The sequence below is a fragment of the Ceratotherium simum genome, chromosome 13 (assembly GCF_057802395.1).
Source record: "Ceratotherium simum simum isolate JZ-2026a chromosome 13, ASM5780239v1, whole genome shotgun sequence".
NCBI classification, from domain to species: Eukaryota; Metazoa; Chordata; class Mammalia; order Perissodactyla; family Rhinocerotidae; genus Ceratotherium; species Ceratotherium simum.
In genome coordinates this window covers 28,355,852-28,412,448 of record NC_141912.1, presented here as the reverse complement: position 1 = coordinate 28,412,448, position 56,597 = coordinate 28,355,852, and the positions used below count along the sequence as shown (strand labels likewise).

Genomic DNA, 56,597 nt, shown 5'->3' with positions numbered 1-56,597 from the left:
TGTCTCTTCCCATACCAACACAAAGCCACATTTCTCTCGCCTAGCTGAGGCCTAGGCACCAGATAGGAAAGCCAACAAAAGACTAGGGGCCCAGGCCCAGGGCCGCGGAAACGGCGGTGGGCCCGGAGCGTGCAGTCAGGGGCTACCCTGTCACCGCTGCGCCCCGTGTGCACCGCCTGCCTGTGACAGCTGTCCCGAGGATCGTGCTCCCGAGCGTTCTCGGCGGCGCTCCCGGAGGAAACAATCCAGGCCCAGGGGCCAAGAAACCGTAAGGCGCGCGGGAGGCCCGGACCAAACCCCGCCCCCCGAGCCGCCCCTTCCGCTCGCGCCGGGGTGGGGTCTGAGCGGCCGCCGGGATCCGCTCGGACGCGGCCACGTTGTCTTGCGCGCTCCGAGTGCCTGGCTCCGCGAGTCAGCCCGGCGGCGCCTCCTTCGCGTAGCCGCTGGGCTCGGCGGGGCCGCAGCATCCCCAAGTCATTCAGCCGGGCGCCGCGACGCAGGGAGCGGCCCGGCCCCTCCGCGGGTCTAGCGCGCGGGCGCGTCTGGGATCCGGGCCCGGGAGGCGCCGCCCTCCGTCACCCCGGCTCGCCTCCCCGCGCCGCCCGGAAACAGCGAACGGGAGGGAGCGCAGTCGAGTTGGGCTCCGCGCGGAGCTGGGCGCCGGGGCCCAAGCCCGTGCGCCCCCGCGGGCCCGCGCCATGGCCTCCGGGAGCGTGGCCGAGTGCTTACAGCAGGAGACCACCTGCCCCGTGTGCCTGCAGTACTTTGCCGAGCCCATGATGCTCGACTGCGGCCACAACATCTGTTGCGCTTGCCTCGCCCGCTGCTGGGGCGCGGCGGAGACCAACGTGTCGTGCCCGCAGTGCCGGGAGACTTTCCCGCAGCGGCACATGCGGCCCAACCGGCACCTGGCCAACGTGACCCAGCTGGTGAAGCAGTTGCGCACCGAGCGGCCGTCGGGGCCCGGAGGCGAGATGGGCGTGTGCGAGAAACACCGCGAGCCCCTGAAACTGTACTGCGAGGAGGACCAGATGCCCATCTGCGTGGTGTGCGACCGCTCCCGCGAGCACCGCGGCCACAGCGTGCTGCCGCTGGAGGAGGCGGTGGAGGGCTTCAAGGTGAGGGCCGGGCGCGCGGAGCCGGGAGGGGCAGGAGCGCGAGTCGGACAAAGGGAAGAGCGAGCCAAAGGGGCTTCCTTTTTTCCGCCTAGAAAATGGCTGAGCCGGACGTGTGGTTCACAGCCGTCATTTCCTCTCTGTCCGCTCCAGAGCCTCGGCACTCAGATTTGGGAGGAAAACCTGTAGCTGGTGAGGAAGCCAGAAGTCTCCCCACCCCCAGTCTCCTTATGTGCCCCTGTGTTTACCGGGCATATATGCATAAAGACGGCCCCTGGAGACCCCCCTTGACTGTATAAAAGATGTGAGTAAAACCACGTACGCATCGACAAGCTTCAGAGACGCTCGTACTCCTGTTTGCTTCTAGATGATGTCAGACAAAACACACTCGGACGTTAACTGGCTGTATACACTTCAAGCAGATGCTCATCATCTAGTCTATAAGCGTTTCCTTAGCGCTTCCCTGTGCTCCGTCCTGTTCTAGAAGCTCACGGAACAGAACAGAGCTCTTTCCTGCTTAAGTCATTTAACCACTCTGAAACTCATAGGAAATAAAACAGTTATGAAGATTAAGTGAAATAAAACGATGTGTGGAGCCCTTTGTGAACTGTTGAACCGACAGACTGGCACAGCTGAACAATAATGTGGAAACAAAGTATTAAATATGAAACAGTTGTAAGGCAACATTCAAGGAGTGCATAATGCTGTGTTATTGTCTGTGTATTTGAGGGCTGAAGGAATATGTACACAATTATGTATATGTTTAAATGTGAGTACATTCTTGCATAATTAATCAAGTAAGATTAACAGTGCTTTCAAATATATTGTTTTACTCACACTGGTGATAACCCTTGAGTAGTTGGGAAGGTGATGTTTGTCCATGTCACATATGAGGAAAATAAGAGAAGTTAAATCATTTTCTCAATATGCCTCTGTGGCAGAGCTACAACTTAACATTAGTCATTAACTAGTTCTTTAACATTAACTTAACATTAACTAGTTCAGTCATCTTTCCACTAAGCCATGCAGTATCCTTTCAAGGGTAAGTAGGTGACCCAGCATTTAAGATACACACAAATTACCAAAGGAGAGGTGTGGTGACCCATGTGCTCTGGTGATAGCAGTGTGGTCCAAGGACAAGCTCTAACCAGGTACTTGGCATGTGAGTTGCATGTGTGATAAGCAGAATAGCCATGCTGATGCAAAGGTCTGCCTAATCTTGAACTGCCCAACTGTTTTTGCTTTTCTCAGGAGCAAATCCATAACCAGCTGGACCACCTAAAAAGAGTGAAAGACTTAAAGAAGAGGCGTCGGGCACAGGGGGAGCAGGCACGAGCTGAACTCTTGGTAAGGGTCGTTGGAATTCACAGATAATATCGGTTTTGCTGGTCACTCCCTGTACTTGAGGCTGTTACTTTCTTTAACCTTGTCCACCCAGGTCACCTAGAACTTCTGGGTGCAGGTGGAACAACTCCATATGGCAGTTGCGAACTCACCTGGAGAACCAAAGGATTCCTACATTTTTGGGGAAAGGATGGAAGATCCAAGGTTGGAACCCCTGGAGATCTGACCTATCAAAAGTTTAACCTGCTAGCTTTGTACAGATCAGGGTTGATCCTTGACAAAGCTGATACAGGTGAAATTCTTGGGTACAGTTAGCCTCCTTTGGTACCATTCTGCAGACAGTTGCTGACAGTGGCTTTGCATAAGCCACTCTTGCTTCTTGCTGGAGTGTTCGCTTTCTTGACAACACTTCAATTCTGAACTTTTCACTTTGTTCCCTTCCTCTAGTTTCCTAAGGCCTTAGCAAGTAGCTGATACACTAATTTGTGATCAGGATATTTGGGGATTTTGTTTTGAAAAACCAACAAAACCCAAAAAGGACAGAGGCTTTTATAATATAATACTCATATATCCACCACCTAGGTGTTTAAGCATTATTTTTTGGACAAAAAATATTACAAATTCCTACCTGTTAGAGGTATTTGCATCTGAAAAGCAAACTCTTAGACTAGTAGTGTCTGGAATCATCTTGTGAGAAATTTTGTCAGTCGTGGCCAGAGTAAAGAACTTTGGGACAGGGAACTTATTCTCATGATGCCCTCACATCCCACCACTTGTTCTGCCCACACGATCCGCTGTGACCTCAGATCCCCTTGCTTGAAAATAGGTCTGATGGATGGAGAATCTTCCCAGTGAGCCTGACTCGAATCATTATGCACAACTGTGTCTTCTGTGGGAGGATTGGCAAAGAGGGGACACAGCCCTTTTCTGAGAATCAGGGCACCTGGACATACTTCTTGGCTCTGACACTAGCCAATTGGATAGATGGAGAGAGTAATACAGCCTCTCTGGGCTTCAGTTTCCTCATGTGTGAAATGGATAGGTTGGACTAAACTTGTGATTCTTTAGCAAGGCTAGTACTGCCCTCTCCTCCTCCCCTTCAGTGATGCGTGGGTGTTTCTTTGGTTGTCACCTGAGGAATCAAGTGATCTGGGAGGGTGGAGCAAGGATGCTAAATGTCCTGCAATGCAAGAAACAGTCCCATGCCAGGCGGAATTGTCCCCACCAGAGTGCCAGTAGCACCCCCTTTGAGAAGCACTGAATTAGTTGATCTTTAAGATCTCTTTCAGCTTAGATTATATTGTATCATTATATTATTATGTTTATATCTTTAAGGTCTCTTTCAGCTTTAATTTTCCATTTCTAAGATTATGTTGTATCCAGATAAGGAGAGGTATGAGTTTATGAAAAGGATTTATTAATAAAGGTGTGTGTGCATCGCTATGTTGCACAATAAGTACTTAAGAAGGGTGGTTAGAGGGATGGTTAGTGGGGGAACGTTCTCAGTAGGAGATGAATTTAGAGCAGGTGTCAGCAAACTTTCTATAAAGGACTAGATAGTAAATATTTTTGGCTTTGTGGGCCATATCATCTCTGTCACAACTACTCAACTCTGCTTTTGTAGCTTAAAAGCAGCCGAGGACAATATGTAAATGATGGGCGTGGCTGTGTCCCAATAAAACTTTACTCCAAGGGAGTTTGCTGACTCTTTGTTGAGTACAAAGTGTTAATAGAGTCCTGTCAGTGGGGGGTGGGGTAGAGAAGGAAGGGCAGACAAGCTTTGGCAAACAAATCTGCCCCAAGACGGAACCATGCCCAAAGCCAGCGAGATAAGGCAGTTCATGAACACCCTTGAAGGCCAGATAGAGGGTATGGATTACAGGTGAAGGGCCTAAGGGAACTGGTCAAGGTTATTATGTGAAGATTGTTGTAGAAATTGTGCTTGAGTCTTCCAAACCATCCTCCATGGGGCACATATCTGACCATGTCACTTCCCTGTGTGACACAGTCTTTCATGGCTCCCAGTTGCAATAAAGTCTTTGCCCCTTAGCCTGCCAATATGTTCTGGTCTCTTCTTACCTTTTCTGGCCTCTTCCCTCAGCACTCATGTGCTCCAGCCTGACAGAAGCGTTTACCTTCTCTCCCCACTCCTTTGCCTGTGACATATCTTCTGCCTGGAAAGCCCTCCTGCTCTTTGACCACATGGTGAACTCCTGTTCATCCTACAAGATTCTGAGCATTGCTTCTGTGCAGGATGTGCCAACTTCTGCTGCAGGCTGTCACCCTATCTTTCATTATCCATCCATGATTACTTGTATCATATGAACCTCTCACTTGACTGAGTTTCTAGAAGGCAGGGACTGTGTCTTAATTATCACCGGGGTAATTTGGTTCCTGGCGATTATATATACAGTCAGTAAACACTGGAAAAAATGAATGAGTGACAAAGGTGCTTGTTTTAGTATATTGGGATGAAATGATGAAGTCTTGGGGTGGGTAGTCAGGGGAGGAATGTGAAATGTGAAGGGCTCTAGAAGTGAGCCTTTTCCTCTTTTCACCACCCTGCCCTGTCATCTGCACAGAGTCTGACCCAGATGGAGAGGGAGAAGATCGTTTGGGAATTTGAGCAGCTGTATCACTCCCTGAAGGAGCATGAGTATCGCCTCCTGGCCCGCCTCGAGGAGCTAGACTTGGCCATCTACAATAGCATCAATGGTGCCATCACGCAGTTCTCCTGCAACATCTCCCACCTCAGCAGCCTGATCGCCCAGCTAGAAGAGAAGCAGCAGCAGCCCACCAGGGAGCTCCTGCAGGTAAGGCTTAGAGTGCCCTGGCAAGACACTCCTGCTAAAAACTCTCCCCTCTCTTTTTGCCAAGCAGTATCCAGGGCCCCTACTCCCTTGTTAACTCTGTGGGAGAATCAAGGGCTTGCCCAGCTCTCTATTTGGCCTATTGGAGGGAAAAACATATACACTAGAAGCTCTGGTTGACACAACTTGGATCAGTCCGTTGCATTGACTCATGGACAGGGCAAAAGGAAAACCTAATGCCCAGGCCTGTCCTGCACTGACAAGTGGTCTGATCACAGGCAAGGCTCTTAACCTCTCTGGGCCTCAGTGACTCATTTGCACATTATGTAGTGAGGGGTTTGGCCCACATGCCATTAAAAGACCCTCATCACTCTTGTGTCCTGTATTTTTAACATATACATGTGCCTTACCACAGCTGCAAAACAGCAAGCACTGAGCAGGAACGGTCAGCCCGAGCAGTCCTGTGATTTCACGCTGGCAGTGCAGGCAATAAAACTGCAGTAGACCTCACCCAGCAAGACCACAGGAAATGAGCTGGGGCCTGTCTGTCATTGGTTCATTCAATGCATATGAATTGTCTGTTCTGGGTCTGGCACTATTCTAGGCACTGGGATTAAGTGGTGAATAAGCTCTCCTGAAATTTATATTCTCATGTCAAGATCAGACGGTAAACAAGTGAACAAACAAGTAGCTTAGGTGTTGATAAGTGTTATTAAAAAAGGGATGATGGGATAGGGCAAGGGTCAGCAAACTATGGCCCACCACCTGTATTCGTTTGTCCTGCAAGCTAAGTATGGTTTTTACAGTTTTAAGTGGTTGGACAAAATGTTAACATTCAGAAGAATGTTATTCCATGATATGTGAAATTATATAAAATTCAAATTTCATGTCCATACATTTTTGTTGGAACATAGCCATGCTTGTTCATTTACATCTTATCTATCCTCACTTTTCCACTGCAACAGTGGAGCTAAGTAGTTACAACAGCGACTATATGGCTCACAAGGTCTAAATATTTATTGTCTGGCCTTCTGAGAAAAAGTTTACCAACTCCTGCTTTAGAATAGTAAGAGAAGAAGGCCTATCCTTGAGCCTTAATGAACGCCAATATTTAATTGCCAGAGAGAGAAAGAAGAGCTTGCAAAGGGAACAACTGACCAGAGAGACAGAACGTGACCAGGAAGAAAGAATGTTTCAGGAAGAAAGGAGTGGACAAGAGAGTCTTATGCAGTTGTAATGCAATAATATGAGGGCTGATATCCATTTGGTTTAAAACATGGGCATCATTGATGACCTTATGTAGAATGGCCACATTGGAACAATTTGGGCAGAAGCCACATTAGTGACTGTTGTGGTAACTGGGAGGGTGAATGGAGACTTCAAGAGTAGATGACTATTTCAAGAAGTAAGAATATGAAGGAGATGTAAGAAAATCCTTGGAGATGAGGTAGGATTGTGGGGCTTCATGGAGAGGGGATACTTAAAGAAACTAGCTAAACATATTTTAAAAGAATATATAGGAGGAGAGCCTATGTTGTAAGGATCCAGGTGAGGAAAGTCATTGAAGTGATAAAGAATGATGAACTAATCACTAATGTGCTGTTCCTGAGAAGGCAGAAGGAAAGGGGAACTCAAGCCTGTGTGCGAGAGTTAGTTTTGGAAGATCTTCTGTTGTTTGCGAAGAAAGGAGGGTGGGGGGAGGTAGATTCAGGCAGGTTGTGAAGTTTGGTAGCAAAACCTGTGGCTTTTATTCTCTTTTAAAGTTGGAAAGCAGGATCAACTGCTGACACTGAGCAGGGGTTAGGGAAAAGATGAGCTTTGAAGAACGTGGGAAAGTTCTGAAATTATTGTTTCAAAGAGTATGGGAAAGCCAGTTGGTTTGTGAAATGTAGTAGGATTACTTGGTCAGTGAACGTCAGTTTATACTGGGACCGGTCTGCCCTGTTTTGTGACTTTCTCAACTCCTTTGCTTTCTCAGACGGTGACTGCTCTGGTGCAGGCACAGGGGAAGCAAGTGGTTGGGCTCATCCAGGATTAGGGCTTTGCAAGATGGACTTGAGGTTTTTGTTTTGTCTTTTGTTTTTTTATTGTGATAAAATATGCATAACATAAATTCACCATTTCATCCGTTTTGAAGTGTACAACTCAATAGCATTTAGTAAACTCACAGTGTTGTGCAACCATCATAACTGTGTAGTTCCCGAACACCTGCATCACCTCAAAAGGAAACTTAGTACCCATTAAACAGTCATTCTTCATTCTTTTCTACCCACTGGCAACCACTAATCTGCTATATGTCACTGCCTGTTGTGGATATTTGATGTAAGTGGAATCATACAATATGTGGCCTTTATGTGTCTGGCTGCTTTCACTTGGCATGCTTTTTTCAAGGTTTTACCCTGGTTGTAGCACGTATCAGTACTTCATTCTTTTTATGGCTGAATAATACTCTCTTGTATGGATATATACTACATTTTGTATATACATTCCTGAGTTGATGGACATTTGGTTTGTTTCCACCTTTTGACTATTGTAAATAGTGCCACTATGAACATTAACAATATGAAACGCTTCACGATTTTGTGCATTATCTGTGTGCAGGGGCCATGCTAAACATCGATGAATAGTTCCAATTTGAGAGTATGTGTTGCCAAAGTGAGCATTAGAGGTTTTAAAACATTTTTTTTAAGGTAGAGGTATTTACAAGAATAGTTTTGAACAGATGGACCGTGAAATCAAACCTGGATGATGAGGAAAGGGGAGAAAGAGAGGTCATGGATTCCAGGGAGAAGAGGGTCTTGATCATTATCAAAGAGTGGTTATGGTGGAAGTCATTGAAAACGCAAGGTGAATCTTACTTAATGGGGAAATATTAGAGGCATTCTCACTGAGGTCAGGAACAGTGGAAGATGCCCACTATTGTCTACCTCTATTTAACATTGTATTGGAGGTTTTAACCTACTTAGTTAGATAAGAGAAAACAATTACAAGCATAAGAATTGGAAAAGAAGTTAAACTATCTTATTGGGAGAAGATACATATGATTGTAAATTAAAGAATCAGTAATGAAACTAATTCAAGAATTCAGCAAGGCAGCAGGATATAAGATTAACATACAGACATCAGCAGCTTTTGTATACACAGATAACAGCCACTAGAAGACATTAGATAAGAATACCCCATTTCCCAATTGCACAAAAAGATAAAGTATCTGGGAATAAACTTATAAGAAATGTACAAAAACCTGTGTGGAGAAAATTACAAAACACCTCTGAAAGATACAAAATAGGCTTGCGCTAATAAAAAGATATCCTGTGTTCTTGGATAAGACATCGCAACATCATCAGGTTGTCAGTTCTTTATAAGTTAATTTATAAACTTAAATTCATCCCCAATAAAAATACAACACACTTTTTTTCTGGAGCTAGACAAATTAATAGTAAAGTTCAGATAGAAAAATAAGCACATAAAAATGGTCAGGAAACACTGAGAAAGAAGAGCTGTGAGGTGGGAACTGGCCCTGTTAGATATTAAAACATGATACAAAGCCTGTATAATTAAAGCAGTTGGTAATAGCACAAGGAAAACACACACATTGTAGCCAGTCAGAAGACAAGTATCAAATTGAAAGAAAATACATGCAACAAATATCACTAATAGAAACAATATGTCAAGAACTTTTAAAAATTGAGAGGAGAGAAAAGACAAGTTTTGTAGAAAATTGAGCAAAAGACATACACAAGTTGCAAAAGAAATATTAAATTGGAACATGAGCTTGTGAAAAAATGTTCTATTGTACTTAACTTCTTTTACTAATGAGATGCAAATTAAAGCCACCCTAAAATATCCTTTCTTACCCATTAGAAGAGCAAAATCTTCTTAATTCAGTACACTGTTAGCAAAGATGTAGAAGAGACAATTTCATAGGCTGGTGGGAATGCAAATCATTTTGGCAATATTTAACAAAACTATATATACAGTTAGACTTTAACCAAGAATCCTTCTAGGAATTTACCTTGAAGATATTCCTAAATATGAAAATAGGTACAAAAATACATACGCACAAGGTTACTTGATGTTACAAATGTAACATTTGTTTGTAATTGCAAAATATTGGAAACAACCAAACTTCCAAACCTAGAAGGTTGGTTGAACCAATTATGCATGTGCACGCACACACAATGGAATACTATGCAACTGTAAAAAAGAGTAAGGAAGATACCTATAAACTGATATAGAGTGGTTTGCAGGATATATCATTAAGTGAAAAAAACCAAAGTGCAAAATAAAGAGTATGCTACTTATTATGTAAGAAAGAAGAGATTTAATTGGAAAATACATGTATCTGTTTATTTTTGCAAAGGAAACACTGGAAGGATAAACCAGAAAATAATGAGGACAAGTAAATGGGATGGGAAGGAATAAGAGAAAGAGTGACAGACTCTCTCTGGCCCAAGTCTCAGACTTTTTGAGCACCAAAATAAATAAGGGTAGTGATGCATTATAACTCATTGAATAGAGTAAGAATCCATGAGTCCATACTAATAATAAGTAAGAAGGGAGAATTCTTCCAGTAGAATGTTGACTAAGTAAGATAGGAATTTTGAAGTTAGAAAATGACCATATGGCAACCATCATAGTAAAAATTAATTCAGACAAGAATTATCGATGGATGCCAAATCTAAGGGGGGAAACTTTGGTAAGGATTAGAATATTAACAATTTGAAAGTATCACTTTTAGATTACTTATTAATTACAAAAAGAAAAATAGTAGCTATACAGTGATCAAAATATCGCCAGTAAGGGCCAAGCGAATATCACGTAACTTTAGGACACAACATACACTAGTCAAAGATGGTTCAGCCTGAATTTAATCATATGGGGAAAATCTGACAAACCCAAATGGAGGGACTTTCTATGTCATGAAAGACAAATCAATGCTAAGGAACTGTTCCAGATTAAAGACACATGTCATAAAGGGGTAAAGGGATATAATGTAAACAATGATCTCGCAAATGGTTCTGAATATACCTATGTTTATAATAATCTGGTAAGTCTGGGAAAAGAGTATACAGGAGCTCTTCGTACTAGCAGCTTGTCTGTATTTGCAATTATTTCACAATGAAAAGTCAAAGAAAGCAAGCTGGACAGGTGGACAGTTGTGGTCCAAGGGTGGGATGCTTAAGTTAGTAAATTTGAAAATCATGAGATCTTGGACCAGTAGTGCAGGAGGAGGACATAGGAAATGCTCTTATAGCAAATAGTTTGCATCCCAGTTTCCTCTGCCTGATTTTTAGCTCCTTGACTGTGGGCTGTGTTCCTTGTCTCCCTGGTTTCTCCCAGGAGGGCCAGTCCGTAGTTGGGTTTTCAGCCAACATCTGTGAAATAAAACTGAAGTTCTGAACGACTTCTCATGGGTATCTTTTTCCTTTCTCTTGCAGGACATCGGGGACACATTGAGCAGGTACAGTTTTCTCTCTCCCCAGTGTTAAATCAAGCATGGGAAGACTATTTCCCTCATACTTACAAATCCTGAAAGGAGCCCAGAGCCTGAGATGGACATCTTAACAGATTGACACACATCCTGCCTGTCCCTGAACTGTGTCACTAGTGTGCAAAGAACTAGATGGACCACAGCTCTTCTCAGTAAAACTCAGGAATTACTGACAAATTGTGAGGGTGAGGGGGTGAAGTAGGGGACTCAGTTGGGAGGAGGCTGGTGGTTTATGAGGATACTTCCATGGTGAGGGTGGAAAGTTACAGGGACTTGGGCAAAGTGTGAGAGTACCTTATGGTTATTGCTTCCTAAGCATTTCAGAATCCTTTCTCTTTCATTATCTCCCTCTTTTTTTTTTTTTTTCGTGTAATGGGGAAAATATGGCCTAAGAAAAGTGTGACCAGCTCAGAGTTATATAGAGTTATATAGTTAGTGATGAGTTTCCTGGGTTCTGGCTGTTCTCACTATTTCTCTACTGTATCATCAGATGGAAAGTGAGGAAGAGCTCCCTGGGAGTTGGGCCAGAACCGGGCAGGGAGAGCTCAGAGTGGGCAAGAAGCCAAGGCTAAGTTTTGTTTGCAGGGCAGATGGCAAGAGCAAATGGGATAGGCCTTGGGAACATAATGTTTGGTGGAGGAGTGCCCACAGGGGTGGAGAGTGACTTTGAGGGAGCTGAATTTTGAAGCTGATGAAAATCCTGAATGGTGAACAGCCTCCAGAGGAACTGCAGCTTGCCTATGTGGGAGTATTTGAGAAGATGGGGGAGGGCCTCATAGATGGGATAGGTTGGCTGGGAGGACTGTGTGGATAGAATTATGTTGATAGAATTGAGGTTTTTGAGGGCTCCTGGGATAGAGATGAATTGCAGCTTGTACCAGTCCCAGCCAGATGACTGCAGCGTGTACTGCCTTTACTTGTTACTTATATTTTCTTTTTTTTTTCCCCCAAATACAGAGTTTTGTTTTTTTTTTTAAGGAAGATTGGCCTTGAGCTAACATCTGTTGCTGATCTTCCTCCTTTTTTCCTTTTTTTTTTTTCCCTCCCCAAAGCCCCAACAGATAGTTGTATATCCTTCTAGTTGCTCTATGTGGGACACCGCCTCAGCTTGTCCTGATGAGCGGTGCATAGGTCCCCACCCAGGATCCAAACCGGCGAACCCCAGGCTGCGGAAGCAGAGTGCATGAACTTAATAGCTATGCCACCAGGCCAGCCCCTGTTTTCTGATGCCAGTCTAGTTCTGACCTAACATAGGGAGATAGATCCTTCAGATCCTAGCACTTTGTGACATTAAGGTTTGGGTTTGGCTATTTAACATAGGAAACCCAAAATTTCTCTGGCTTAAGGCTTAAACATAACAAAAAAATTTTATATAAGAAATGTGCAAATAGGTAGCCCAGGGCTGGGTGGTGGATCCGGTGATCATCGCTCTCTCAGGTTTCTTTCTGTTCACCATTCTGCCATCCCTAAGGTATGGTCCTCCTTCTTACAGTCTAAGACTGTATAGTTGCTAGAATGCCAACCAGCAGGAGGGAGATAAGTCACATCACAGTCCTTTTTAAGCAGACTTCTCAAATTACCACAAGATACTTTTTACCTCTTGTTGGCCAGAACTCAGTCACAAGGTCACATCTTGACTGGGTAGCCATGAACCCAGTAAATTTGTAAGTTGGGAGAAGGGGTATTGGGTAGGCAACTAGCAATCCGTCTTTGCCATTGACTCCTTGAGGGGGGTAGGTAACTGGGTATTGTCCAGAGCGTATCTACCTGTCTGAAGATGTCATTCTCACCATTTTTGGGAACCTAAGGATTCTAGGTCATTGCCCACCATGAATATCAAGGACTTTGTCATGGAATCTAGTGCTTTTTGGCAACGTCAGCCTTATATTCAGTTTAATTCAGTAAACTTTTTTGAGGACATGCCGTTTGGAAAGCCATGAGTGAGGTGCTGTGGGGGATATGAAAATGAGTAAGATGTCTCCCCTGTTCTGGTCTAGAGGATCATAGTCTAGGAGGAGAATAGGGAAAAGACTGTGGTGGCTGCTTTGAAAGACTGTCCGCCTGTGTTGGCCAGTTTAGCCCAGGCTTTGTCCTGGTCCCTGGAAGGTAGTGGAGTTGGGGGAGGGATTCGCTCATGTTTTTTTTTAAACTTAGGGCTGAAAGAATCAGGATCCCCGAACCCTGGATCACACCTCCAGATCTGCAAGAGAAAATCCACATTTTTGCCCAAAAATGTCTGTTCTTGACCGAGAGTCTGAAGCAGTTCACAGGTAATGTGAAAAGAGGGGTACATGAGGGGAAATAGATTTATGCTCTGAATATCTGTGTATTGCCTGAGAGGAAATATTTTCCAGCCAGATAGTGGGATGCAAACTGAATATCTTCTTTTCTCCCCTTAGAAAAAATGCAGTCAGATATGGAGAAAATCCAAGGTAAACCTATCTCCTTAACGGGTTTTTGTTGTTGAAGTTTCCCGGGAAGACAAACATTTGCGTTAAAGTGTGGGAAAATGGGGAAGGGGTGGTACCATAGACCAGCCTTCCCTGATATTTTACACCTTCCTTTTTGCTTTGTTAATTTTTTAAATTAATAGCCTCTTGTTTCAATTTGAAGTCTTTTAATTATATGCACTGAGTTCTCAATCCACATTGATGGAACAGAAAAATAGGCTATCTGAAAATTAATTAATCCAGAATTAGTTTTATTATTTAAAAAATTTTTAATTGGGAAAGAGAATGAACAAAAACTGTTCTAGTTACATTTCATTTGAGCCATTATTTATAGTTATAATTTACTGAGTTCCTACTGCTTGTGGGCATCAGTGCCGACCAGGACAGGGGGATCAAGAGCACTGATTGAGGCAGCACCTCGAGGGAAGTGGTGAGGCGTAGGGATTCAGGAGTCAGGCTGCTGGGGTCCCGGGTCTAGCTCTGCCACTTAATAAGGATTCTAAACTGTACTTCCTCATCTATAATATGAGGAAAATAATAGTTCTTACCTCACAAGGTTGTAAGAATTAAGTTAAATTAGTTACCATTTCTAAAGCTTCTGGAATGGAGCCTGACATGTAATAAACCTTATATTTATGTTTATTAAATAAATTGTTCTAGGTGTTTAAGGGAAGCTCTTCCAAATATAAAATTTTATGCTCGTGAGCCACATTCAGTTAGGAGTTAGCTATATACTAAATGCTAAAATTCCAAAGCAGTCTGGTGGAATCTGAAACCCTTATGTGTAGGTAAACCCTTGTCTTATTTATTACAAGTTACAAATCCCCATAATCTCTGATAATTTTCTATATTATGTATGCTAAAACCTTATTTGCATTGTATTTTTTCAGATACATACTCTTATTGGCATTTAGCAGCATATTTAGGGGACATTTGTGTGTCCTTCACAGGCAAAACAAGTAGGGAGAAGAAACTCCACTTAATGCAGTGGATAATACCAGAAGTGTTAGTTCAGACATGACTTTCCTTGATCCAGCTCTCATTTATTTTCCTACTCTTCTCCTGCCGCTGAAAAGGCTCGCTGAGAATGTATCTGTGAAAATGCTCTGTCAACTGTAAAGTGCCTTTTAAGTGAATGGACTTGTTTGCCCCGGCATGGTAGTGAGTGTCACTTGAGCAACCCAGCCACTAGAACAGAGGTGGCTTATGGAAGCCAAGAGTTGTTTATGATGTGGACTTGGAATGGTGTTTCCCCCTGCAGAGCCAGCTGGCTGCTGGAGGGTGGAATCCTTGATCTTGGCTCGGTTTGACACCATATGCTACCAATCTCAGGAATGTGATTATCCTTCTACCCAAAGTTCCCAGTTCCTCTTCCCTTAAAGCTCTTGCCTGGATGATGGCATCATACATTGTGTGAAGAAATCAGTGCATGACTGACAGCAGGGGTTCTGGGTGTCTGATGGAGACCACTGCTTCATGATGACTCTAACCAAAGCTCCCTCAGTTAGATACTTCCTAGAAATACTCATATGACTTCCATAACTTCTTTTCTCTTTTGTTCTTTCAGAATTGAGAGAGGCTCAGTTATACTCAGGTAGGTAATAGGAGACAAAACCATATGAGGAAATGTCTAAAAATCCTTATGAACCTAACTACTATTGTAAATGATTTTGGAAATTGCCTAAATTTGGATCCTTTAGGTTACATGTGTAAAAATGATAAACAACCACCACAAAAAAACATGAATTGTTTCTATGTGTCTATAATATCTTTGCCTCCTGAAATGCCTAAGAGCTGAAGCCGTGGACCTTTGAAATAGGAGGAAATCAAACTCAGGTGCTATGAAGGATTATAGAGTGGAAACTGCAGTTCCCAAAAAGTAGAACACTGCTAGTACACTGCTCTGCCTTGGGGGCAGTGTGTGGTTTGCAAAAAGCAGTCATCCTTCCAAAAAGAGTGACTGAGCTCAACTCTTACTGAGTGCTAAGGAGAGTCTAGGAATCTTGTGTCATTTCATCTCTGTGCCTCAGGGAAAGAGTTGAAACTCCCCCTTCCCTTGACCTTCACCTTCACCTAAGGTTCAGAGAGACTAAGTCTGTGATCCCAGAGGTACTCAAATCTGAGATCTGTACTTTCCATAGTCACATGACCACCTTCTGTTGCATGGAATCCTCTTCATGAAGAGAGAGATTCTATATACAGCAAGTCTTCTTTCATTGGTGTCCATGGGCTGTAATCCATATTTAATTCTTTCAACAAGTATTAATTAAATACCTTGCTTATGTCCTACACTGTCTAACATTGTACAGGGTACTGTAAGGGGAACAAAAGAGCATAAGACACTGTCCTACTGTTGGAGTTTAGTGTCTGGTTGGAGACATGAGATATACCCGTGATATGAGAAAAAGATAGGCGACTGTTGTGGACAGATTGTTGAACCAAGAACTGAGCATCACCTCCACCGGTTGCCTGTCGTGAACCTTTGATGGGAGTCATTCAGCCTGCCTGAGCTTTGGTTCAGAGGGATAGTGTTTGGGAATCTCTCTCCTGAACAAGATGTGAAGAGCAAGTGAGAGAATATATATCGGTGCTTTTAAAGCAGGGCAGCACCACGTGATTGCAAGTTGCTGTAATACTAAATACCAGCGTACATGACGTGGGTGATACAGTTTTGGATTTAAGAGAGGGAGAGTGGAATGACTTGGGCTGGTTAACAACAACTTTTTGAGGAAGATGTGGGTCTTGCACTGGACGTTAGAAGAAGATGAATAGGGTTTAGTTGTGCTGAGTAAAGATCGCCTGGAATGAAGGATATAAAAGAGTTATTTGAATGGTGGGCAAATTGGTATATGTTCCCAATCCCTTATCTATAATTCCCAAATCCCAAAACTCTGAAATTATGTGGGACTATTTAGAGTCTTTATCCCATGTAACATATCCTATGCGAACATTCATATATTTCACGGCAAATCTATTAATACTTGATTATAGAGTGCTGCACTACACCCTGCCTGTCTAAATTCTGTAATATTCTGAATTCTGTGAAACTTCTGGCCCCTGAGGCTTTCAGATCAAGGGATTGGACACACATATAAGAAAACCTCAAATTCAGTTTATAATGGATATTGTGGCTTAGGAAGTGAAAGAAAGCAAATGAAGGTAAAATTTCAGTACTCTCAATATATCCTTGCTAAAAAAGGTAACCAGCTAATCCAAACAGTAATTTTTGGAATGTCAACTGAAGGATGTTTTTCATCATAAGATGAATGCAGCCTATATTGGGGAGCTCTTATTCTCTTCTTAGGGAGGTAGGAGAAAAGCTGGGTGTTCTGGAGTGGGCTCTCCTGGCCCTTGTCTGACCCTCCTCTTTCCCTCTTTGTCTCTGCAGTGGACGTGACTCTGGACCCAGACACGGCCTACCCCAGCCTGATCCTCTCTGATAATCTGCGGCAAGTGCGGTACAGTTACCTCCAGCAAGACCTGCCTGACAACCCTGAGCGATTCAATCTGTTTCCATGTGTCTTGGGCTCTCCATGCTTCATCGCTGGGAGACATTATTGGGAGGTGGAGGTGGGAGATAAAGCCAAGTGGACCATAGGTGTCTGTGAAGACTCAGTGTGCAGAAAAGGCGGAGTAACCTCGGCCCCCCAGAATGGATTCTGGGCAGTGTCCTTGTGGTATGGGAAAGAATACTGGGCTCTTACCTCCCCGATGACTGCCCTCCCCCTGCGGACCCCTCTCCAGCGGGTGGGGATTTTCTTGGACTATGATGCTGGCGAGGTTTCTTTCTACAACGTGACAGAGAGGTGTCACACTTTTACTTTCTCTCATGCTACCTTTTGTGGGCCTGTGCGGCCCTACTTCAGTCTGAGTTACTCGGGAGGGAAGAGCGCAGCTCCTCTGATCATCTGCCCCATGAGTGGGATTGATGGGTTTTCTGGCCATGTTGGGAATCATGGTCATTCCATGGAGACCTCCCCTTGAGGAAGTGAACTCAGGCCAAAAGGGCTGTTGGCCGTTATCCTACCCCAGGCGTAAGGCATCTTGTTGCCTTGCCACTTCCTGTCCATCACAGCTGGATATCCTTACCACTTTCCATGCCCCTGCAGTGGAAGATAGGATGTCCGTGTTCTCTACCATCCTCTCCCTTCCCATGAAAATTGTGAGATGTAATGAAAAGTATCAAGATTGCCCAGAAATAAAAACCAGATGTCCACCTCCAGTGTTTCACACTTTTTGGTTTTACACATTACTGGAGGGGATAAAAAATATGGATAATATTTGGATTTGGAGAGCCATTCAAGATACTTACACCTTGGCTCAGCCTGGCTTCCTCTGGTTCAGCCCCACATAGTGATCATGGGTATTTGCTTTCATTTCTGGATTGGGGCTCCTTTCTAAGAACCTGGAGTGGAACTACAAGGCCCTGTCAGCGTGGCTCCCTTATCCCAGTTTTTCCTTCTGGGAATAGTACCTCTACCCCTGATTCCCAATCTGCCGTAGTTTTATTAACTCCATTAAAGAGGCCTATATGTGTTTTGATTAGTTACAGTTATTTTACAATAATGGTGGGAAATGGCCCCACCTCTGTTATGAGATAATGTTCTAATCAATGTGCTCTTTGCCTCTGTCCTTTCTGAGGGCTTTGTCAGCTCCCTTCATTCTAATGAAAGGTATATCTTGGTGCTGGATGCACACCATCCAGATAATTTTCTGCCCAGCACCATCCATTTTTCCTAGATCCCCTCCCATTCACATTTGTGGACTGACGGTCAGTCATACACCGTCCCTGGAAGGATTCTGGGGCAGTTTTCCAGGGATTCATTGACTTTATGCCTCCTTTAATCCATCTCCTTTGGGGGATGGGGGAATTGACTTTTCTAATACGTGTACCATCAAGGGGCAGTTCCATCCCCATGGCCATTGGATCACGAGGCATTCTGAAGTCAGAAGGCTAAGGCAGATCACTTTGAGCAAGCCCCTATGATGGTTCTTAGTCCTGCTTCTCTTTGGGTACATGCCCCTCTGTTTGAAAATAAAATGAGTATGGATGTTGTTTACATTGTTGTTGTTTTCTGGGTCTTGGTAGGTTTGGGTTCATAGATGTTGGAGGAGAGGGGAAATGGTTAGAGGTGTTTATTTCCCTTATGGGTCCAGAATCCCATTCTGGCCAATATTTTACTTTGAACTGGACGATAAAACTACTTTCTCAGTACCATGTCGCTACTTTCTAATCATGTCAAGAAAGTAGTCTTGGACATCCACAGCCCACAGCTCTGTATTGGTTAATCCTGTAACTTCATTAGGAAAGTGTTCTCCCAAGTCCTTTTTTTTTGGTGAGGAAGATTAGCCCTGAGCTAACATCTGTTGCCAATTCTCCTCTTTTTTGCTGAGGAAGATTGGCCCTGAGCTAACATCCATGCCCATCTTCCTCTATAACTGCCAGTGGGGTAATGCAGCAATGCTTGGCATAGATCAAAGGGCCCAGAACTTGCTTTCCAACCCAGAATCACCAGTCTAAGCCCTTTTTTGCGCAGAGGTTGCCGCATTCTGAGAAGTAAAGATCAGGCTGCAAGAACAGCTCCATTCCCAGGGATTTGGATCTTTTCTGCTTCTGGACATGGCTTTAGAAGACAAGATTTTATGGTCTAGACTTAGTCCTGTACCTGGCATTGAGGTTCCGTGGCTGAAGATCATCAATTGGTGATATCATGTCCTAATTCATTCATTTATTCATCAGGTTTTAAGGGAGATGATATGACCAGGGCCTATAGAGAGGGGCTTCCATGAGGCTAGATTAGCTTTTGCTGAGTACTCTTAGATATAAATACATACGATAACATACATATATTATATAAAATACTACTAACAGACATAGAGCAGTGTTTGGCACATAGTATGAAGTGCTTTATGCATAATAGCTTATTTAATGCTCATAACAACCCTACAAAGTGGGTACTAGTGCCCTTTACAGATGAGGAAACTGAAGCACAGAGGGTAAATGATTTATCCAAGGTGCACAGCTAGGAAGCAGCAGAGCCATGATTCAAACTGAGGTGGAACACATGACCACATACATCATATCATGCCCCACAATATATATGGATTATGCTTTTCCATATGGGAAGGCAGAACAGAGACTGGAAGTCTTGGAGTGCCAGTCCATTGACCCGGGATACCTGCCTTTGGTTGTCTACTCTAGACTTAAGGATCTGCAACTGGAAAATTGGGTGAGGAGTTCCAATAAAAGTCACATTCCAGTTTCACTTAATTTAGCCCATTGGGGCAGAGAGGAAGAATAAGGGCCGACAAAGATGGCACCTTGCTTGTACCAGTCCAAGAAAAGGTGCTCCAGGATGGACTATTGGTCCTAGCTGCTGGAGTGATGGAGCTGTCTCCAGGCTTACGGGGTCTCACACTGGGTCTGCTTTGTCCCCAGGAGACCCAGTGCTTTAGGAGCAGCATCTTGATGCATTTTATTAGCAGCAGCAGCTGGAGCAGTGATAAGAAGCCCCGTTGGAGTCAACAAAGCAACTTCCAGTTTGAATGGGGATGTCCTAAAAGAGGAGTGAATCTTACTAACAATGCTGAGTGAAAAAAGTCTCAGAAGACTGTATACCTTACCATACCCTTTTTATAATATGAACACAAGGATTGTGGTTGCCAGTGGGGTGTGTGGAAGGATGGGATAGAGGAGGAGGGCATAGGTTGATGTATGTTAGTGGTTATCTTCTGGTTCTTGTAGGTGGTGGGTTCATAGGTATTTATTTAAATTTTTTTAAAAACCTGCCATTTTGGATGAGGTTAAATGAAGTTTTAAATGTTACTAAATTTACTCATCTGCAGAAAGGTAAGCAACATTTGAATTTATTGAATCAGGATTTGGGCCCCTTAAGGCAGACATGGGGCCCAGTAGCATTCTTTTGCTCCTCTCTGGTTCTTTCCTGAGAACATCTGAAGTTGTGAATTACATAGTACGGCTTCAACAACTCCTCATTCTTTGGTTCTTTTGCTGCTCCAGGAAAATTGTGTGTGTTCAGCTGCTCCTGTGTTTTCTGATACTAGCCTGGCAGGAAAGAAGAGCATCTTCCCCAAGAGTAGGTAGACAAGGCCTAGTAGAGACACATTCAGAGAACAAAAGGAAACTAAACATGGCCCCTGCCCTCCTGGATGTACAGTTCAGGAGATAAGAGAATACTTGTGATAAATAACTGCCTAACACTTAAAGGACTATGAAATTAAGAGCAAATAGCTGTCATACAGTAAATGAGCCATTTGTTAATGCCTTCAGTTATCTGTGATCCCAACCAAAGCGTATAGGTGGAAATCACACATCTCCCAGCAAAATAAAAAACAAAACTCAAAAAGTTCTTAGTGGGCCGGCCCGGTGGCATAGTGGTTAAGTGCGCGTGCACCGCTGCTGGCGGCCCAGGTTTGGCGCGCACCGAGGCACCGCTTGTCACGCCATGCTGTGGCGGCGTCCCACACACAGTGGAGGAAGATGGGCATGGATGTTAGCTCATGGCCAGTCTTCCTCCGCAAAAAGAGGAGGATTGGCATGGATGTTAGCTCAGGGCTGATCTTCCTCACAAAAAAAAAAAAAGTTCTTAGTGTACCAATGGTGGGTGGGTTGCCTTTTCTTCACAAATGAAAGACAATGATTCTTTGATTCCAATATACAATTAACCAGTATTGGGTGCCCCCCAACACTTGACTTGTTGAGAATCAAGAGAATATGGCTTCTGTCCTTGGAAAAGTTAATAGAGTCAATTAAGAGGAGGAAAAAAATAACGTGGAAAAGAAGTAGAGAGCAACAAAGATGATTTGTGCATAAGCGAAGCACTGTGCTGTGGGAGACCTCAGTATGGACCACAGTGGTCTGAGAGGTAGCTGCAATCCTAGGTCTGCATTTCTTCCTTAGTGCCCTTTTTCTTGAAGCTGAAAGGCTGGTACCCACTGACTCAGTCCTGCAATAAATTTTGACCTGATTGTGCAATTAAATCACTAAATCCCTGCACCTCTTTTAACTCAGGAATTCCTCCTGTGTCAGGTCTCTGCAAAGAATAATGAGAAAGCCCAACGAAACCAGTGTAGATTATTGTGGGGAACTGGCTTTGCTAGGATGTTAATGAAGTTGCTTAGATTTCAAAGGGTGTAAACAATACAATGACAGTATTGCCCCAGTTACATTCGTTTTTCCCTATTGGAGAGAAAGTGTAAATTTCTTAGATCTGGATTATTTGTTTGCTTAATTTTGCATTTGAAGTTTGAAATGAAACCAGGGCATTTGAAGGTAACCTTTTTGAGGTACACTTGTATCTCTTTCCCAGATTTCTCATTCAGAGTGCATACAGAATTTGTTTGGATAATAGTATGAGATATAATTGCCAAATCCAGTTTGAGGTTTGTGATACACAAGAAGAATGTAATGGAAAAAGAGAAGATATTAATTTCTTTTAGTGTAGAGAGATTTCACATTTTTCAACCTACACATTTTTTTAAGAACTGGAAAGAAATACACCAAAATATTAATACATGCTTTTGATGAGATTATAGGTGATTCCCCCCACATACACCCTGCCCTGTATTGAACTCTGCACTATGGAAACCTCTAAGCACACAAAAAAATGATGAAAATATACAGTGTACCCCCCCATACCATCTCCCAGCTTCAACAACTATCAGTGGTCAATCCCATTTCAAGTATAGCCTGATCTCAATTTTCCACCCCTATCCCTGTTATTCTAAAGTAAATCTTGGGGCCAGCCCCGTGGCTTGGTGGTTAAGTGCGCGCGCTCCGATGCTGGTGGCCCGGGTTCGGATCCCGGGCGCGCACTGAGGCACCACTTCTCCGTCCATCCTGAGGCCAAGTCCCACATACAGCAACTAGAAGGATGTGCAGCTATGACATACAACTATCTACTGGGGCTTTGGAGGGAAAAAATAAATAAAAAATAAAATCTTTAAAAAAAAAAAAAATAAAGTAAATCTTGGACATGAAATCAGAAAATCAGATGTATTTATGAACTTCACATAAAACAGTCAAGAGATTCAAGGTTGATAATAAAATCCTGTTTTTTAAATTGGTATAGACCACCAACATCAGCTTGTTTTCTTTTTAGTCTCCTCCACCCTTTTAAGTTTTCAGACCTTTCAAAATCCCTTTTGTAGAAGATGTTTTCATAAAAATGTAGAATGGCCTCTGGGGAGTCCTATTGTGCAATAAATATTCTTAGTAAATAGTAAAAATATTTACATATTTAATTATACCTCATCTTATTCCAGAAAGGATTTCAATTCATTTAAAACATAAAACAAAATCAAGGTAGCAGAAGTTTAACATGCCATAAAGGAAGAAAGAAACATGGGACAAAACATTACAAGGACACTAAATGTGGGCCACAGTTTGGTTTTCAAAGATTGACATGGGAACTTTGTTAACTTTATAGCTCATAGTTTCTCTGAGATGGAAATTGACTAAATATTTAAGAGACTTACTGGGATTCTTGTTAGTAAAAGATAGGCCAGGGTTCTTGGTAAATAGAAACTATCACAAGGGTTTTATCTTTTATATAATGAGTTTTTGCAAATCAATAAGGAAAGAACAACACCTCAGTAAAAATTTGGTAAGCAATTTACTAAGGAAGAAATATAAAAATCCTTTAAACATGAATGTTGATTCTCACTAATAAAGCTGTGTAACAATGCCTTACCATTTTTCACCCATTAAAATGTTTTGTTGGGCTGGCCCCATGGCTTAGTGGTTAAGTGCGCGCGCTCTGCTGCTGGCGTGCAGGCTTGCAGGGACGCACAGCTTCTCTGGCCATGCTGAGGCCTCGTCCCACGTGCAGCAACTGGGAGGATGTGCACCTATGGCATACAACTATCTACTGGGGCTTTGGGGGGAAAAATAAATAAAAATCTTTAAAAAAAAATAAAATGTTTTGTTTAATAATAGTATTCTGTTGGTTAGGTTTGGGGTATCTAAATTGTTTCAAATTTTTTGGTAGGCAGTTGGACAGTATATATCAAGAGCTTTTGAAACTGAATAAACTTTGATCTAGTGATCCCACTTCTAGAAATTTAAGGAAATAGTTGTGGACATTTGAAAATACTTACACAAGGATGTTCTTTAGAGCATTACTCATGAAAATGAAAAATTAGAAATAATCCAATGTTCAACAATACCGGTTCGATATGGGATATCTGCAGTATTTTGCAATTAGAAGAAAAATCAATAATAATTATGAATTTTGAGGAGTTTACAATTGCCATGTCAGGAATCACTTCCGGAACTTCCTTCAAACAGAACTATAGTTTATGAAAGAAAATACAGCAAATCTCATATCTTGGAGGGAAGGAAATTAGGAAACCATTGTTCCCTGTACTTCTAACTCCCCATTTTCTCTTTATCAAAAATAAGGTATGAAACCAAGGAAGTCTGGAAATCTAAGATAGGGCCTACCAAAACTCAAATTGTTTCTCTCTTCATGCCGAAAGGATAGCCTTTGCCTTAGAGAAAGAAAAAGGAAAACCTTTCTGTGTTCATAAAAACAGACAATAACCTATCTATCTGGACAGAATCCGTTTAAAATTTACAAATCTGTTTCTACTCTCTCAACTTAGCCTACAAGACAACAGTTGAAACAAGTGAGTCAAATATATTTATTGAGCCTCTACCGTGTATGTCAGGCACCCTCCTGGGCAGGCATTGGGCCTACAAAGGTTATTTCAGCAGTTTACCTGACCCCTAAGCTCTCTCCGTCTAGTTGGAGGAATAATTTCTTATTGTTTAGTCTCACGTCGTCGTTAAAATACGTGACCTCGGGACTTCCAGACCAGAGCTCAGATCACTTTGCGCGAAGTTGCGTTAGATGTGGCACGTCCCCCTTATTCTCACCCTCCATCCCCCTTAAAACCCGCCGCTGTTATCCCCGACCTGGCAATGGACGCCATGGAGACTTAATTCGGAACATCTGAGAGTGACCAGGCAGGTCGGGAGGCCAGCGTGTCGCTCCGGGTAGCTCTCTGGACCTGGGACAGGTCAGTCTGTCGGAGCAGACTGGCCTTGTCCGGCCTACACGGACTTTCCCAGGCTGTCCCCAGCTGTCGCTCTCGGAGCCCCCAAAAAGCTCAAGGAGCGGCAAGGCGGTTCTGGTGGCGAAAACGAACCTAAGTAGAGACAAAAGGGGGCCATGCCGTTGAATCGGGCGTCTTTTGTTAGATTTGTTGCTGTCGCTCACTATCTTCAAAAGAAAGAAACCCTAGAGCGAGGCTAACCACGCTCAAGATTTCCGTGACGATTAGAGGCTGGAGAGCCGACCAAGCGACCTGGACAAAATGTTCCTCCTTTCCTTCCTTCCCGAAGTATGGGCTGTCTGGGCACGGGAAACGTCTGCACTCGCTCCACGATATGCGGGTGACAGTTGTAAGACCCCTGAGAGAACCGTGTCCAGTTTTACGCATAAACATTTTTTCTCCTCCCGCAAAAATCTTCCTCTTCGATTTACCGGCGGCTTTTTTCCTCTCCGGCCGTTGCCCGGCGACGCTGACATCAGCACTACCTTGAGAGTACGTCACAGAGGCGCTGCTTCTCGGTATCTATTTTACTGAAAAAATCACCCGCTTTCCGCAGGGTGTCAGGATGGCCGAGTGGTCTAAGGCGCCAGACTCAAGCTCCGCTTCCCCGCGCTGGGGATTCTGGTCTCCGAATGGAGGCGTGGGTTCGAATCCCACTTCTGACACATCGTCTTTTCTCTTTTTTTTCCTCTCCTAATTTCCGAAACAAATACTGTGTCGATCTGAACAGTAGGCATAAACAATTTACCAACTCATAATGCTAAAAAGTGACTTTTAAAATTTTCTCACAGGGACTGTTAACGTCGAAAAGATTAAAAGCGGAAGCATCGCGATACCTTTTGGAAGCCGCACGATTTGGAGCAAACACAATGAAGAGCCGAGATTACTAGGGGTTGGTTTCTCCGAGGCGTCGGGAGATAAGCTCAAAACCGCGAAATTTTGGACCTGGGTAGTTCCCTCTCCGGTGGTGCTCGAGGAGAAAAGGGGTGGTGGCCGGGTGCCCTCTCCGCGTCTTCACTCGGCTCACTTGCTTTGTCCCAGACCCAGGCCCTCCCTTGAATACTTGCTGTAGCACTTTCCCACCCGTCCCACTCCCCGCTGGCTCATGGCAGTGCTGTCTCAAAAGAAATCCTATGCAGATACTCTGTTCTCTTCTCCCTTTTCAAAAGTTATGGAACTAGTTCTCAAACATTTCCTTTGTAAATTATGCACATTCACACTCATGTTGGCATCTGATAATTGTTGTTTTGTCTCCTCAGTCAAAATTGAGTACCATTTTAACTCCTGAATAAAATATAAAAGCTATACCTTCCTCCTCCAAATGTAACCACTATCAATATTTCATTGTATTTCTTAAATTTTATTTTCTCTGAATTTGCATTATGTATTTTATAAGTATTTTGTTTGTTTTTTACAAAAATGTGGTCATACCAAACACCGTTTTCTGACACAATTTTCATTTAATATATCTATTTCCATGTGAACACAATCTTTTTCCCTACAGAGGAAATATTGCAAATCATTCCACAGGATAGATATATCCTACTTCATTTATCCGCTATTTTGTTGTTGTTGCTGAACATTTAGGATATTTCTAATGATCATTCATCCAACAAATATTTAATGAGTGCTTATTATGTGTCAGGGGATGCAGTCCTGGCGCTCTGGCAATAAAAATATAAAACAACAGGATAGGATAAAAATTAAATTTAATTAAAAAAATAAAATAAATTTCTGCCCTTGTGCTGTTTATATCCCAGTTAAATGACTTTGGTTCTTTTTTAGGAACACCACATTGCAAGATTTCCTTATCTCTCAGGAGAGGAATATAAATCCTGGATCTTGAGACAAAGTGTTTAATGCCAGCTATTGAAGGTTCATATCTGCATGACCATATATTTCTCTGTCATTATAACCACTTATGACTGTGCTCATTTGATTATTGATTTTATCCTAATAGTCAAAATGTGAGAGACTGGGCAGGTGAAAAGACAGCTGGTTTATTTGACAATAGAATTCTCAAGAGACGTTCATCATGGACAAGATCCAATTGTTCCATTTGAAGGGCGACATTTTGAATTCAGATAGCTGAAACCAAATGGTTTCAAGTAGTACCAAACAGGCTCAGCTCTCTGCAGTACTTAACTGTGGTTAGGTGAGATGCGACATGAAATATAAAAGCTTAAGAAGGGGAAAGGAAACTAATTCTCACAAGATTTTTATTATTATTATTAAATACATAAAAGTACAGGGCATAATATATCATATGCATGTACATATATCCACTACCCTCATAAAATCATTTCCAGAGGAGCAGACAAGTGTATCTCTGAAGATTCTGGAAGAATTTGTAGTTTCTGCTGGAGAACGGTTGAGTTAGAAAAAGATAGGAAGATAGTATGAGGGAGAAGAGATAGCAGCTGTTTCCCCTAGAAATTTCTAGAATAAAAGGAAGGACTTAAAAGGTTAATTTTAGTTAATTAAAAAAACATGGTTACAGAATTTTTACAAAACTACTTTTTAAGAGGAAATCTTTCCTTCCTCTTTCACTCACAAGTGCCTCTTTGAATTATTAGGAAGATACTTCAGCACTTCATTCACCCTCTTCTCTGCCCTCCCCATGAGAAGAGAAATCTGAGTAAGAGTTTTTACCTTCTTTGATCCACATTTCTCTTTTGGGTGACATTAATGTTCAGCTGTGCTTCTTAGCCCTTTGCATTGCTGGTTTTTAGGGGTACTTGTGCCTTCACAAAGCTGCTGGGTGAGTGTGTCTACTGGGTTCCAGGTTTAGACATGAGAAGGAGTAGAGAAAGCTCATTCTAGCTTCAGATCCAAACTATGTTCTTCAGTCTACATTTACCAGCCACAACATTGATATTTTGTTTCTGCCACTGGTGTATATGCCTCAACTGGTTCCAAACTGTTAAAGGATACTTAAAAAGAAAGGGTAAAATTATGACTTTCATTCAAATAAAAATGAATACGTGTCAAAAACTATTTAATTCATGAAATAATTTAACAACCAGTAAGATGTCACAACTGGTTCAAAAGAAAATTCAAAGTACCACATATTTATAGACAATCTGGAATGCTGAAATAAATTTAGAAATAGATTTTTTTACAACCTGTTAACTTCCACAGCAATGATCAATTGCATTCCACTAACCACAATTCATTTGCATTTCTGTGGATGAAAATCCTTTGCACTAACTATCAGTTTTCTACACCTTTAAGAGATGTAAGATAGCTCAAAGTCAATGAAAGTTGCTCTTATGGACTAAATGTTTGTGTCTCCCCCAAATTCATATGTTGAAACCTTACCCCCTAAAGTGACGGTATTAGGAGATGAGGTCTTTGGAAGGTAATTTGGATTAGATGAGGTCATGAAGGTAGAATCCTCACGAATGGGATTAGTGCTCTCATAAGAATCCTAAGAGAGCTTGCTTTCTCTCTCTCTGCTCTTTCTGCTATGTGAGGACACAGCAAGACAGCCTTCTGTAACCAAGAAGAGGTTCCTTGCTAGAACCCAACCTCTCGGACCACCCTGATCTCAGACTTTCCAACCTCTAGAACTGTGAGACATAAATTTGTTAAGTCACCCAGTTTATGGTATTTTGTTACAGCAGCCTGATCTGACTAAGACAGTTATCCTAGACAAGGTACTCAGGAATCTTTTTTTTTGGTCCATTTCAAACTCCATTTTGTCCTGACAAAACTCACATGGGAGATGGATGTGATTATAACCTCCAAAACTGAACACATCCTTCCTTATTTAGCTAATACAATCACATAGAATTGGGTTTTATTTTTATTTGTTTTTTAACTTTTTATATTTTTCTCTTTCTTTTATTGTGGTAACATTGGTTTATAACATTATATAAATTTCAGGTGTACATCATTATATCTCGATTTCTGTATAGATAGAATTGGGTTTTAGAGTTGAATTTACTAAAAAGTGAAGAATACAGGCATCTATCTCACCACATTTCAGCAAGCACTCTCCAATTTGAAATAATTCTCCAGCCAACTAGTGTCCTCCTTTTTCTATGTAATACTGTAATAGCAGACATTTATTAAGCAATTCTATGAAATTTACATTGTTACATGCAAGTGCTTTATATGTTAAGCGAAGCCAGGTACCTGAGGGTTACTGTAAATATTCAATAACATTACCTTTCAACCTTGTTATGAAAAGAAGTTAATCTTGTCAATTTGCTGTTTTCTTGTTTAACCTGAGGGGTGACTCAAGGGTCACAAGGATTGTGACAAGCTTGTTTTACAGAAGAAACAAAATACCTTCAAGGAACTTACATGCACCAGATAATCAGCCCCTTGCTGCCTGTTGGCACCCAGAAGTCAGATTGCCCAAGGGCTTATCTAGAGTGAAAGAAAGAAAACATGGATTACCCCTTTGTTTTGCTGAAACTCCTCCCACTAAGCCCCTTAGCTCTATAGAACCCCCTGCTTTCTACTCCTGTTAAGAGGGATTTGAGAGAAGCTATCCTCCTGCCTCCTCATTCTGGCCAATTCAAATAAACCTTGCTCCATCTCCAAGCACCAGATGTCTCAGTGATTGGTTTACTGTGTACCGGGCACATGAATTTGAGATTAAGAGGTTCAGTATAAGTTTTTCAGGTATTTTTATTTTCATTAATATCAAGATAGCGATGAACAAGAAAGAAAAGGAGAAACAGAAGAGGGAAAATGAGTAAAAGTTCTATCTAATTTAATCATTTATGGTTTGAAGTTTTAGCCTCCGAATTAAATGACCCTTGGCCCAGTGATCTCTTCTGTGAAAGCTTCCTCTTTGTTTCTCACTTCTTTTCCCCCTTTTCTCATTCTCTCTCCTCCTCTTCCTTTTCCTGTCCCCTGTCAACTCTGGAATCCTGATGCTCTCTTGCACATTTCACCTCCACAAAATTATTTCTCCAACAAGAAATATAAACTGCAGATTATTTAAAGAAAGGAAAGGAGATTTTAAATTACTTTCAAAATTCACTAACGAAGATATGCTTTCTTACCCAGAATCCATCCTTATGTCTAGATTTACCCTACTTCTCCCTGCAGTCTTCACATTTCCTGTTCTTTCATGGAGCACGTGTTAACTATCTTCTGAAAAGCTTTCACAAAGATAAGAAATTTCCCACTTCTCATCTCCCTCCTTTTTTAAAGTAAAATGGCATTTATCTGTGAGGTAGGATACCGAAAATCTCATTTCTTCAGAAAGTTCCAAGGAGACCCCAACCTCCCAATGTTTCTTAGCTCCTGAGAAAACAATAAGATGAACTCCCAGAGGCAAGCAGTCCACCATGGAGTCAATTGTAACACAATGTGACAAGCACTAAAAGAGGGAGAAGAGAAAGCTTCCTTGAAGCACTAAGTTAAGGCCTCAGGATAGGGAGGAGAAAGCCAGGAAAGGAGCAGGGGTGGTGGAGAGTCTGATTTAAGCAGAGGGAACAGCATGTGCAAAGGCCTAGAGGGACCTAAAGTAGTTCAAAATGATATTTGTAAAGAGTTGGCTACAAGGATATGATGGGGAAGAAAGCTAGGGAGATTAGCAGGGGCTTGGCCTTGTAACCTTGAACTTGTAATACTGAGGAGCTCAGTCTCTATGCTGAGGCTGGGTGTAGTCTTCTATATCTACAGCGTGTATCAGTTGAAAGAATCCAAGAAGTGTAATTAGAAGTAAAGTTTACAATTTAAGTTCTTGACCTGGAGAAACTCCTTGGAGAGGAGAGTTTGATCTGGACAGCTGGAGGAAGTTGGAAGATGTCCTTACATGCTATGAAGGGAAAGGTTATACAGGACTGTTATTCCTTTCTTTCAAAATTTGATCACAAATCAAGAGATTACAATAAGGAAAGGGAATCAGAATAAGGCATCAGTTTGAAGGGTAGCAAAATATGCCACCCCAAGATATGTCTCTTTGGCATAAGGATTATTTTGAGAAACAGCAGACACAGGAGAAACTCTGAACACAGAGTAGAAGTTAGCCTTTTGTAAGGGTGTCTCTCTACCAGAAAGAGAAGGATGACTCTCAATCACAAGAAACAAGAAGGCACTGACTTAAATCTGTATACAAACTACTCTTGTTTATCATACTTTTCCTGGTCACTCCCCATAACTATCCTCCTCCACACCTCCTTTCTTTTGTCTTTAGCTGAAGATGGTAGTTAAGCCTGAATTTTCTTTTTTTTTTTTTTTTGTGAAGAGATCAGCCCTGTGCTAACATCTGCCAATCTTCCTCTTTTTTTTTTTTTTTTTTTTTTGCTGAGGAAGACTGGCCCTGGGCTAACATCCGTGCTGATCTCCCTCTGCTTTATATGGGACGCCACCACAGCATGGCTTTGCTAAGCAGTGCGTCGGTGCCCGCTGGGGATCCGAACTTAACTGCTTGCACCACCAGCCGGCCCTAAGCCTGAATTTTAAACCACCTCTGAGAGTTACTCACTTTTCCCTGGGTATCTCCTATGCACATATGAAATACACGTTAATAAACTTTGTTTTTCTTTTGTTAATCTGTCTTCTGTTACAGGGGCCCCAGTCAAGAACTTAGAAGAGTAGAGGGAAAATTATTTTTTCCTCACCTACAAGTTTCAAAATTCTACAAGCCTTTTCTGGGAGAGTCTCATCCATCGCTCCATCCATAGAAAAGCAAAACTAGACTGGGACCTGGTTATGGAGTGCGCTGAAAGTTAGGGAAAACAATTAACATTCGTTACAGGTTTTAGAGCCCAAGTTAGTGTAGAGAGCTTGTAGAACACGAGTTACACACGATCAAGTGATGACTTTTCAACAGCGTCAAAACTGCAGAATTCTCCTATCATGGGGCTAAAGAAAGAAATACTGTGAGTAAAATTGTGACCATTTGTGGAAAAAGACTAAGGTCCAGTTTCAAGTTCTTTGACTATCAGGAAACCATCTATCCTGATAGTCAATCAGGACTATCAGGCTAAGGCTATCAGACTAAGGCTAAGTCATCTAGCCTTATTTCCAGGATCAAAAGAAATAATGTGTGCAAAGCGCAGAACTCTTCCTACCCCAGAGAAAGGGGTCTGTAAATGCTATATTGGTGGGAGAAGCAACAGCCAGTTAGCCCTGGTGAGGGCGAGGAGTGAGTCTGAAAGCTTTGGCGGCCTTTCTGTCCTCTTGGTGCAGGGAAGGCGGCCTTTCTGTCCTCTTGGTGCAGGGAATTGGAGCTGGGGGAACCACTGAAAAGGCGAGACCTCCAGCGTCCTAGAGAGGACCCGGAAGTAACCTTGGTTTGTGTAGGCTCGGCTGGCTCTAGCACCGGTCTCTTTAAGGTCAGTTGGCAGCTAATTTTTACCACCTCCTCCGCAACATGGGACGCCGGGTGGGAATGTCGCATTCGCTGGCTGGAAGGGTGGGGGTGAGGCTCCCTGTGCTCCGCGGAGGGAGCGGCTGTGGGGCTCAGTGGAACTCCTGTCCGGGCCCCCTTTTATTGTCTGGCGCCCTGGGAAGTTTCACACTGGGAACTCCTTGGTGCTCCTCCGCGCAGGTCAGACTCGGGTCCTGGCTGACCACCTGCTGTCGCCGCTGGGCCGCGCACTTTCGCAGGGGCTCGGAGCGTCTGTCACACGGAAGAAGTTTAAGCAAGAGAAGATTTTTCTGTTTATTGTTTTTCAGAGCCCTCGAGTTATTTGGAAATACATATTATTTGGCGTTTTTAGCTCTCATCCTGTTGTTTTAATGTGACATCAAGAAAATGTTTGTGAAAGCACTTCTTAAACTGTAAGGGACTGTATAGATGTAGGATTGTTATATAGAAGGGGGGAAAATCAGCTCCTGTGGTGGAGACAGACTTATAAAGGATTAGTAACAGCATCACCTGGTAGGTACCATGGTGGAGATGAAAAAATGCTGTGGAATCACAGAGGAAGGGGCAGCTAATTCTTGGAGAAGCAGGAAAAGCAAGAATCTTTCATTATCTGGGAATTTGGATTTGTGATCTGTTGTCTCTTACAGGCTCTCTTTGCTTATGGACAGCTATTCTGGAAGTTGTCTTTTGGGAGCATGTAAATTTAGCATTTTCTTTCTAATAGTGATTTCTTATGCCGTTTCCTAAATTAGAATGTATCTGACATCTCGGTCAGATGTTCTGTCCATCATAGCAGTGTCCTACTTCCTTGCCACACATGAAAGAACCTTAAGGGAAGTATCTCTCAACGGAGAGAGTTTAATATGTCCTTTTTGGTGGTTATTTCAACCCAGCAGACCGTGAAGCCAAGCGAAGCGGGAGCTTTGTCCCTCCAAGTTCCAAAGGAGCCTGTGGGGCTTGTGATCCTGAAGGTAGAGGAAGATAGAAGATATCGTCAAAGGAAGAAACCCCATACCAGGGACATCTTTCGCCAGCATGTCAGACAGTTTTGTTATCAAGAGACACCTGGGCGCAGTGAGGCTCTGAGTAGGCTCTGGCAGCTCTGGCAGCTCTGCCACCAGTGGCTGAAGTCTGACATGCGCACTAAGCAGCAGATCCTGGAGCTGCTGGTGCTGGAGCAGATCCTGAGCATCCTGCCTGAGGAGCTCCAAGCCTGGGTTCAGGAGCAGCATCCCGAGAGCAGAGAAGAGGTGGTGACAGCGCTGGAGGATTTAGAGAAAGCGGGATGAGCCAGGAGAACAGGTGGGAGAGAGAATGTGAGCTCCTCAGGGAAGGGGTTTAGATCTCTGGTCTGTGGGGAGGCTTTTACCCAGCAAATTTCAGTTTTTTCTCTAAACAAGTATAGAGCTACTAGCTTCTGATTTTGTCTTTATCTTTGGGGATAAAAGATATCTTTGCCTCTCTTATCTTTGCCTCTCCCTGGTAGGATTTTCATGGATTTTTCTCTTCTAAGATTTTTCACTCCAGTTTTCATATTGATTCTCTCAGGGTCCCATCCGTACCCAGTTTTTCCTGGGTTCCTGTTATACCCAGGAAATGCCCTGGAAGGAGACAGAACCCATGGAAACAGCACAGAGGTCACCATGTTTCAAGTTCCTGTCCTTGGCAACACAGTTAAAAAGTGAATCTCCACAGTCCAGCCATTGCTTACAAGAGAAGGGTAAGGAGCAGGATTCAATCCAGTGTGAAGGGCGAGAATGGGAAGAAAATAGAGATTTTCCTTTATCTGACCTTGGAAGTAAAAGCAGTATTTAGAATTGTGATTTACTAATGGTGTAGGAACTCTGGATTCCTGACTCTTGCTTTAGGTGTTTCACAATAGCATGTGAATCTACCCTCCTTCCCACTCAGCATCACAAGACAGTAGGGGCCTCAGGTCTCCGCTTTTAACTGGAAGGTATTCAAGTACATGATTCTCAGCCACCATTAGGAAACCAGGCAGAAAGAATTTAATATCTGCTTTTCCTCCCCTGAAAACTTGCTTCTACTCAAAATTTCCATCTGATTTTGCCAATTGACTGGGAATGTCTTTCTGTTTATTCTGTTTTTCTTCCTAGCCTGTTTCCTGTGGCCCCTCTGATAACAGCCAATTTGGTTCCACATTGAGTTTTGATTCTTTGTCAACTTTTCAGGTTTGTGCATTTTCAAGAGTGAATAAATACAAATGTATATTCATTCATTTAGCAAACATGTTAGTGCCTACTATGTGGCAGTAATGAATAAAACAAGCAAAAATCTCTGCCCCCTTGGGGCCAGCCTGGTGGCCTAGTGGTTCAGTTTGGTGTGCTCTGCTTCAGGGGCCTGGGTTTGCAGGTTCGGTTCCCAGGTGTGGAAATACACCAATCGTCAGCCATGCAGTGGTGGCAACCCACATACAACATAGAGGAAGACTGGCACAAATGTTAGCTCAGGGCGCATCTTCCTTAAGCAAAAAGAGGAGGATTGGCAACGGATGTTAGCTCAGGGTGAATCTTCCTCAGCAAAAAAAAAAAAAAAATCTCGGCCTTTATGGAGATTACATTCTACTGGGAACAGACAAGACAATAAAGATACCATCTATTACATATAGAGGCGTGCTAAGGAGGAAAAAAAGCAGAGAAAGGGGATGTGAAATGTTGAAGGTGTTCAGGGGATGAAGGTTGGAGGTGCTTTGTACAAAGAACACTAAACTAGAAATCACAAGTCTGGGTTCTAATCTTGTTTCCATTGCTTACTGATGATATAATCCTTGAGCAAACTGAATGTCAATATGATGGTGTATGGAGGTGCGGCTGTGGAGAGGTAATTAGATCGTGAGGGTGGAGCCCTCATGAATGGGATTACCATATTTCATCCATTCCAAGACTCACAATTTTCTCTATTTTTACTTTCTGAAATTGAAATGCATCTTATAGTCTTGTCAATTCAAAGCATTTTTCTTAGTGATACATAAGATAAAGATGCTTCTGAGAATTAAAAACTTCTTGGATTTAATGAAATAACAGTAATAAGTGGAACAGTGCTGCATAATAATAAGCACTTAATAAATACTAGCCATTATTCATTCATTGAAATTTTCATTTATTCACTCATGGATACAACAAGCTATTTTACTTTCATTGGTATTATCTGGAGATAAAAAGTCAATATGTTACATGCTCAGAGCTCAGCCCCATGGACTGTCCATTCAGACAAATAGACCCTCTCTTGAGATGAGACATAGGATTTTTAAAAAATTATTATCTATAGGAAATAACTTTCACGGGTTTAAAAGGTGAGAAGAGGAAAGAGTCCACATGTATATTTATTTGTATATATGTAGTATGTGTAGCCCACATAATATTGAGTATTTAAGTAAATCAAGAAGAAATATATGTTGTATTAGTTTGCTAGGACTTCTATAACAAAGTACCACAAACTGGATGGCTTACAGAACAGAAATTTATTACAACAGCAATTCATTGCCTCACAGCTCTGGAGGCTAAGTCCAAGGTCAAGGAGTCAGCAGGACTGGTTCCTTCTGCAGGCTGTGAGACCCTGTTCCTTGCCTCTCCTAGCTTCTGGTGGTTTGCTGGCAATCTTTGTTGTTCCTTGACTTGCAGAAGCATCACCCTGATCTCTTGCTCCATCTTCACATGACATTCTCCCTGTGTGCCTTCTGTCTCTGTGTCCAAATTTCCACCTTTTTATAAGGACACTAGTAGTATGGGATCATGGCCCACCCTAATAACCTCATTTTAACTTCGTTAACTCTAAGACCCTATCTCCAAATAAGGTCACATTGAGGTACTGGGGATTAGAACTCCAACATACGTTTTTTGGAGGACACAATTCAACCCATAACACATTTAGAGAGCTTCCCAAGAGTTGTGCAGTGAAGAGTGGGATCTGTTGTGGAACTGAGATTGGGTACCAAATTTGTGAGATTTGTGGTACCAAAATTGGTACCAATTTTGACTGTTCCCGCTCAGCTAATGATCACTGGGATGTATGTTTCAAAGTAGACTCAAGACTTTTGTAGGGTGGGGTTTCTGGATGAGCTGGTAACCTAACACACACATCAAGCTCACTACCCACCCCCCCCCCCACATCTTTTCCAGCTGAAATGTCCAACAACATGAAGCATCAGGGGCAAATCTGAATTAGCTCCAGAAACTAAGAAAGGGTTACATTCTCACACCAGAAGCTTGAAGGAATATCTACTGGATATAAAACACATGGAACCAGACTGAAGGAATTGCTTATGTTCACTGTCATTTCTGTGAAATAACAGCAAATTATGTGATAGGAAAGGGAGGAGGCCCTAGCAGGACTCAATTTAGAAAGCTTGGGGCTGCAGGCACAATAGGGCTGTGGAATATTCACAAAGGGAGGCATCTGGATCCCACCAGCTCTAAGAAGCATTACTAGTGGCCACAGTTAATCAGGGAGACTTAACATCTGAACAAAAAGTTGAGTGCTATGACAACTGGGTTTTTACCAGATACTTTAAGAGAGGCAGTTAGTGGAGCGTTGCTTGAGCAAATACCTAGCTACCAAAATAAATACAGAAAATGACCTTTTCAGCATAGAAATGAACATCTCCATTGCTATTGTGCCATTTCATATTCCTAGGCTCAAGGTCAACTTTCTGAATAGGGTGTTCTAGTACCCAGTAACTCCTAGAATGTGTGCTGGAGCAGAGGCTCAGATAGACTTGGTGCTGTTAGGAAGGACAAAGAGTCTGTGTAGCCAGAAGATTAGCCACCACAAACCCTAGTTAAGACTTCTTCTTTTTTTTTAATCAGCTTGATTTAATCAGGTGTAATTTGCATATGATAAAATTCAACAATGTTAAGAGTATATTTGAGGAATTTTGACAAGTAAATTGGCCATAAAATATCTGTACAATCATAGAATGTTTTCATACCCTAAAAACGTTCCTTTGTGCTCCTGTTAGTTAATCATCTCCCCACCTCAGACCTCTGGCAACCACCAATTTGCTTTCTATCACTATAGTTTACTTTTCTAGAGTTTAATAGAATCATACATTATGTAGCCTTTTGTATCTGGCTTATTTCACTTAGCAATAATGCTTTTGAGATACATCCATGTTGTTGCATGTCAGTAATTCTTCCCCTTTCATTGATGAGTAGAATTCCAACGTATGGATATACTATAATTTGTTTATTCATTCATTCATTAATAGACATTTGGGTTCTTTCCAGTTTTAGGCTATTATAAATAAAGTCATTGTATGAAAATATGCTTTTATTTCTCTTGGGTAAGTACCTAGGAGTGGTACTGCTGAATTGGATTGTAAGTGTAGTTTAACTTTACAAGAAAACTGACAAACCATTTTCTAAACTGGCTGTGCCATTTTGCATTTCCATTGGTATTTGCTTTTCATCAAGAAAATTTATTGCCCTAAATATTCATCAGGGGATCATGTAAATACAGTGACATATTTGGTTCTTCAGTTTTAAAAAGCCAATCTGAATGATTTTATTCTACTTGTAAATACATATTGCAAGGAAACATATGCTTTCCTAATTACAGAAAAACCTACAGTCCTAGACTGATTGAGTTAAATAGAGTTAGATCAGTGAGGTCATGGTGCTTCAATTATCCTCACCCTAGGTGGGTGATAGAGTTTAGGGAAGACTAAACTCGTGTAATGAATAGATCCTAGACTCAAAATGAAGTGGCTTAACACTATCATGTAACAGTCCAAGGTGATTCTAGGTTGGTAGTGAGGAGTGGTGGGGAAAAATATCGGAGGAGTGCATGTGGACTTCATTTCCTTCTATTGGTCCATTTCTTCTCCAGTACTAATATATTTTAATCACTGTAGCTTTAAAATATATATATATTTTTTTGCTGAGGAAGATTCACACTGAGCTAACATCTGTTGCCAATCTTCCTCTTTTTTTCTTTTTTTTAATATGAGCCACCACCACAGCATGGCCGCTAACAGATGAGTGGTGTAGATCCATGCCCAGGATCCAAACCCCGTCTGTCGAAGTGGAGCACATGGAACTTAACCACTAGGCCACTGGGGCTGGCCCTAAAATATATTATTAATATCTAGCAGGGCTAGTCCTCATCACTGCTCTCTTCTAATGCTTTTCTGATTATTATGTGTTTATTTTTCCAGATGAATGTTAGTACCATTCTGTTATCTCTCTCTGTCCCTCCGGTATCTTTTCATGTTTATATTTGGTTTGCATTAAATTCCTAGGTTAAGAGCAAAGCATATATTAATATTTATTAAAGTCTTCTTTTTTATAACTCAGCAGCTTAAAAAACATCTCAATAGAGACCCTCCACATTCTTAAGTTTTTTTTGTTTTTTAAAAAAATTTATTATTATGACAGAGACCGTTTTCCCATTACGCATTCTAACATTTTTAAGTACTATCAGCAGACTCAGTGATTGTGCAAGTTTTGACTCTGGTGTGGATCCTGAGTGAAGTTACACAGAAAAATGCAAGAAAGGACGCACTACCCAATTATCCATTATAGGTACACCACTGATATCAGAAGGGTTTTCATAAATTCATATCCTATAGTTTGTATTATGCCCAAGTTCAGAGATTGTAAACTTTCAAGCTCCCTTTTTTCAATTTTTGTTTTTTTTTAAAAGCCAGAATTTGTCAGAAAAATGATTTTCCTGGGTAAATTTTAGAAGCGCAGGTAATAATAATCCTGTGGGGAATGGGTAGGCTTTCTAAGTTTTTTTGAATCCTTCAAATCTCAGTGAGGGATCAAGGTTCAGTGCCTTCCTTTAATCTTCTACTTTTTAGATTCCCACATAGGAATATGTCATACAGGAGAATTTGGTTACAATTATTTTATATCTTATATAGATAAAATACTCTGCTCTCTTTCAGGGCCACCTATCACAGATACTGAATGTTTGATCATGGGACACCAAGTGACTGTGACATCCATGCTGCATGTGGTGGTGGTGGTAGCGCATTTGTCCAGCCATAAAGTCAGGTGTGTCCAACATTACTACAGTATGTGGTTGGAGTAGGACGTTCAGTGCCTGCTCCAAGCAGAAAAGCTCTCAGTGTGATCCTAATGCTGAGGGGCTCTGTATCTCTAGCAGCCACTGGAATACATGGTAGCTGTGGGCTTTGCTCTAATGCAGGATCTGAAGGGAACCTAAGAAGGCAGTGTCCTTGCAGAGTTGGAATTCCCCTTGGATGGGATCCTATTGCTCTAATAGGACTCTTCAAGAGCAAAGAAAATTGTTCATATTTAATGACTTTAAAGAGAAAAGCAAGGATCAGGCTGGATTCCAGGTTTTGGTCAGCTTGTTTGATTACAAATGCATATAACTGTCTTCAGGATAAGGTTTTGAGTCAGTTATAGAATGTTCATGATCCTGTGGGAATTATTCTGTCTTTTTGCCTAAATCATATTGTATTAACTGCAATTTGAGGGTTTTTTTACTGTCCGTTCCTACCTCTTTCCCATTCCCTCTAGCTTTTTCTGTGTTCTCTTTCACTCACACACACTTGTATGTCTGTTGCATGTACAGGAAGGCTGACAGGGCTCCAAATGCTGATGTACAAAATAAAAACTGAAAACATTTTAAAAAATGAGTGTCAAATATGGAAATAAATAAAATTATTACAGTTATACAATAGAATGCAATATGGCAGTTGAAGAAAGTAAACTATGTCTATAGCTATTGACATGGATAGGACTCAAAAGCACAATGTTAGGTAAAAAAAGAAGTTGCTGAATGTATGGTATCGTTCCTGTAAATTTTTAAAACACACGTCATGCTATTTGTTGTTACTAGAGATGTGAACATGTGAGTCAAGACAACAGTGACCACAGCCACTAATTTAATTCCTTCCCAAATAAGAGTAAAAAGATTTTAAAACTGCATATACCCACAATGGCAAGGAAAATAGAAGGGCAATAGCAAAGTTTTGGAAGCAGGACAGCAGATGGACTAGGGCTAATTGATTTTACAAACTCTTTGTCTGTGAGAAAACTCGGTTCATATAGTGGAATCCCCAGAGGCATCACCAGTTATTTCTGGGAATGAGAGTGCAGTGGAGAGCTAAAATAAGGAAACTTGGTTTTAAGTTTTTAAGAAGCACTTGGATTCTGAGGTTTCCAGCCTGTTCCACGCTGATGGGTGTGATTGCTTCTCCATCACAGATGAATATTGGAGATTTTTCTCTGGAGAGGATGGCTATACTGAGAGATGTTAGGCACAGTAAAGGGTAAGAGTGCCATACTGAAATGGGATTAAGTGAATTTATTCACAATGAATGCTAAGATGGCCCCCCTCCTCTGTGCTACCTTCCGGTCCTCTTCTCTTACTCAGCTCCTAGAATGCTGGTAGCCAGGCCTTTATTCTCTAGGCAGGCAATTGGAAAAGCCTTCTCTGGGGAATCTGACCATGCCAAGAGGAAAGACTTAGATACCAACGATGAAATAGCTCACCAGATCACCCAATTGTGATCTTATGTGCAGGCCATGGTAAAAAGCCCCATTCATATACTCAGAGCTTCCAATTAGCTTTTTCTCTTTTAACTAATAGGCTTTATATTTTAGAACAGTTTTAGGTTTACAGAAAAATTGAACAGTTAATAGAGAGTTCCCATATACCACCTTCCTCCTCTTCCCCGTACAGTTTCCCCTATTATTAACATCTTGCATTAGTGTCATATATTTGTTAAAATTGATGCCAATATTGATACATTATTTTTTTTTTAAAGATTTATTTATTTATTTCCCCCCAAAGCCCCAGTAGATAGTTGTATGTCATAGCTGCACATCCTTCTAGTTGCTGCATCTGAGATGCAGCCTCAGCATGGCCGGAGAAGCGGTGCGTCGGTGCGCGCACTTAACCGCTAAGCCACGGGGCCGGCCCTATTGATACATTATTAACTAAAGTTCATAGTTTACATTAGGGCTGACACTTTGTGCTGTACAATTCTATAGGTTTTGACAAATGCAGAATGTCGTGAATCCACCATTAAAGTACCATACACAATAGTTCCTCTACCCTAAAAATCCCCTGGCCACACTCTCCCCTTCTCTTCTAAACCCATGGCAAAACTGATCTTTTATTGTCTCTATAGTTTTGCTTTTCAGTATGTCATATAGTTGGAATCATACAGTATGTAGCTTTTTCAGACTGGCTTCTTTCACTTAGCTATATGCATTTAACGTACCTCCATCTCTTTTCATGGCTTGATAACTCCTTTCTTTTTATCACTGAATAATATTCCATTGTATGGATGTACCACAGTTTGTTTTTCCATTCACCTATTGAGGCACATCTTGGTTGCTTCCAGGTTTTGGCAATTATGAATAAAGCTGCTATAAATATTTGTGTGCAGGTTATGTGTTTTCAACTCATTTGGCTAAATATCCAGGAGTACAATTGCTGGATCATTTGGTAAGATTATATTTAACTTTGTAAGGAACTTCCAAACTCGCTTCCACAGTGGCTGTACCATTTTGCACTTCTACAAGCAGTGAATGAGAGTTTCTTTTGCTCCACATCCTTGATAGCATTTCGTATTGTCAGTTTTTTTGATTTTAGCCATTCTAATAGATGTGTAGTGGTATTTCATTTTAATTTACAATTCTCAAATGACATGTGATGCTGAGCACTTTTTCATGTGCTTACTTGCTGTATATATATCTTCTTTGGTGAAGTGTCTGTTTAGATCTTTTTTGTTGTTGTTTAGATCTTTTGCTGATTTTTAAATTGGGTTGTTTGTTTCTTATTGTTGAGTTTTAAGAGTTCTTTGTATAATTTGGATACAAGTCCTTTATCAGATAAGGGATTTCGCAAATATTTTCTCCCAGGCTGTGGCTTGTCTTTTCATTGTCTTAGCAGTGACTTCCTTAAGCAGAAGTTGTTAATTTTAATGAACTTGTCAATTTTTTCTTTCTCAGATCATGCTTTTGGTGTTGTATCTAAAAAGTCATCACCAAGGCTAAGGTCCTAGATTTTCCCCTATATTCTCTTCTAGAAATTTATAGTTTTGCATTTCATGTTTAGATCGATGATCCATTTTGAGTTAATTTTTGTGCAAGATGTAAAGTCCGTGTCTAGATTCTTCTTCTTCCTTTTTTCTTTTTTTGCATATGGGTATCTTGTTGTTCCAACACCATTGTTTGAAAAGACTGTTCTTTCTCCATTGAATTGCCTTTGCTTTTTTGTCAAAGGTCAGCTGACTATATTTGTGTGGGTCTATTACTGTGCTCTTTATTCTATTGCATTGATCTGTCTGTTTTTTTGCCATTTTATTCCATTGATCTGTCTGTTGTTTTGTACAACTCTGTCTTGATTTCTGTAACTTTCTGGTAAGTCTCGAAGTTGAGTAGAGTCAGTCCTCCAACTTTGTTCTTCTTCAGGATTGTGTTGGATATTCTAGGTCTTTTGCCTTTCTATATAAACTTTAGAATAACTTTTGATATTCACAAAGTAACTTCTCGGGATTTTGATTGAGATTGTGTTAAATGTATGGACTGAATTGGGAAGAACTGACATCTTAAAATAGTATTGAGTCTTCCTATTCATGAACATGGACTACCTCTCCATTTATTTAGATCTTCTTTGATTTCTTTCATCAGTCCTTATATAGGTATTGTACATACTTTGGTAGATTTGTACCTAAGTATTTCATATTTTTAGTACAGATGTAAATGGTATTGTGTTTTTAACTTCAAATTCTAGTTGTTCATCACAGATATATGAAAGTGATTGACTTTTGTAGATTAACCTGGATCCTTCGACCTTGCTATAATCACTTCTTAGGTCCCAGAGTGGTTTTCTTTTTGTTGATTCTTTTGGATTGTCTATATAGACTATCATGTCATCTGTGAACATGGACAGTTTTATTTCTTTCTTTCCAATCTGTATACCTTTTATTTCCTTTTCTTGTCTTGTTGCATTAGTTAGGGCAGTGTTGAATAAGAGTGGTAAGAGGGAACATCCTTGCCTTGTTCCTTTTTTTTTTTTTTGTGAGGAAGATCAGCCCTGAGCTAACATCTGTGCTAATCCTCCTCTTTTTGCTGAGGAAGACCGGCTCTGAGCTAATATCTATTGCCAATCCTCCTCCTTTTTTTTCCTCAAAGCCCCAGTAGATAGTTGTTTGTCATAGTTGCACATCCTTCTAGTTGCTGTATGTGGGACCCGGCCTCAGCATGGCCGGAGAAGCGGTGCGTTGGTGCGCGCCTGGGATCCGAACCCGGGCTGCCAGTAGCGGAGCATGCACACTTAACCTCTAAGCCACAGGCCCGGCCCATCTTGTTCCTGATCTTAGTGGGAGAACATCTAGTTTCTCACCGTTAAGTATGATATAAGCCTAAGGCTTTTTTTTAATAGATGTTTGTTATCAAATTGAGCAAGTTCCCTTCTATTCCTAGTTTGTTGAGAGTTTTTATCATGAATGAGTGTTGAGTTTTTTCAAATGCTTTTTCTGCATCTATTGATGTGATCATATTATTTTTCTTCTTTAGCCTGTTAGTGTGATGGATTATATTAACTGATTTTCAAATGTTGAACCAGCCTTATATTCCTGGAAGAAATCCTACTTGGTTGTGGTGTATTGTTGGTGTATCCAACAATGTATACATTGTTGGATTCGATTTGCTGGTATCTTGTTGAGAATTTTTGCGTCTATGTTCATGAGAGATATTGGTCTGTAGTTTTCCTTGCTTATGATGTCTTCATCTGGTTTTGGTATTAAGGTAATGCTGGCCTCTTAGAATGAGTTAGGAAGTATTCCCTCTGCTTCTATCTTCTGGAAGAGGTTATAAAGAATTGGTATCATTTCTTCCTTAAATGTTGGGTAGAATTCACCAGTGAAACCACCCAGGCCTGGTGCTTTCTTTTTGTAAGTTTATTAATTATTGATTCAATTTCTTTAATAGTTATAGGCCTGTTCAGATTATCTCTCCTTGTATGAGTTTTGGTGGATTGTGTCCTGGGATTGGGTTAGGCTTCTGATGCTTTCTGTCCTGGGAGTTCATTTAGCCACAGGATTCCTTTTGAAGCCCATCTGCTTAATTGCTTTCAGGTTCCAGGCCATACAAAAGAACAGAAAGAGCTCGTTGAAGAGACAGAACCCCCAGGAGCAGTCAAAGGAGCAGTCAAACAGTCAGTTCCAGTCCTTTGAGACTCAGCCCATGAGAGCCTTTCCACAGGATGGAGGTGAGAAGCAGAGTGTCTCCTGAGGAGCAAGTGGAGGCAAGGGTTTCAGCTGAAAGCAGTGAGAATGTCCTTGGTTTTAAAAGTATAAGTGTTAGTTGCAGTGTTTTTGCTATTTTCAGCACTGCTCTGTTTTTCATCTTTGTTCCAGGAGAGGCACAGGCACACAGTGGAGAATTTAATGGGTTAGGGTATATATTAAAAATTCCCAATGTAAATATGAGCATATAACTCTCTTGTCCAGGAAAATTATCTGCATTATCACAAATCTTGCTTTGCTCTTCTTATTGACTTTGTGGTCATGTACTCTCCTTCATTCAGCTGTTTGTTGACATCAGTACTTTCTTCACTCTTTTCCTATATGATTTACAACCAAGCACAAGCTTCAGAGGAAGACCGTTGATAGTGAACCTCTTAAATTTTCCCATGACTCAAGAGAATAGCTCTCTTTTAATCTAAACCAGCTCCCTTTTCCAACTTCTCTGTTTCTGTCAGTGATAAGACCATTTTCTTGGTCCTCAAGGCTCCTAATACAGAAATTTTCCTTACCTCTGGTCAGTTCAGCAGATGTCTGTTGAAGTTCATTGAAGGTATAAGACACTCCGTGCTATGTGCTTCAAGAAAGAGTAATCTATAACGGAGTCTCTACCCTTATGGAGCTAAAATTCCTCTCTAGCCCCAGTTTTTAGTTAGACTGGCATGTGGTGCTAGCTATGAATTTCAGTGATAAATCAGCAAAATGGTTGAATGGCAAAAATAAGTCAACCAATAGTGGACAAAGAATCTAAGATCTTAGGTTGTTTCAACTTTGGGGCTATTATGGATAGTACTGCTATGAACATTCTTTTGGTGCGCATATATATGCATTTCTTTTGGCTACACACTTAGGAGTAGAAGAGCTGGGTCATGTGTGATGTGTATGTTCAGCTTAGTAGCTGTTGTCAAAGAATTTTCCAAAGTGGTTGTACTACCAGCAGTACTTGATAGTTCTAGTTTCTTTACATCCTTATCAACACTTGGTTTTGTCAGTCTTTTTAATTTTAGCCATTCCCATGAGTATCTAATAGTATCTTTTTATAGTTTTAATACACATTTTCTTGATGACTAATGAGGATGAGCACTTTTTCACATATTCATTGGCCCTTTGGAATCTTCTTTTGTAACATGACTATTCAGGATTTTTACCCATTTTTCTGTTAGATTGTTTGTCCATTGCTTTCTTAAATGTCGTATACATCATTTACTTCTTTCCTTTGTCTCTAAAAGTTATAAGGGCTGGTAATTTTTTATTAACCTGTCTTATTTTTTTTCTCCCAGAGCAAGATTTCCAATTTCTAAACCTACTTTGGTAGTAGCCATATCAAGGGAAAGAGTTTTGCATTCTGGGTCTTCTAGGTACCCAGAAAAATCCTGAGGAACACATGCATAAGACCCATACTCAGTACAGTGACCTCAGGGCTTTGCGCTGGAAGAAATGAGAAGGTACTTGTTCATTACGTAGAGAAGAAAGAGAGGTCTTTGCAGGGGTCTGAAGGTTATCTGAAGAGTGGCATGTGAATTGGAGGCAGGGAACATCAGTTGTTACTTAAAGTAGAAGGGTAGGCAAAAAGCCCTTTGAGCCACACAGGTCTTCAAGGGAGATGGGTTTTTGAAGAAAGTGCACTGTAGCTAACCAAGGGTTTGGCAGAGTGATAAGCTTAACAACAACAAAAAACTTATAATCTTATTTTTTAATCATTCTTCCTACCATTTTAGATAACTCTTGCTTTGTCTCTATAATATGATTCCTGCACATGATGCTCTTACATATGTGATGCCCAAGTCACCCAGGCTTCCCCTGATGGCTGCCTCATCTTCCCCATATCATATATACAAGTCTACTTTTCACCCGACTACAGGCTCATTTTGTGATTCATATATATCAAAGAGTTTTGAGCCTAGGAAATCTTTGAACTAAGAATTTCCAGCCTGTAAGGTGGAGGAAAGGTTGGTTCTATCTCCAAAGAAAGAGTTGAGAAAAGAAGCTGATCTGGGGGAATGTGATAATTGGATTTTAAACAGAGTGTGAAGAAAATACTAATGGAACATCCAAGTGAAATTGAGCTTTAGACCTCTGCCAAAATAGAAAACTTGAGTTTAAACAACATTAGAACCAGAGATGTGTATTTGTGGTTATTTAGGCAAGAAAAATTAAACTATAACGTTTGCAAGCTAGCCAAGTTAACAGAAAGAAAAATATAGTTGTTAGTGGACTAAGCTCTGAACATAGAAAAAGTCAAAGGAGGACGATTTAGAGAGATTACAGGAACGTCAGCCATCTCGTCAAAAGCACAAGAGTCATTTCAAGGGAACTTCCTTCATCTCGTTCAATCCCCATAGCCAATCAATTAGCAAGTTCTACCTGCCTTCTCCTTATGTTTTTACGCTTGCCTCTCCTCTGCTCTCATCACTATTTCCTTCAGTCTCTCCTAGACTGTTTATGTGACTCAGACTGGTCTCCTAGACTCAGAACTGGTCTCCTTGCCTTCAGTCTTATCCATTTTCTCCTGTAAGTCCGTCTTCCACACTATCGCCATAGTGACTTTCATAAAACCCGAAGCTAATATCAGGCACCTGCTTGGCATTTGCTAATGGTTCAACTCTTGAGCCTGGCAACAAGACTCTTGATGATCTAGCCTGCTTTTCCAGCCTCATCTCCTTTTTATCTTCATACTCAATCTGTACTCAGCCAGATCAAACTATTTTCAGTTGTCCAAAAGTACCATTTAAAAAAATGCCTCAGGGCCGTCCTGGTGGCATAGTGGTTAAGTGCTCACGCTCTGCTTCAGCAGCCCCGGGTTTCCAGGTTTGGATCCGGGGTGCACACCAATGCACCACTTGTAAAGCCATGCTGTGGCAGCATCCCGTATAAAGTAGAGGAAGATGGGCACAGGTGTTAGCCCAGGGCCAATCTTCCTCAGCAAAAAGAGGAGGATTGGCATGGATGTTAGCTCAGGGCTGATCTTCCTCACAAAAAGTAAAGGGAATGCTCTGTATCTTTCACTCAATTGTGCTGTAAACTGAAAACTGTTCTAAAAAAATAAAATCTACTTTAAAAAAAAATGCCTCAGTAACTTTGTATATATATTCCATCTGAAAAGTTCTTACTTACCTGCCCTTCCCTTTTTCTGACCATCTGTACTCCTGTCTTAAGATAGCTCAGTCACCCTGTCATCTGTAAAGCTTTCTGTTTCCTCCTCTCAGGGTTAGATTCTCTTTCACTGTGCCCCTACAGCTCTTCTGCTTCACCTTTACTATATAGCATTTACCACATTGCATTGTAACCCCATATTTGCTTGTATGTCTCATTCTAGATTGTGACCTCCAAGAGGGCATCTTATTCATCTGTATACCAAGTATATAACAGGGAACTATACACAAAGCTTGACACAAACCACTATTCAGTATGTGACCTGAATAATTTAAAGAGAGTGACATTCTAAAAACCACGAGAAAATTTCTAGAAATATCGAGTAACATTTCTTAATCTTTTCTAATTTAATGTAAGCAAAATTTTGGGATACTAGGATATAACAACAACAGTGATAACAATAGCAGCTAACACTTACATAATGTTTACAGTGTGTCACTGCACAGTTTTCTGTGTTTCTACAATCCTGTGAGGTTGGGACTGTTGTTGTCCACATTTTGTAGATGAAGAAACAGTAGCACAGAGAAGTGACATGACCTACCTAAGGTTACACGGACAATGAGACAGAAAGAAAAGAAATTAGAATTTAGTGTGAATTTTTGTGTGTTCATATCCTTCATCTATAGCTGGTTTTACAAATCTGTTGATCAAAGGAAAATAGAATTTCTTCTTATTTGAAAAGCATGTTTCTTCATTAGCAGTGAAATTTAGATAACTTTTTGTTGTTGTTTTGTTTCAGAAGGTGAGTTTAGGTTTAGAAATGTAAAATTGACTTCAGAGAAGAAAAGTTCTGAAGAAGTAGCATCTCACTCATTGTTCCCAGGAAGATGAAAAGGTGATGATCCCCAGAAGCCTACAGTTGAACACACTTGTGACCCTAAGGGCAGGTATGAAAGACATTAAAAAAAAAACCTTTATTGGTGAGGGAGAGGAAATCTTCACCCCAAGAAAGAGATCACAGAGTAGTCATGAAAGTTATACCAAAGAAAATACTTAGGAGACAGAGATGTCATTAATGTGATGAATGTGGAAAGTTCTTCACTAAGAATTCAAATTTTATTTGACATCAAATAATTCATACTAGGGAGAGACCCTATAAATTTAAAGTTTGTGGGCAAGCCTTCAGTGGGAGCACCAACTTTTATCTCCATCAGAACATCCACAGTGGGGAGAAACCTTGTAATTGTGATGAAACCTTATAAACCTGATGAATGTGGGAGAATCTTCACCATGAGCTCCAATCTGATCCTGCATTGTAGAGTCCATACCCTAGACAGACTGTATGAATGTGATTAATATGGTCAGACCTTCAGCTAGAGCTCAGATCTTAGCATCAGAGACTTCATACTGGAGAAAACCCCCATGAACATAATGTGTGCAACAAGGCCTTCAATTCTGACCTACTTAAACACCAGTGAATACACACAGGAGAAAAATCCTACAAATGTCATATGTGTGGGAAAGCTTTTAATCAGAGCCCTTTTTTTTTTTTTTTTTTTTCAGCTTTTTCTTCAGAGTCCACTCTTCGTTAAGCATCCGAGAACACACACTGGAGAGCTCTGTCACTGTAAAGAATGTGATGAAAGCTTTAGTCAGAATGTAGGTCTGACATCACATCAAAGGCTGCACACAAGAGAGAGACCTTATAGGTGTAAAGAGTTTGGGAACGCCTTGGGAGAGAACTCACACCTCATTAAACATCCCAGAATTCAAATGGGAGTGAGGAGTGGGGACTTTATCAGTGTGCTGAATGTGGGAAATGCTTTACTGAGAGCAAAGGTCTTGTTTCACTTCAGAAAATCCACACTGGAGAGAGACCTTATAAATATGATGAATGTGGGAAAGCTTTTCATAATAACGCAAACTTTTTTAAACATTAAAAAAAACATATCAGAGAGGGAAAAAGACATAACTCTGATGAATATGTGTAAAACTTTAGATTTCCCTTGTAATTGACATTTAGACATGTTGAGGGGAAATACCATGAATATAATTGTGAAATGTTTCAATGGTAGCTTCTTATCTCCACTCCAATGTGTTTTTTCCAACACTGTCAAGCAATTAACTCCATCCTGACACTATTTATCCGGTGATAGTATCAGATCCCACAGGTTTAGGACTCAGTCTCACGAGACTGCACCCCTCGCTATCCCCCACTTCAGACACCAATCCAGTTGGTTCTGTTCCCAAACTGCCACAAAGATCTAAAGATGTTGGAGCAGATTCAGAGAAAGGCAGCCAGATTGTACCTCATCTTTGTATGCTTGTATCTGGCATAGTGCCTGGCACTTGAGTTCCATAAATGTTTATTCAAATGAGTTAAGTTAAAATAAATTCAAGTGATAGATCCCAGAGTTATATAGTATAGTTATTGAAATTTACTCTTAAGAAGTGGCATAAAGGGAAAATAAAAATATTTTAGACACATTTAGAAATATTGGTGGGATGACTACGGTAGGAGTCTTTGATCTTTTGAAGGTGTATATATAACTCATGAATTGATGTCTAGGAGAGCATTGTTCCCTCCCACAATTTTAGAATCGTACAATACTGGGCTGGGAGGACCGTAGCCCTGACCAAGTGGGACTATTTTTAAGTTATGCTCTTAAATTAAAAAAAAAAAAAAAAAGGTAACATCAATTCTGTAAGTACAATGTACTTGTTAATGTAATTATTCTGTTCTATATAAAACTATGATATAGTGTTAAACTTTTCAAAGTTTCCTTTGTCTATGAGATGCAGTCATTGTACTCAACTTATTTGTGAAATGGCCTTTCTTCACTTACTACTGTGGAAACAAACTAATATAAACTTCTTTTAAAAGAAACTAAGAAATATGAATCTCCCTTCAAAAAAAGGAATCAGCTTGGGACCGGCCCCGTGGCCTGGTGGTTAAGGGCGCGCACTCCACTGCTGGCGGCACGGGTTCGGATCCAGGGCGTGCACCGACGCACCGCTTGTCTGGCCATGCTGAGGCCGCGTCCCACGTGCAGCAACTAGAAGGATGTGCAGCTACGACATACAACTATCTACTGGGGCTTTGGGGGAAAAATAAATAAAATAAAATTATAAAAAAAAAAAGGAATCAACTTTTAATTAAAAGGAAACTATGGAGCAAATCACTTGAAACTTAAAATACTTGATATATTCAAGGAATGAATAAACTTTATCTTTGCTAGTTCTTTATGTGTGCCAATATGCAGTGGTTCTCAAGCCAGGGCATTGCTACCTTCTAATTCACATTTGGAAATATATTTGGGAACATTTTTGATTGTCACAATGACTGGGGTGTGCCACTTATATTTTGTGGCTGGGGTCCATAAATTATAAACATTATAGTTTATTATACAGTATATATTATAGTATATAGTATAGACAGAATTTATAGTATATACTGTATTGTGCGATATGGTATATAAAATAGAGGAGAATGTATTGTAGTAGAGTATAAAGAAAGAATTCTTCCATCAAAATGCCAATAATATCCCTTTTGGAAAATGTTAAACTAAAGAATATGGAATATTTCCAACTCAGGGAATTAAATAAAGAATGTTTGTTACTTAAATTAAGCTAAGTTACAAATAAGACTAAACTGTACTTTCTTCTTTATCAAAAGTGACATATTTCTTTTAATACCATGTAGTGTGTTAAATTAATTAAATGAGGAGGCCATTAGCCTGAGGTGGCTCTATAGCCACCTACATAGCTGGTAGGTGCCACCTTACGTAGCAGCCTACATAAGCAAACCAAAATCTAAGCCTGTAAATGCCTCAAGGTTATGAAGTCAAAACCTGAGGACAACCAATCACAAACAGCCAACCAGGCTTTAAGCTATAGCCAATCAATAGTTTCCTTGGTTTGCTTCTGCCTTTACTCTAAATTAAAGTCTCTCCCTGAGCTCCTGTTGGTGGAGCGCTCCTCAACACTTCAGGTTTGGTGCTGCCAGATTGAAATCAATGTTTGCTCAAATAAACTCTTAAAACTTTTAATATGCCTAAGTTTATCTTTGAACAAGTGTAAAGAGATAATATTACTTGTTTTCTCCACCTGAAATGTAAAACTGTTATGTCTGTATAGATATCAAGATTTGTAATAATTGTGGAAAGTTAAAGCATGCCACAGTGATGGTTATTGTTAATTGGATGATTGTTGTTAATCAATTATTAACATAATTTTTCTCTTTTGATAAACTCAACTTAAAATGAGTTTAGTGAGGTTTCTTAAATTATTTTCCAGGCAAAAGCTACATTCATTGTTCTACCACCATCATTTTCAGACAATATAATTTCTGGTGTTAGAAACATCAGCTGCATGACTCCTCTCTGCAGTGGTAAAAATAAAAATGCTTTGGACAGAATCAAAACTTACACATAAAGCAGAACTTTGTTTATAATTTATCATCCTGTCATCCCTCTGACACTTGCTTGGTCTCCCTTACAGCCCAGGGACCCATGCTCTCCTCATGCCTCAGTCACAGGCACAGTGACACTGCCTGTGTCACAGTCTGCAAATAGGAAAGAGAACCATTTTTCCCCCTTGGCCTACTAGCTTGTTGTAATCATTTGAAGGTTCTCTGTGAGGATAGTTGTAAAAATACCCATTACTGCACTGCCCCTCCTCTTTTAAAGACACCTTGGTGAGCAGGACAAGGATGAGGAGAATGTTGGCAAATATGTGTCCTGAGATTCTGTTGCTTTCTGTCCTTCACTTTTTGTCTAGTGTTAACTAAAACAGCAGCATTTACACACAAATGCACACATACGTAATCTATATCTATATTTCTGTGTGTGTGTGTAAAACACTGCTGTTTTAGTTAGTTTTATATACACACACACACACACACACACACACACACAACCTGACCCTGAAGTCTATTCCAGATCCTCTGTGTGTCTCCCATACTCCCCTCTGGGTGCTACTGTCATAATTTTATTTGCCTTGCACTGTGCTGTTGTCTATTTGGCTCTCTTCCTCTCTAGGTTAATCTCCTTGAAGGAGAAATTGTATTTTTTATTCATCTTCAAATTATCAGTGCTAAGCATACTACCTGAAAAATAGTACCAATAAACATGAATATGAAAGCTCTGCTTGTAACCCTGTGGTCCTGAATTTCTATTCCTCTCTTGTTTTTTTTTAATTCTATCTCTCCTCTACCCCTTGCATCTTGGTGCTTTCTGGAATTACATTAGAGTCACAATATCCCTAGTTAGCTTTGATTTTCAGTGTCAACTCCTGCACCTGATGATCCCCCACCTAGCCTCCGCAAAGCCAGCACATTGGGAGGATGTTGTCCCCTTAACAACCTATTTGTTCTAAATCTTTGGAAACTTATTCTAACCTGCTTGTTTGGAATCTGACCCCTACCCAGCTTAATTACAATTTCATACAATACAAACTGATTACAAATAAAATTTTCCTGCCAAAAAGAAGCTCACAGTCGGATTGTAGGCCCAAAGTTGTGGAGGCAGCAAAATGTAATTACATATTTTATTTAAAATATTGTGTGTGGATATTGGAATGCCAAATATTGGAGAGTACTAGAAATCATCTCTCTTATTTGGTGAGAAGCCCCAAAAAGGCAGAAAGATGGGTCCTTACTTTTCTCCCAAATAACGGCTATTTTGAGTGACTTTTGTTCTGTATAATCTCAGACTATTTTGCAACCAGCTATTTTAAATAGGATTTTATATGTTTTAATTGAATATAAAGCTTTTGGTCTGAAACTACAACTTTTATTATTAGTAGTAATCATTACGGTCTAAAGTATCAAAACAAAAGAAAACACATTTTAAATATCAGAACTGAAAAGTAGGTGATCAAAGAATAAAAATCCTTAAACTAGGTATATCTAATTTTGTGGAAAACTCATTACCTAGTCTGCATTTTTCTCCTTTCATTACAGAGAAGTGAAAACATTAGCACATGCATTTTTGGTTTGCATTTAAGAACCACTGTCACCTGCTGATAGAATTTTTCACCCTTCCCTCCATCTCACTTCTTTCTCATCCTTTAGGAAGAATAGACCTCTTGGCACAATAAAAACTGAGAAAGAAAGCAGATAGACAGGCTTTAGGACAACCCATATATTGTGAAAGAAATAGTCATAGTTCTCTCTGAAGGTCATTACTTCACTGTCCCCACCAATGTTCAATTCCCAGGAGATGGATTCTGTGCCTTTCCTTAGGCCTTTACACATAGCAACTTGCTTGTAAGTGAATCTGACGGACTGAGCCAAGGTCACATGATTGTGTGCTAGCTAAAAACTGGAGGCTAATAGAAAGTGAGCACCTGACTTTTTTGGTTTTTAAAGTGTGAGTAAAATAATGCAGAATAGTGCTGGCTTTGGCAGCACATATACTAAAATTGGAATGATACAGAGATTAGCGTGGCCCTGTGCAAGGATGACACGCAAATTTGTGAAGCATTCCATAGTTTTAAAAGAAAAAATTAAAAAATCAAGGAATAAATGAGGGTTGACTAAGCTGTTCTCAGAGTGGTAAATTTCATCCTAGCAATTGAGTTCATATAATTGACCTAAACCAATACTCCTCAGTGTAAAGCATGTCTAAGATTTAAAAAATGAAGTTAAAATTCAGCTAAATTGTGGATGGCTCTAGCTGAAATAAAAATGACTTTTAAAAAATAAAAATCTTTTTAAAAAAATGCAGAATACCCAGTGTGGAAAGTAGGTTCGGAAGGTGGGTGACCCAACCATAACCACTACAACACAGGCCTGATATCTCCATTGACGAGTAGATGTAAATGAGATGCGTGTTGTCCACCAGCAGAGGAATCCTAGGAAAGTCATAGTACAAGTCTCCAAATCTGATTTCTCTCTGAAACATCATTAGGCCAGGATTCTTTAGTAGAGAATTCATTTAACTCATCTGCTCTAGGATCCTTCCATTTTTTATAAATTTGATGTAAAAGGGTGGCATTTTATTTAAAGTGATACACAATACTCCTATTTTTAACCCCATGTTATCCATTTTTATTACAGATATCCCCCTTTCATGGAAAAGGAGGTGAGAAATAGACTGTGCTTCACCACTTAAAACATCATCCTCTCCTTCAACATGATAAAGGGCATTTATGAAAAACCCACAGCTAATATCATCCTCAATATTGAAAGCTTAAAAGCTTTCCCTCTAAGATCAGGAATGAGACAAAAATGCCTGTTTCACCACTGTTATTCAACATTATATTGGATGTTCTAGCCAGAGCAATTAGACATGAAGAATCAATAAAAGTCATCCAAATTGGAAAGGAAGAAGTAATACTGTTTCTCTTCACAGATGACATGATCCTATATATAGACAATCCAAAGGATCAATAAGAAAACGACTACAGCTAATACAGCAATGTTGCAGAGTACAGTAAGATCAACACAAAAATCATTTGCGTTTCTATACAACAGCAAAGAACAATCCAACAAGAAAATTATGAAAACAATTCCAATTATAATGTCATCTAAAATAAATAAAATACCTGAGAATGGATTTAACCAAGGAGGTGAAAGACTTGTACACTGAAATATATAAAACTTTGCTGAAAGAAATTAAAGAGGACCCAAATAAATGGAAAGATATCCTGTGTTCTTAAACAGGAAGACTTAATACTAAGTTGTTAATTAACCGTTAAGATGTTAATACTACCCAAAGTGATCTACAGATTCAATATAATCCCTATCAAAATTCCAACAGCATTTTCCGAAAAGAAAAAGCCATTCCTCAAATACATGCTGAATTGCAAGGGGACCTGAATAGCCAAAACAATTCCGAAAAAGAAGAATGAAGGAGGACTCACACTTCCCAATTTCAAAACTTAGTATAGAGCTACAGTAACCAAAACAGTATTGTACTGGAAAAAGACAGACATATAAACCGATGTAATAAATTTGCGAGTCCAGAAATAAGCTCATACGCTTATGGCCAACTGATTTTTTTAAAAGATGTGTGTTTATTTATTTAAGTATATTTTTAATTGTGGGGAAAAAAACCCATCTTAACCATTTTTAAGTGTACAGTTCAGTAGTGTTAAATATATTCATATCGTCGTGGAACAGATCTCCAGAACTCTCTTTATTTAGCAAAATTGAAACACTATACCCATTAAACAACTCCTCATTTCCCTCTCCCCCACAGACTGGTAACCACCATTCTACTTTCTGTTTCTATGAATTTGACTACTTTAGATACTTTGTATAAGTGGAATTATACAGTATTTGTCTTTTTGTGACTGGCTCATTTCACTTAGCATAATGTCCTTCAGAGTTTATCCATGTTGTAGCATGTAACAGGATTTCCTTCCTTTTTAAGACTGAATAATGTTCCATTGTATGTATATACCACATTTTGTTTATCCATTTATCTGTCCAAGGATATTTGGGTTTTTTCCACCTCTTGGCTATTGTGAATGATGCTGCTGTGACCATGGGTGTGCAAATATCTCTTTGAGACACTGCTTTCAATTCTTTCGGATATATACCCAGAAAGAGAATTGCTGGATCCTATGGTACTTCTAATTTTAATTTTTTGAGGAACCTCTGAACTCTTCAGATCCATTTATGGCATTTGCACTCTTGCTAAAACTGAACCTCTCATGACTACCCTAATAGAAGTTGTCCCAGAGGGCAGTGCAGTTTAGGATAAAAGCCTTTGGTAGATTCTGCCTTTATGCTTCTCTCTGAGATCACTATTTGGGAAGTAGTGGCAGTTAATTTATGGTAGCTAATGAAAATCTGGAGAAGATCAAAAAATGCCTTCAGGTTCGCAGAGAGTTAGCACTGCTATTTCTTCTGCCGGTAATACTCTAAAGGAGCTCCCATCCCTCATTTTTGATCTCAGCCCGTTGCTTACGTCTTTCATAGGACTTGAGACAAATTTTAGTCATTTTGTTTCTGCGTTTACTCGATTTCACCTGTCGGGGCCAGCAGAAAGTAAGCTCTTTGAGGACACGTGCTATTTCCACCTAGCTCATTGGTAAAGTACTTGTCACACAGCAAGCATGCCACGTATACTTGTTAAGTAAGAGTTTTACCTTTTATGTGTGAGCTGGCAACCAGACGACAGCAACAAGAAGGAAAATGCTGAAAATCAAATTTTAAGCATCTTCTAAACTGCATCCAAGCCGGCGGCGAGTCAGAGTAGACGAGAAAAAGCAACAGCGACCACGAAGGGACTCGAACCCTCAATCTTCTGATCCGGAATCAGACGCCTTATCCATTAGGCCACGCGGCCGGCCAGCGAGCGACTCTTCTCACGTAAGCTACAAAAGGTATGTAGAGAGGTTGGGGAAAGGGGCTTTCCTATCGCTAATTCTAAAGATCCAGTTTAATAAAGAGTTCCTTGTTTAAGACTGAAATTCACTAACAGGTAAGAACAATTTACAGCACCCTCTAAAATTGGCAAAATCTAATACATAGATGTTAGTGACTGTTAGATGGTTCATCAATGTCAACGCTGTCGAAGTCTTGGATTAATTACCTTGAGGAGCAGGATAGGGAGGAAGACTGAGCAGGGAGCTGAGGCTGCAACCCGCACGAAAAAGAGCAAAGAGGG

At 40.8% G+C, this 56,597-nt stretch overlaps 2 protein-coding genes and 4 non-coding genes across 7 annotated transcripts; 4 read left to right on the top strand and 2 right to left on the bottom strand.

The window, feature by feature from the left end:
• The first annotated feature begins 466 nt into the window (after positions 1–466).
• Positions 467–18,273, top strand: TRIM27 (tripartite motif containing 27). The gene is made up of 8 exons (XM_004441740.3): positions 467–1,118; positions 2,367–2,462; positions 5,042–5,272; positions 10,711–10,733; positions 12,918–13,033; positions 13,163–13,195; positions 14,781–14,807; positions 16,602–18,273. The coding sequence occupies exons 1-8, from the start codon at positions 699–701 to the stop codon at positions 17,195–17,197; spliced, it is 1,542 nt and encodes a 513-aa protein (XP_004441797.1). The 5' UTR covers positions 467–698; the 3' UTR covers positions 17,198–18,273.
• LOC147915612 (U6 spliceosomal RNA) lies at positions 7,826–7,932 on the bottom strand. The gene has a single exon (XR_015554192.1). It is a non-coding gene; the product is annotated as a U6 spliceosomal RNA (small nuclear RNA).
• Positions 18,274–24,851: 6,578 nt separating the features above from the next.
• On the top strand, positions 24,852–24,957 carry TRNAL-CAA (transfer RNA leucine (anticodon CAA)). The gene is made up of 2 exons: positions 24,852–24,889; positions 24,912–24,957. It is a non-coding gene; the product is annotated as a tRNA-Leu (tRNA).
• Positions 24,958–31,766: 6,809 nt separating this feature from the next.
• Positions 31,767–51,804, top strand: LOC106803758 (uncharacterized). Of its 2 annotated transcripts, XR_015554047.1 has the most exons (7): positions 31,767–32,933; positions 33,180–33,351; positions 33,749–33,823; positions 38,542–38,650; positions 43,717–43,850; positions 47,777–47,924; positions 48,541–51,804. XR_015554047.1 is itself a non-coding variant. In XM_087438213.1 (6 exons), exons 2-5 carry the CDS (start codon positions 33,228–33,230, stop codon positions 47,866–47,868), a joined length of 459 nt encoding a protein of 152 aa, XP_087294339.1. In that variant the 5' UTR covers positions 31,767–32,933; positions 33,180–33,227; the 3' UTR covers positions 47,869–47,924; positions 48,541–51,804. The 2 variants fall into 2 exon arrangements, 1 of the variants encoding a protein (XP_087294339.1); XM_087438213.1 differs by lacking the exon at positions 33,749–33,823.
• Positions 51,805–53,370: 1,566 nt separating this feature from the next.
• On the top strand, positions 53,371–53,473 carry LOC147915610 (U6 spliceosomal RNA). Its single transcript, XR_015554186.1, has one exon. It is a non-coding gene; the product is annotated as a U6 spliceosomal RNA (small nuclear RNA).
• A 2,730-nt stretch (positions 53,474–56,203) lies between these two features.
• On the bottom strand, positions 56,204–56,276 carry TRNAR-CCG (transfer RNA arginine (anticodon CCG)). The gene has a single exon. It is a non-coding gene; the product is annotated as a tRNA-Arg (tRNA).
• Positions 56,277–56,597: the final 321 nt, after the last annotated feature.

What these genes read in the sequence shown, in the direction of transcription:
- TRIM27 (XM_004441740.3), top strand. Translation starts at nt 699, where the DNA reads ATGGCCTCCGGGAGCGTGGCCGAGTGCTTACAGCAGGAGACCACCTGC. An exon ending in AGGCGGTGGAGGGCTTCAAG is followed by an intron (nt 1,119 to 2,366) that starts GTGAGGGCCGGG and finishes TGCTTTTCTCAG; the next exon opens with GAGCAAATCCATAACCAGCT. An exon ending in AGGCACGAGCTGAACTCTTG is followed by an intron (nt 2,463 to 5,041) that starts GTAAGGGTCGTT and finishes TCATCTGCACAG; the next exon opens with AGTCTGACCCAGATGGAGAG.
- LOC106803758 (XM_087438213.1), top strand. Translation starts at nt 33,228, where the DNA reads ATGCCCTGGAAGGAGACAGAACCCATGGAAACAGCACAGAGGTCACCA. An exon ending in CCATTGCTTACAAGAGAAGG is followed by an intron (nt 33,352 to 38,541) that starts GTAAGGAGCAGG and finishes GCTCTCTTTCAG; the next exon opens with GGCCACCTATCACAGATACT. An exon ending in AGCCTTTCCACAGGATGGAG is followed by an intron (nt 43,851 to 47,776) that starts GTGAGAAGCAGA and finishes GTTTTGTTTCAG; the next exon opens with AAGGTGAGTTTAGGTTTAGA.